This window comes from Saccostrea cucullata, unplaced genomic scaffold (assembly GCF_032062105.1).
Source record: "Saccostrea cucullata isolate Sc308-1 unplaced genomic scaffold, CSIRO_AGI_Scuc_v1 ctg2848, whole genome shotgun sequence".
Taxonomy (NCBI): Eukaryota; Metazoa; Mollusca; class Bivalvia; order Ostreida; family Ostreidae; genus Saccostrea; species Saccostrea cuccullata.
In genome coordinates this window covers 2,562-74,650 of record NW_026940876.1, presented here as the reverse complement: position 1 = coordinate 74,650, position 72,089 = coordinate 2,562, and the positions used below count along the sequence as shown (strand labels likewise).

The 72,089-nt window shown below is 34.6% G+C and overlaps 1 protein-coding gene and 1 long non-coding RNA gene across 2 annotated transcripts; both read left to right on the top strand.

Annotated features, from left to right (window-relative positions):
- The first annotated feature begins 31,904 nt into the window (after nucleotides 1-31,904).
- On the top strand, nucleotides 31,905-38,847 carry LOC134256572 (uncharacterized). Its single transcript, XR_009989743.1, has 3 exons — nucleotides 31,905-32,159; nucleotides 37,438-37,541; nucleotides 38,786-38,847. It is a non-coding gene; the product is annotated as an uncharacterized LOC134256572 (long non-coding RNA).
- Nucleotides 38,848-57,017: 18,170 nt separating this feature from the next.
- On the top strand, nucleotides 57,018-58,499 carry LOC134256570 (uncharacterized protein K02A2.6-like). Its single transcript, XM_062739255.1, has 4 exons — nucleotides 57,018-57,407; nucleotides 57,860-57,932; nucleotides 58,024-58,168; nucleotides 58,259-58,499. Exons 1-4 carry the CDS (start codon nucleotides 57,018-57,020, stop codon nucleotides 58,497-58,499), a joined length of 849 nt encoding a protein of 282 aa, XP_062595239.1.
- The last annotated feature ends 13,590 nt before the right edge of the window (nucleotides 58,500-72,089 follow it).

The following is a 72,089-nucleotide window of genomic DNA, read 5'->3' as shown; positions in this document are numbered from 1 at the left end:
ATAGTTATACAAGAGAACATATTTATGAAATAACGTACATTTAAGACGTTCAATGAAAGAACAAACTATTTAGAATTTTTATTTCAATTTTCATTACTGATTTCAAATAAAACTATCCTTTTTAGAAATTAAATAATTTTCTATAGGAACTGAATAGATCTTAATATTCTCGTCGTGTATAATTATATTAAATCAGAATGACGTTAATAGATCAATGTGAAATCAAAACTGTTTTTAATATTGTTGATGTTTTTTTGTGTGAGATTTGTAATCTAACGTACTACAAAGACATTTATTAGATAAATGTTTATAATATAATTCATCACATAAAACCTTTTTTTTTCTTTCCCTTTTTTTGTTTAAATATGTACGCAGATTGAAGGACATTGGCTGATCTCTCAGATTTCTAAGTTATATTCAAGCATTATAATTCTGACATCATATAATAATTTTGTATGAATATTGCAGATCATAGGTGATGTGAAGAAAACCAGGAAACTGATGTTGAAAGAGGTACTTAATGACCCTTATGAATGGACATAAATGTGATTGATTGATTGATTGTATACTGTTTAACGTCCCTCTCCAGAATATTTCACTGATATGGAGACGTCACCATTGCTGGTGAACGGCTGCAAATTTGGGCCTATGCTCGGCACTCAGGGCCATTGAGCAGGGAGGGATCTTTATCGTGCCACACCTGCTGTGACACGGGGCCTCGGTTTATACGGTCTCATCCGAAGGACCGCCCCATTTAGTCGCCTTTTACGACAAGCAAGGGGGTACTGAGGACCTATTCTAACCCGGATCCTCACGGGACGACATAAATGTGAAAGACTGTTCCATTGTTTATCTAAGATGTATGAATTTATTTAATATTTTGATATCATTGAAAAATTCAGTTACAGTTTTTGTACATCAAATGAATTATTAAACATATAAAATGGTAATGCTTTTTTCTTTTACATGTAATATATTTTTTTTGATAGATTTTTAAAAGAATACCCATTATTTCACATTGCTTCCTTTAGAAAAGTTAGGGAATCTTGAAGTTTCCCAGTAATATCCACTAGGAATGGGACTCTAGATAATTACACTAAGTTTCCGCCTCACAGAAAGCGCTACACAAGTTCCACATATTTTCCTGAGTCAAGGAAACTTCAGGAATAATAAGGTTTCACGAGCTTCCATGTAGTTTCCCATAAAAGAAAACCTTAAGATTCCATCAAGTTTCCATTCCACGGAAACCACTACGCTCATATTCCATATGGTTTCCTGAGTTGAGGAAACTCTAGGAATCGTAAGGTTTCCCGAGCTTCCATGTAGTTTCTCGTATAAGGAAACCTAATGATTCCATCAAGTTTCCATTCCACGGAAACCACTACGCTCCGATTCCATATGGTTTCCTGAGTCAAGGAAACTTTAGGAATTGTGAGGTTTCCCGAGCTTCCATGTAGTTTCCCGTAAATGGAAACCTAAAGATTCCACCAAGTTTCCATTCCACGGAAACCCCCTACGCTCCGATTCCATCAAGTTTCCTGATTCTGGAAACCAGTGGAATCTTCAGGTTTCCCATTACGGGAAACTAAAGGATGTTCGGGAAACTTAAGGTTTATAGAGGTTTCCGTGGTACGGGATACCTTATGGAATCGGAGCGTAGGGGGTTTCCGTGTCATGGAAACTTAACCTAGCATCCGCTACGGAAACCACTGGGAAACATGATGTAAACTTGAGGTTTCCATGTGGTTTCCATAAAGTTTCCCTTGATGGGAAACCACTTTTTTCACCCAGTGATGTAAATTATCATTATTAATTGACAATACGTCGTGGATATATCTAAATGTCAGAGATATTATTCGCTCTTGTGGGTACATCCCTGCACCATAAGTAAGTTTTTATGTATTATGTTACGTTATATTTTACAGATTGCTTTTGATCAGATAGGTTAATAGATTTCGATGTGTATTACAAAGTAAATGGTTATTTAAAAATCTGCTATGAATGTAAACGCTATATTGTTTCTCAGTTTATGTGATAAATAACCTACATGTTACTAAGAGTGCATTTTAATTTTTTATGATAGGCCAGTTTATGATTGAATTTAAATTGGAAAAATGTTCACTAAATTTGGATGTTATTCCTGTTTGTCTATAATTAGGTCTTTCCACCTTTCTGTGGAAAGACCTTTTGAAATTCTTCTGTTTATTATTCTTTTTTATTTTTTTTTTTTATTATATTTCCGCCGCATGTTTTTTTGTTTGAAGATTTATAGAAAAGATTTATAGTCCATAAGAATGTACTCTTTAAATGATTATTGCAGTTCACCCTGCGTAAATGAACCTTGACCCCTTTCGAAGTTATTGCCCCTTTCGCAAGAAATGTTTGTTATCGCTACTCCTCTGAAATAAACCGTAGAAGTATGAAACCTTCACCAATGTCTTTAACTAATTAAGGGGACTCTTCAATCTATTCATTGCGAAAGCATTCGATGAACCCTTCAATGAGTTATTGCCCCTGAAACTTTTTGAATTTAACAAATAATTAAAAATTTTGAAAACAATAAGACATGGGACCAACTGCATATGATTCATTGACCTTTCACCTTCAAATTCATGTAAAGGTCAAAGGTCAAGGTCATTCCAAAAATGAGAAATTTAACTCTTTTTATATATCTTTTGTCTTTTAACATATACTTAATGTCTGTGCATCATTAATATGTACTCTTAAAATTATTTCAAAGATTTCACTCTTGTCCCTTAATATTAACCCTTTTAAAAGTTATTGCCCCTTGTGCGAAAAACCTTGTTATCGCTACTTCTCCGAAACCATAGATTGTAGAGACACCAAACCTTCACTAATATTTTAAGGGTCTTTAGGCCTTACTTCACTGTATAAGTGCAAATGGATCTGATTACCCCTTATATGAGTTATTGCCCTTTAACTTCTTTGTACTTAATATTAAACCTTATAACTTGAAAACTATAAGTCATGGAAGCATGGGGTCAACTGCATTGTGACCCTTGACCTTTGACCTTGAATATTTTTTCAAGGTCAAAGGTCAAGGTCATTCTTTTTTTTTTTTAAATTTTGATTTTTTCTATGCTTTAAGAGAGTTCTGGTTTCTTTTTCATGGTATTTAATTTTTAGGAGTCAGGTATGAAACAAATTTAATATTCAAAGAAGGTGGAAAGACCTCTTATTGTTCTGTGAACAATAAGTCTCCTAGTTTATCACTTACAATGTAAAATAAGGTTAATTGGGTATCACTGATTTTGTATGAGTCTGTTTGTAAATTTTGTCTCTTTGTTATTTTCAGTCTTTTACCATACACATACAAGCATCTATGCAATAAAGAGTGATCCGTCCTTATTGTTTTGGTTTGTTGGTTTGGTAAACACTCTGCACAGAGGCAGAACATAATCAAATGAGGTCTACTTGATTTTGTGAAGTTAAATCTGCATGTGCACTATAATTAGCTTATAAAAAGGAATTTTAAGGTTTAAGTCTTTTATATTTTAAATTTACATTGAGAACTTTTACTTTTTGTACCATAATATTGTAAAAAAGGAGCCAAATCATTTTAGATCTTCCATGTTTGTGAATTTGTTGAATTTATTTAAAATATTTGAATGTTTCATTGATTACATGTACAATAAGTCAATCTTATACAGACTGTTTTTATACATAATTATTTGAAAATTATTTATATGTCATTATATGCAATTCTATCATTGTAGCTGTCAAGAGGTTCAGGCTCAAAGAATAAATAAAATCCCAGAATTATATTTGTTAAAAATGCACCATTTTCTCTACAGGGTATCATACCTCTTAAGCACTTATTTTTTTTTTATAAAGTAAAAAGTGTTTAACATTTTTTATATATTTTGGTAAAGGTAATGATGAAAGAATCTTTTTCACAATTTTTTATTATATCTATCAATTATTTTTGTAAATGTCACAATGCAAGGTTTCAATTTCCAAGATAAGTTTGTTTACATTTATTTTTTTATATGAATAACATAAATTCAGTATACGGTATAACAGTTACATAATTTATTTTGTCCGATGCAATGCTATTTTATTCTATAATAAATAAGCGCATAACATATATATTGTGTTGTAGCTACTCCCAAATTGGGCTACTGGATTCATTCAGACAGCATTTTATATATACCATCATTTAAGGTAAAAATTATGAACTATATTAGGCATAAACAAATACAGTATTCCGGGCAAGATTATTGAAATGTCTTAACAATAAAAACAGTAGAAATACATTCTATTTTACATGTTTTAATGCATTGTTCTGAATATCATTTTCTTAAAAACCAATTTACTTTAAGAATGGCATTTTTCTAATTTTTTTTCTTCATTTTTTAGAATCGATTTCATCAACAAGAACATGAAGTGATGGAAATAGCTTGCACCTGCTTAAAAATCCTTTGACAGCCTGCCTTTGAAATTAAAAAGCTGTTTATTTAATAAATTGTCTACCTAGATAAATAATACTTTGACTTTTTTTTAAATAGTTACTGTACAATTGTTGAACATTTCAAGGCTATAATAAGATTTGAGAAATCTTAACTTGCTTATACACTTTGTGTATTGGGTATCAATGTCAATCAAGATCTAGTTTTTGTTATGTATACCGTGTTCATGTCTTTTTTAATAGACAGTACTGTACTATAGTAGTATCTAAAAAGGTGACTCAAGACCCCCCCCCCCCCCTGCATTTGATTCTGAGCAGGAAGGGGATGGGGTGACTGCCCAATATGAGATTACTTACTTTCGTGTTGAGAAAAGACATATGATTTATTTCCAATATGATCAAGGGCATATTCAGTCTATATTTTTTTCTTTACTGAAAAAAAAAATTGGAGAGCCAAAAAAAAAAGAAAATAATTCAAAGTCTAACACTTCTAATTCGGGAGAAGGGGGGGGGGGGTTAACCATTTTCAACATATTCGAGGACAAATTATTTCTAAAAACCTGCAGCCCCCCCCCCCCCCCCCCCCCCCCGAGGAATCAAATGATTGCCCCCTTAACAAATACAGGAGAGATTACCTCCCAGCCCTTTCTATTACTTCCTAAAACTGCTAACATTTTAAATGCCTTAACAGTAACAGGTTTGAAAGCTATTAGTAGAAACTAATGTGCAGAAAAAAACTTGGAAGATTTTTTTATATACACAAGTGTATGTACTGAGAAATGGGGCATAAATATTTTATTAATCATTGATGGAGGCTATAGATTGACTATTAATAACGGTTGAATACAGTGTATTTCCATTTTGCTTAATCATATGCGTTTTATGAATGCTGCGCACAGCAAAGTTTAGACCTGCATTTGTGACTTTAAAAATGCGGAAGGTGTGGAAGACGTCTTGCAGCTTACATGTCATGATGTCAAGTATCATATACTCAGAGAACGTAGACACCAAAAAGAAAGTAATGCAAATGATTTTTTTGCATACCATTCTGATTTTGTGAAATACAGCCCAGCTCAGTCCGCATGTATATTTATTTTAAAATTTACGAGGTAAACAAACTAAATCAAGCACTAAAGAATTATCTCCAATGCTGGTCAATGCGTTTGAAATCTTTATTTAGATTGACTGTTCCAAGATTTCATTTTTTAAATCGAAAAGTGTAAGGGAAGGAGACAATCTAAATGGTATTTTTTTTTATATAAATTCTAAATATTTTTGTATAGTTTTTGAAAAGTGATGCTCACTTCTTTCTTATCCTCTAGGTAATTTATAATTTACGATAAATTTGAAAAATAACCTATTTTCTATATACTAGTGTCTGTTTTCACTGTATAACTTAAATATATCGGAAATCTAACTATATGAGCATTACTTTTGAGAAAGTAGAGATACATAGAGGCAATCTAAAACATTGTGCAGTTAATTTTTTATTTGCCTTGCCCTTGCAATTTTGGTCAAATTTGACATTTCATTTTTTTTTACCTAAAATCGGAGGCCACGTGACTTTAGAGGGTCACATGATGACAAAAAATACTGATGTTCAAAGCAAGGGACATACTCTTCAAGATAATATTAAGGTATTTAAATAAAGTTTCTTGCTTAAAAACAGATAAACATAAAGTGTGTCGTATTCGGTGACTGTTTATAGAAAAAATTGCTTTAGCTGTCTTCCAAAGGCTTGTAAACCATCCTCTATCAGTCATTGAGAGAATTTAGGTTTTACCTCATGTGCTTCCTCGCGTGACATAGCTTCTCCCTGAAGACGCCCCCTGCTTTTTTACATGCCATCCTCATTTTCCCTACACAGGGAAAAGTGGCTCGCATGATTTTCATGCGATTTGCTTTTCGCATGAAATTCATGCGAAAATCATACAAAAATCATGCAAAAATCACACGTTCGAATTTCAAGCGAATGCTCTCATACAATATTTATGCGAAATTCAAGTGATTTTCATGTGACTATAATTTCGCATGATATACATGTGAATTTAAATTTATTAGTTTTTCATATATAAATTGTGCGAAATTCACATTAATATTTTGTGATATTCATATATCATTAGAAAAGCAATAAACAAAGAAACTTAACATTTCAATGTTTATTTAGGTGTTTCTGCCACAGTCAGTGATAAAAATTGACAATCTCTGATGATTCTAATGTTAGTAATATTGTTTGGAGGCTTCTTGTTTATCCATTGGCATGAATGATGTCTATGTTAAAAGGCAGTTTTTCAGTCTTTTTTCAGTCTTGGGTCCTGACAAGAATTTCCTACAAAAAAAAAAATATTATAAAATTAATACTAATCATACTAATATTCCAATTGTTTAAGTCACGCAGCACAGTTAAGGATACAAATGGAAATATCGGCGATTTTTTAAGATAAAAAATACATACTTTATTAGGATGGGCGATTCTTTTTAGGAATTCACTGATATCAAAAATATGTAATGTGGTTTAAATCTACATGTTGGGGGACATTTGGATTCTTTATTTAGAGTTGTCACGTTATGTCGACGTCACATGACTTTGGCAATTCTACTTGCAGTTTAGAGGTCATCTTTAAATTTCAATATTGCAAGGGCATAACCAAGTTAGAAATCTTAGTTTATTTTATAATCCTTTTCAACACTATATGTAGCTTGTGAAAAGTGCTGCGATCCTATATAGATTCCCTTTTTTAATTGCTAAAATTTAGTCTGTTGGACGGCAGGTTGAATGTTTTGCTGGTCAACTACATTAAATATAGCTATAATTAATTCTTTTGCAAGATTTCAAGAGGTTCGCAGCACTTTTCACTTAATGTTTCATGAGTTTATGTGTAAAATTTTGACAAGATACATTGAGGGTATGTCCTAGCAATAAATCGATTTATTAGGGCCCTTCCATTACTGTTTCAATGAATCTGCATACAAACACACGACAATATCGCTTGTCTGGAGAATGCACGTACAGTTTATAAATAAAATACTAAAAAAGACATCACATCCAAGTTAACAGTTTTTTTATTTCACTGCAAATAATATTTTATTTGAGAACAAAAGACATTTTCATTGTACAAAATGTGACTTGATAAGCCTCTTACTGTGTACAAACTGCGTCATTTTTGCGAGATGACGTCACATTGACAAGTGCATTGCGATCGATGCATCGTTTATATACTGTTATGTGGGATTAAAGAGACGACAAAACTGCATGTAATAGTAAGTTTCTTCTTCCGATAAAGTGAAGGGCCGCTGCTGCGGCATCTTCTACAAATTATCTATAACGGGTTACTTTAATAAATTATTTGAAACATTGTATAAACTTATAATTATAAAGAGTAAAAAGTGTCGTTGGATTGTTTTCTTCTAACATTTATACACAACAGTACTGTCAATCCCTGTTGAACACAAAACAATATACAATTTCCCACAAAATACATGACATTTAAGTAACCACTCATGTCAAACCAAAAATAGCAAAACACATTCACAAATTCACATTGATTCACAAATTTAGGTTTATACCCGCTTTTTCACTTTTTGTACACTAATCACTATGTCATCACAAAATCATCAAATTAACTTGTGAATTTCGTGAATCCTAATAGGACGCGAATTCACTGACATATCGGGCACACTTTCACTATTGCCGGTTTCTCGCGATTCAACATTCACATCATTCGGCTCTTCAGAATCATCAGAAATTGGTTCGTTGTACTTTTTCACATGAGTAATGTTGCGTTTATAACTTGCGCCGTTTTTCTGCACTACTACACTGTTTCCATTCTTGGATACAACTTCGTACGGTTCTGATTCAAAGTTTGATGACAGTTTGTTTTCAATCGGCTGCTTCAGAAGAACTTTGTCACCTTTCGCGACATCACTTTCCTTCGCATGATACTTTTCATCTGCATGGCACTTTGCGATTCCTTTCTTCTCCGCATCTCGGTAACGAATTTCCTGGTCGATGTCATCTGGATCATAAAATACAGTGTCCAGGGTTGGTAACCTCGTCCGGATTTTTCGTTTGAATAACAACTCCGATGGACTGACTCCTGTTGAAGAATGAGGTGTTGTTCTGTACATGGTCAAATAGTCAGACAGCTCATCCCTCCAATTCCTCTTCTCTCCTTGAGCAATTTTAAGTCGCTTCAGAATTGATCTGTTCTGTCTTTCCACCTCACCATTGGCTTGAGGCCACAGTGGAGTCACTCGTCGATGTTCTATGTTCTGTTGCTCCATGAAATCCTCAAATTCACCACTTATGTATTGAGGAACATTATCGGTTACTATTTGTAGAGGTAAACCATGTTTTTGAAACATTCTGCGAAGACTTCTTATTATCCTATCGGTCGTCGTTTTCCTCATGATTTCCACTTCCACATATGTGCTATAATAATCCACCACTACGAGTAGACTATCTCCTGAGGGTAGAGGTCCCATCAGATCAGCTCCAATCAACTGCCATGGCCCTTTTGGAAGTTCCGTACTCTTCACAGGTTCTGCATTGGACGTTTGACTTACAACTTGACACAACTTGACATGCATGACATCTTTTTCACACATCCTCAGCATCTCGATCCATTCCTGGCCACCATACCTTTGTACGTCAATGACGTTTCATGACCACGATTCCAGGATGACCTTCATGAGCAATTTTCAGTGCTGTTTCGTAGTGTTTGGGGCATAACAATTCGAGTTCCTCTAAGTATAAGTTTTCCAATAACTGATAGTTCGTTTTTCACAATCATATATGCTTTGTTCTCACCTTTCGGCCAGTCCCTGTTCGAATACAATTGCGAACACTTTTAAGAACTTGATCACTTGCGGATTCTGCTTCTATCTGTTTAATAGACATAGATTTTGGAACAGAATGAAAAGTTATCAATTTCACGAAATCATCAGTATCAATCTGTTCAACTTTTAGCTCATCCACCTGTGTCAATCATGATAAAGGATCTGCTATATTGTCCCGGCCTTTTATGTAGGCGACTTTAAATCGATATGGTTGTAAACATAACACCCATCTACTGATTCTTGCACTTGGTTTGGACTTTGCTGAATAAATATACTCCAAAGGCTTATGATCTGTAAGAGGTTCAAAGTCAATGCCATATAAGTACAGGTGAAAACGTTCACAGGCCCATATGATACCAAGAGCTTTTTTTCTGTCTGAGAATAACATTTCTCAACATCTGTGAGACTACAGCTAACATAGGAGATAATACGCTTTTCTCCGTTCTGAATTTGTAGCAAAACGGCTCCTAATCCCACAGGGCTAGCATCTGTTACTAGTTGCGTTCTCGCGTCAGTGTCGAAGTAACCTAGAGTCTCTGCATTTGTTAACTTTTCTTTCAATTTCTTGAACGATTCCTCTTGATCCTATCCCCACAAAAATCTCACATTCTGTCTTGTTAGTTTTCTTAGTGGTTCGGATAAAGTAGCAAGGTCAGATATGAATCCACAAAAAATCACTAACCCAAGAAATCTTCTCATCTCAGATACTGTTTCTGGACGACTGGCTTTAATAACTGCTCCAATCTTGGATTTGTCAGGACCAATTCCTCTCGCGGACAGCAGATGACCCATAAAATCGATTACAGATAAATCAAACTGACACTTGTCGAGGTTAAGGGTAAGGCCTTTTTCTTTGAGTCTTTGTAACAATCCTTTTAGGTTCCTGTCATGTTCTAATTGGTTTTCCCCATGTACAATAATGTCGTCAAAATATTTCGGACACCAGGACATCCTTGAAGAGCTTGAGGTATAATACGCTGGTACATCTCAGGCGCACAACTGACTCCAAACACAAGGCGCTTTTATCGAAAGAGTCCTTTATGAGTCACGAATGTTATGATGCTCCTGGATTGTTCACTCAATTCTATCAGGTGAAATGCAAGTTTCAAATCCAGTTTGCTAAACACTGCTTCGATTCAGGTTCTGGAGAATTTCATCTACTGCTGGTATCGGATGACGTTCCCGTATGATTGCTTGGTTCGCCTATCGCATGTCAACACAGAGTCTGATATCACCATTAGGTTTTCTCTCAGATACTAAATGGTACGGGTCTAACACTCTAAGCCACAGTTTTCACTGTTTTGTCAATGGGAATCTCCAACTGAAAATTCTTAAGCTTCCCTAGTCCACTGAATACATCACGAAACTGGTTTAACAAGTCTTGTATACTGTATTTATATACTGTTAACATTTTCTGACAGTTCGGGTTCAGTCTGAGCACGTTCAGTAATAACGCAGTGTCTTTACCCAGAATATTTTGTACACCACTTTCCACAACTATGAAGTCAACCACATTTGTAGTTTTGCCAACTGAAATTTCTGCTGTATAACTTCCTGCAACATTCAAGGGAGTCTTACTGCCATATGCAAACAGTTTCTTAGTACACTTTCTCGAGTCACACTTCACTTTGGAGTTCTTCAGCCTTTCCCATTCAAGTCGGCTAATCAGGTTACAGGTTGCTCCTGAATCTATTATCATGTCCGTCTGCACTCCTCCTATTGTCACAGAAATGCATGATTCTTTCTTGGCATTTACAATAAATGCATAATGTTCATCATCTGAGTCCACTAAGTTCACTTTGTTCTTGTTTGGCGGATGTTTCTGAAAGTTCCCACGTTTTTCTGACTCTTGTTTAGTCTTGCAACATTTAGCATAGTGACCTTTTTCTTACGATACTTGTAACATTCCGCTTTCCTTGCAGGACAATTCTCACTTTTCGAAACATGAACGGTTTCATCGCATCTGTAACATCTTCTCTCTGACGTATGCTGACGCTGCTTTCGCTGTTTCGAGTTTCTAGATTTAACTACATAATTCACACTTGAATCTACTTTGTCACTACTCCCAAACTCGATAAACTTGGCCTGCTTTTCACTCGACCCAAAAGCTCTCGAAATTGTCCTTAATTGTTCTAATGTCAAATCCTTCCCCTTTTCAAGAAACTTCCTTCTGAGGTGATGAGAAGTACATTTCTCTATTTCTTGGTCCCTGATTTGTTCTTCCCCTTGTTGTCCAAATTTACAGAATTCTACTCGTTGCCGTAGACGTGTAAAAAATTGGTCGACAGTTTCGTCCGACTTCTGTACCATATTTCTAAATAAGGTACATTTTCCTGAGGAACGAAATAATCATTGAAACTATTTCTTAACAACTGAATACACAGTTTCGTTTTCACTTGGTTCTAAAGTTTGAAAGGTAAAATATACATCTTGCAGTTCTATGCCGCCACATTGTAAAAGTAAAGCCCTTCTCTGTTCATTATCCGTTACTCCTTTACCGTGCAATAAATTTCAAATGAACGAAGCCACTTTTGCCAACGTGTGCTTATCGTTGTAGAATAACCGTGAACATCAAAAGTTTTCACTGCCGGTAAGTCACTAAAAAATGACTCCATTGTTTACATACAGTTCGTTTCAAATCTAATTTATCCTCGTCGCCAATATTGTAATGTTGGCCTCTCAGCGGATAGCCAGAATGAAACACAACCACATGTTCCAATGGATGCACGGACTCTTTTTATTACATTAACTTCCGGTCAATATTTAAATATAATAGTAAAACAAAATATGTACATATACTATTTCCGGATTAATAACATGATAGATACTACAGGTTTCAGATGTTGACAAACAGCCTACACACAATCCAGGACTTTGCATCATGTGCACCTAATAAAGAGTTCCCTTTAATTCAGTGGCACATTTCTGCAAAAGATATAATATTCCTAGTACAGGACTCCAAAATTAAAACTGTAGAACCCCCCCCCCCCCCCCAAAAAAAAAATATACCAAAAATGAGAAAAGAAAAAGAAATTGTCTATCTACATATACTGTTCGACATTTGACTAAGTTCATTTTGATGATACTGCATGTATAATATGTTTTGAGCAAAACAAAGGACCCTGTGTTTAGTACTTTCATAACTGCATTATAAAGGACGGTGTCGGATATCATATGGAACTGTGTTATTGTCCTAGTCTATAAATTTGGTTGCTATTGTAACCAATTGATATGAAATATAGTGATATTCTAATTGGATGACAAAGGATTTAACAGATATAATACTACTGAAAAGATGATTTTTTTTTATCTGCATAGAACAGGTAGAATGGTCAGAATATCCGAATAGTGAAAACATCAAATGCAACAGTTATTTATTTATTTATTTTTTGACATAACCCTCAAATTAATCCCCACGAAGATGGATCTTTTGAAGGACCTATGTCCAAAAATATTATGTTTTTTCAAGTCTCCACACAAGTGTCAGAATTATGCACACAGTTAAAATAAAAATCAATTTTTAAATAGTGTTTACATGTACATCTGAAGGAAAAATGAAATTTTCAACAGAACAACTGCCAGCAAGAGCTAAAAAGGTTTATACAATCACTTTTTAAATTGCTTACACAAGACTTTGAAAAGCCTTCAAATAGGTGTCGCTCAATGTGGATGTGCCGTGTTACGTACATGTAGATCCTGAATTAAAAACAAGATCCGAATTTAATCTGAAAATTTTTCGTTGCAAATTGAATATCAATAAATAAGTGCATTACAAACACAAAATATGGCAAAAGATTTACAAAGCATTCATTTTTACCTCTGTTTCAAGGATTTAAGCGCAACCAGCAGAAAGAAAAGTCTGGAACAAGCCACACGAGGTTCTTTCGCTGACTTGGTTTTTTTTTGTGTAACAGGAAGTGCAAGTAGAACCTAGCTTATTCGGCTTGTCGGTTTCGTATTCATCACAGAATCGGGAAATACCTTATAACTATAATTTTCGTCATTCATTTTTTTTATCTTCAAAATCTATTTCCGTGTCAAAGTTGAACTTTGATGACGTTGGTTATAAAATTTACGTTACGGAACCAAAGGTAGTTTTACTAAGGAATACCGTACGTCACATATTACGTCATCATGCGGCTGAGAAAGCAGACAAGAAAGAGCAGAACGACTGCATATTTTCTGTAAATTTATATTTTCATCATCTACTTTTTATACCAGATAGATTTTATATCTTTATTTGGAATATTTGTTGACAACTTAAGGGTGCCGACTATGGTTTTATTGTGTGAAAACTACAATAGCGAAACTCTTCATTTTTATACCATATATATCTTACATTGTACTTAGTGTACATGCAAAGTTTGGGCGAAATCTACCTTCCAGGTATTTTAAGGGACCGTTTCAAAATATACGTACATTTACCATAGGATTCTAAAGGAAAGTGCCAGTTTTAGCACTTTTAAGCAAATTATACAAATACTACGATTGACCTTTTGGTCAAACTATAATGTATGATGAGTAATACTATATTGTACATTATGTGTAAGAAAACAAAATTCTACCGCCTTGTTACGAGAGGGGGCATCTCAAAAGGCCAAAAATTTACGAATTTTCCTGTTTTTATAGAGTACTACAAAATATGGCGGGCACAAAGGTATTATATGAAAAATAATAAGAATAATGGAGAAATTCTCAAAATGCTATGTTTTAAATTTCAAGACCGTATGTTTTATGCTTTTAATTTAATAACATTTTTATTACCCCTTTCTTTATGAGCTACATTTTATAATAATGTCAAAAACACACTCTAAGGACGTCAACCTAACTGTGAGTTACAAAATTGGTTAAAAATTCCGTTATATAAATTTGTTATTATATTTTTGAAACTGTAATTTCTTAATTTTGCTTGATTTTATTAATTTTATTATTCAAGTGAAAAAAGTTGTTTCAAAACAGTAAATATGCTTCGTTTTACTATGATGCACGAAATATTGCGCAATGGAAACTATAGTTGGTCCCCTTAATGATAGATCCAGGTAGATAACGTAATGCTGGTGTGTTGAATGATGGACCTGGCACAGGCTCTCTGCATTCTTACGTTACTATTGTAAAGGCGTAGTGAACTAGGATAGGCTTAATTTTTTTTAAAATACTGTTGCACCTGAATGCCTGAAATATAAAATGCAGCAAGCCATATTACACAACACTGCAGAATTATACATACATTTAAAAATTTTCAAAATTTTACATGTAGATATAAGGATATGCCTGGTAAAGTCTCATGAAAAGAGCTGCCCTTTTTATAAATATCAGCTGTTATAGCCATTAGGTATTTTACATGTACATTCGAAAATATGGCATAGGCATTTTCACTATACTCAGGTCTAAAGAGTACAAATGTATTCACATATTTTTAGGTCACCTGAGTAAACTTAATTTCAGGGTTTTGGTGTTAGGACGGGGCTCTAATGAATGGTTATAAAGTGAAAATGCATGAATTCCTCGAAAACCTTTTCCTTTGCTCCTGGTTATTATGTCAGTGTTCTAAGTACATATCAATGATGATGAAAGGTGCCATTTCCAAAATGATTAATTTCAGATCCCCTGAGTCAGGGTACTTGGGATTGGGGTGGAGTTACATAGTCTGAAAATAGATTAATGCTTTTAAATTTGCTTTTTGGTATTAATCAACCATTTATGTTGAAATAAATTTTATGATAAAATTTCCAGAATTTTGAAATATGTGCGAACAGGGTCAGTGGTTCCTGTGGGGTAGAGTGCACAACTGGTTAAAAAGTGGAAATACATTTTCTCTTTGTTACTCTAGATCTGATCTAACTCTGGGTATTAAGTAACTAAAGTAAGCAAGCTAAGTGTATGGTTATGATAAGCAATAATGCCTCTTTCAAAATTTTGAATTTAATGGCCTTTGAATAAAAACACGAACCAATTCAATTGTTGGACAGTTTTTACATTATACTCATGTGAACTGTAATGCTCATGGGTTTCTTGTTTTAAATCACAATTCTATAATAGAAACATTTAGATAGACAAAAATTGTTTGTGACTGAATTAGGTCTTAAGGACTATATCGGATCTCAACTCTAACATAGAGTATTTAATTTGAACTATGGATATGCTTTTAAAATATAAAATAATGGTAACTTTCATGAAAATATATTCTAAATAAAAAGGCTGCTTTACTATCACCAGAGGCAGTGAAATAAATCCGCATGCTGTTCATGTAAGCAGTGTCAAGGTCACAGGGATTGAATTTGAAATCCTTTGCCATAACTTCATTGTAAAAGTAAGTTCTAGATCTAAATATACTGTCCTAATGGTTGATCATAATTATCATTAGATGCATTGTATTAAATTTCCAAAACAGACGTCATAAGGCAAGGTCAACTTTGCAGAATTTATAGAAATTTCACGAAAAAATACAACTTTTTATATGATAGTATGAAGAGAACATTATCTTACTTGGCATACAACTGATCATGGCAAAGACATATCGGTCCTACTTAAGGGCATTTAGAGCATATGTTTAAATCAGAAAATTTATGGTCCATTTTGCATTTTTAGATCTTCTGAGCCAAAGGCTCAAAGAGCTAATGCTATGGCCATTTGTGTGGTGTGCGTAAACTTTTTAGAATATGGGCCATAACTCAAGAACCCCTTGGCCAATCAGTGTCAAATTTGTCACAGGGTATCCATAGCCTTTGGCCTAAGGGCTACCATTTATACTAAAATAAGGGTTGGGACCCTTAAACAAGGGGAGATAATCGGGAAAACAAAACCAAAAGTACTTCTCCAGAACCACCGGGCAGATTTTTACCAAACTTACATACAAGGATCAGGATATGTTGAAGAATAAAATTTGCACGGGGAATTACCCTGGGGCAAAGGGCATGGTCTCAAGGTCACTTCAAAGATGACCTTAATTTACAATTAATCAAAATATTTATATTTTGTTTACTATAAGGACTAGGATCATCAAATCTTGTAAGTTGGTGCATCTAAGGACTTCACATCATGTTAACTCAAAAGTAGGTCCCAGTGACCTACTTTTTAAATTTTGCCCCTAGCGGGCAATTTTGAGGGCATTTGTTTTCAAATTGATTTGAAGTCATATTTTGGACACTTTAAGGCCTATGATCATTAAACTTTGTCAGTTGATGCATCTTGGGTCCCCAAACAACGTCAATTTAAAAGTAGGTCACTGTGACCTATTTTTTGAACTTTATGACAAATCCTTTCTTTTCTAAAACATTAAATCCCATTTTTTGAGACACTGAGCGGTTTAGAATCATCAAATCTTGTAAGTTGATGCATCTTGGGACCTAAAAACATATTTATGAAAAGTAGGTCACTGTGACCTACTTTTATAATTTTGCAGGCATTTGTTATCAAATTGTTTAAAAGGCATATTTTGATTAATTTCAGGCCTACAATCATCAAACTAAGTCAGTAGATGCATCTTGGGACTTTGAAAAATGTCGACCAAAATATAGGTCACGACATCCTACTTTCGACATTTTAAGGCTATATTTAAGAATCTTAGGTATTTATTGGCTTAGAATCATCAAACTATGTGAATCTATGCATCTTGGGTTTTCGGAGAGTGACGACCAAAAAGTAGGTCACAGTGACCTACTTTTGACATTTTATGGCTTTATATACAGTACCGACCGGACACAACCTAACAGAAAGCGAACCCGGAGCGGACCCCGGGTTCTCTCTCTGGGTCCGCTCCGGGTTCGCTCGGGGTCCGCTAGGGCTGACCCCGAGCGAACCCGAAGCGGACCCAAAGCGAACCCGAAGCGGACCCCGAGCAAACCCGAAGCGGACCTCGAGAGCGAACCCCAAATTCACTAGCGGTCCCAGAGAGCGAACGCGGGTTCGGTATTTCTTTACAGAGCTGTCAATCAGAATTAGGGATTTACCAATCAGCGTATCACCCAAACGAAATAGCATATTGATCTGTCGATTGGGATATAAGATCGAACGTGTTGATTTAATTCGATATAAATCCAAACACTGTACATACAAGCAAAACGTGTGAATGTGCTGTGTAAATCAATTACGATAATTGAAATATTATTTAATATTTATTTTTTTCAATTATCCGGGTGGTATTTTCTATTTATATATTTATTTTCTTTTTTTATTAAAAGCAATTAATTAATTATGTTTTAATTTTCCACGTAGAATTATACATGAATATTTTCGTTTTAATTTTCTTTAGTTTTTTATACCAGTATTTAAAGTCAATTTGGTAAATAAATTGGGTAAATACATCAGTCAATGTTTTATATTACATTTTTTACTGACAAAAAAGGAGAAATACGTCTGGTTTATCGGGGTATACTCAGGTGAAGTGCGATTTACATAATTGAACGAATTAATTACGCTAATTAATCACGACATTTAGTAAATCGTACTTTGTTTCATTCTCTCAAAATGGCGTTACTTTACTTGACAAAGAATAATCAGAGAAATATAATATAGAAGGATATTTTAACATAAGAATTAAGATCTATTATAAATTTTGAAATGTTTTTGGACTAATTATTTTTGAAAAAAAAATTAATAAAGGCGTAAGCAAAGCATAGTTATGTGGGTTGTTCGAGAGTAGGTAACGCAAACTAACTGTAGAGTTACACTAAATTGAAAGAATAATCTTGTTAAGTATCATCAGAAATTGGGTCTAATTCAAGTTCATTCTGGCGAAGTCATTCAGTTTGATAATACCATTAGGGCGGAATGATTTCAGTTTGTGCATCCAAAAGGAAGATTTTCATATACACGCAGTTTTTCATGCCCAAGAAGATTAAGAAGATCAATAATTTTGATGTAAATTTTGAATAATTTAATGTAACACGTAATTGAAAAATCATAAATAAAATAATTAAATAATTAGAATTTTTAAAAGTTTTTAAAGACAATAATGTGTGTGTGAAATAGGGGGCATATATACATGTAAATATATTATCGGGTCGGGAGAATAATTATTATTTGCCTTTTTCTTTATTCTGGTAAAAATCATACTCGCTCCAAAATTCTGACCGTTAAGAAGATCTAATATACAGTGTTTCTTTTTTTTTTTAGAAGATGTCCGGTAAATATTTATTATGAACTTTTAATGTGAAACTACTATAAATGAAATCTAAATATATCAGATGACCAAAAGGTTACATGTACATGTAATTTATAGATGTTATATCATAATTCACGTATTAAGCAAACATTTAAACTACGATTAAGCAAAACGTAAGGGATAACGAAACGTGTTTTTAAACTATATAAAGCATGAATTTAAAAGGTATTTAGTTTTGATTTCTTTCGTCAGTTTCACTTGTACACCATTCGATACACTGAAAATTAATTCAACACTCTTTTCTTCCTCTTCTTTTTTGTTTTCTCGTTATAACTTAAGAAAAATAAATGCCTTAAACCCTATGTTAAATTAGTTTGAATTTCTCGGGATCGAGAAATCACAGAAATCAATTATTCATGTACATGTAAATCTATATTGTACGTCGAATGTACAGTTGAATTTTAGAAAATTCATCAATGTTCTCCATTACATCCCTGTTTACATGTACATGTTTGCATCGGCGCATAAACAACAATGGTCGGTCCACAATACCATTACTGTATTGGAATATACAAGGGGCGGGGCTTACTGGCGGTGAGATTAAAGCGGGGTCCGCTTCACGCATCAGTGCGTAAAGCAGTCCCAGGAAGCGAACGCCGGGTTTGCTCCAGCGGACCCCGAGCAAACGCGGAGCGAACCCGGAGCGGACTCAAAGCGCACCCGGAGCGGTCCCAAAATTTCTGAAAGCGAACCTAAAGCGGACCCCGAGCGAACCCGAGAAGCGAACCCGGGGTCCGCTCCGGGTTCGCTCTGGTGTAAGGTTGTGTCCGGTCGGTACTGTAAGTATCTCCTTTACTTATTGGCTTAGAATCATCAAACCTTGTCAGTTGATGCATCTTGGGTTTTCGGAAAGTGACGACCAAATAGTAGGTCACAATGGCCAATTTTTGACATTTTGTGGCTATATTTAAGTATATCAGGTACTTACTGAGGTAAAGTCATCAAACTTTGTGAGTTGATTCATCTTGGGTTTTCAGAGAATGTTGATCAAAAAGTAGGTCACGGTGTCCTACTTTTGACATTTTATGGCTACAACAATGTATATTTAAGAATCTCAGGTACTTATTGGCTCAGAATGATCAAACATTGTGTGTTGACGCATCTTTGGTTTCGGAGATTGTTGACAGAAAAAAATATTGGTCATGGTGAACTACTTTTAACATTTTATGGCGATATTTGAATATCTCAGACAGTTATTGACTTAGAATCTTCAAACTTTGTCAGTTGAGGCATCTTGTGTTTTCAGAGAATGTTGATCAAAAAGTAGGTTACGGTGACCTACTTTTGAATATCTCAGGTACTTATTGGCTTAGAATCATCAAACTTTGTCAATTAATGTATCTCGAGTCCTCAAAAAATTTCAATCAAAAGGTAGGTCACTGTGACCTACTTATGGTATTTTATAATTATATTATAATACATTCAGTCTTAACTGGCTAAATATTATCAAACTTTGTCAGTTGATGCATTTTAGGTCTTATGATACTAATAGAGTTGGATGCTTCTAATAGAAATTATAAATTATACAGTTTATCAGAAGAGTGATTCAAGGCCCTTGGGCCTCTTGTAATATAACCTTATAGAATGTTTACCATTTGTATTTTCAGTATTAACTAACAACACCACTTCAACAGAACTTCAAGATAAAGAAATTTTATGTGATGAGAACCCCAATAAAGAAGATAGAAAAAAGATCAATTGTTTTAGCTTTCAATGTAGAAGTTGATGTCACAAATGTCTTTTCTTAGTCAAGGAGTCCAGAAACAAATTTTTATTCTCTAAAATTGAAAGTGACTTTTTGCATAATCATTCATTTCTAGTATCTGGATTAATTGTCTAAGTAAGAAAAAAGAGGAGATATTAAATCCATGGAATTATCCTAGAAAAAATCATTTGCAGGAACTGCTACGAAGCAAAAAATTGTTTTTCCAAAAATTCGAAGGATAGAATTAATGGATTGAGTTTTGGGGCACAAAATAATAGTTTGATATCAATTTCAAGGGTACAATAAATATGCTTGTCATCACATGATATTCATATGAAACCTGGGTTCCTTTTGGCATGGATTTCATGCAAATATTTTTTCGCATGATATTCGTGCGAATATCATGTAAAATCACGATATTTTTATGCGAATATCATGCGAGTTGTTTTTCGTCTCTTTTTCATGAGAAGAATTTACATGATATTCATGCGAACTTCATATGAAAATCATGCAAGCCACTTTTGCCTGTGTAGGTGTTCGGTTACATACTAGAAATTGTCCCCTCTTTGTTCTTCTTCTTTGAAGTCAGTCAATGAATCTTTTGGGAGCCTAGGATGTCTACCCATCATTAACAGATGCATAAATGGTAGAGTTGTATGCGAAGAGCAACTGAGGTAAATATTGCGGCCACTGTCGTTTCTGTTCTGTAGGAAGTGTTCTAAGTAGGTCATGTAATGTCCCATTACACTGACCATCTCCTTGTAGTTAATATGGTGGGGTACGGCTTCTCTTCAAATTGTAGAATCTGCATTGTTCAATATTAAGCTTGGACATGAAATTTATCAATTGATCCGAATGTAAACGCAGTGGTATGCCATAGTGCATAACCATGACAAGACCAGTCTGGTTCCTGGTAAGAATAGCAACAGTGAAATTTGAAAACACATCGGTTATCACCAGGGCATTTTCCCGCCCATCACTGACTGGTTCCAAGAGCGTGAAGTCCATCGCTAGCAAGTGGTTCATAGAAAATTGTCATGTGACTGAACTTAGACCGGTCATGTTTTTCTGAGCTCCCGCTTTGGGCCGAAAAAAGGTTATGTATCTTTCAATATGCGTATTTAATGTTTGTGTAAAGTGTTTATTTCATGGAGTAAGTAGTGAAGATTGTTGAATTCTGATTTTAAAAGCTTATAATTTGCAAAACTTAGATTTTTGGATATTCGGACAAACATGAATAGAAACTGGAGTCGCACTGAGAAGAAATCGCTGCTAGAGGGACATACTTTTTCGGTACCAAGCATTACAGGTAATCCATTTGGTTAGTGCTGTGCATTCGGACAATCAGAAATCTCACAGAGGAAATAAGCGAGATCAAGACAGACTTGTGGGAACAAGATGGGTTCGATCACAGAACCAAACTGATAGCCCAGCAACAAGCAGATAGGGAGGACGAGCTTCAGCAACTAAGACAAGAGAACAGGTTCCTCAAAGTAAATGTCAACATGCTAAAATGTATTGTGATTAATTTGGAGAGAACAGTAAAAAAAATCAATATGGTATAATCGATTTCAAATCGAGATCTATGAAACAAAATATTTTGATTCATAATCTCCCTGAGGAAGATGGCGTGGATCTATATATTAAAGTCCCAGAATTTATCAAGACGCATTTTAAAACAGAAACATCTTTTGCGAATATTCACTGAAACGGTCCAAAAATACAAGGAAAGTCAAGAACCATCACGAGGAGACTCACAAATTTACGGATAAGGACTTAATCTTACAGGCACAGAGGGATATCAAAAATCAACGAGCAAAACAACCAGGGGAAACTGACCAGAATTCTTCCGAGCAACAAAATTCAACTTTCTTCATTACACCACAAACTCCAATCGAAATATCAGAAAACAAGAAAAGAACTACTGGAGTTAACAGTAAAAACTGGAAAGCTAACGTCAAGACACCATTATCGGAGAGAAACTTGTATTTCCAAACGGAAGTTTGCATAGAGATAAAGTACAAGAGCTAAAGGCTGAACAAATCCTTGGAATGGGTCAATCAGAAAAAGAAGCGCTGAAGAAGATCAAAATGACGGAGCTGGAAACTAATGAAGGAGGAAACATCTTCCGGGGGATTGAGGGAACAACAGAATGCTACAACCACGTGCACGACATGTACAAGAAAATATTATGTGATCAATACCATGCCAAAGCTGACCACAACATACTCGTATACAGATTTCAAGATTCAAACAGACAGATTCATAAGGGATATAACGATGATGGCGAGTTTGGTGCAGGACGTAGATTAGTGAATACCGTAAATCTGGAAATTTTTACTGTAGATAAATTTTTAGCAAATTTGCGCGTGCATTGCATTCGCAAAAATATTTTTCTTAAAAATAAATCAACATGTGAAGATTTTTTTTCTGAGAGCTCGTGTCTTTTTTTAACTCGGAGAATAGGCGTCGGTAAGCACTGGTCATTTTTAAAAGAAACCTGTTTATACTACTGTAACTACAAGTTAATTACTTGTGTTTGTTAATTGCCCTCATTATATGCAATATCGTCCGATGGTTTGACAAGCACTTTGGCGGTATCCCCCTTTTTAATTATTTTGCAAATAAAGATAGAACTGTTATTTTATCTAACCGTGTATCAACACGGGCGATAACTCGAACTCAGTGAGAGTTCCAAATGTAAACACGGCGTGTAAATTTTAGGTGAGAATAAAACCAAACGTTGAGAAAATTAGGTATATTTTTTACTTCATTTGGATTTTATTTTAGGTTAAAAGGCATACACAACCTCTAATATGTTTGTTATAATCAATGAAGAAGTTATTTTCAGTGCAAATCCTTTTACTTGTATTTTATCAAAATTGTTTCGGAGCGATTCTGCAATTTATTGCCACGTTACAAGTAAATTAGTGGTATTCTAACTGTGCATAATAATTTGAAACAATACCTGGTTTGAAAATTTTCAGTTATTTTTATTTTTTGCGCCAGTGACAATTCGCAAAAATTTGAAGCGTAAAAATTAATCAACAGCTTTTTGACCCAAATTCGCAAAAATAAATCGACGTAAAAATTTCCAGATTTACGGTATGATGCAGAATTTACAAATAAAAAATATGGCAGTTGTTATCTCGCGATTTCAAGCGAAGCTTCAACATATACTCAACAAAAAAAGAAACGCATATTGTTTTACTCGTAAAAGAAATTTTCAAAATGTACATGAAACAAACATTTTTATATCATTGGATACCTATGACCTATTTAAAGGACAACATGGGTTTTTAAAACCCAAGTGTTGAATTATCTCCCTTGATTAAGCATGTTTTTGAAAGTAGTGTTTTTCATGATTTCTTCTAAATCAGATGTCTATTTTCATGGATATTTTGGATTTAGAGAAACTTTTAACACTTCTATTAAACCCATATTTAAGATTTGATTGCAGTGTTAATACTGCAATGCCACGCCCAAATAAAGATGAATACAACCAGGCTAACGATGATACTAAATGGAGCTACGCAACAGGAAGTTGCAACTGTATTTGAAATAAATCAATGGGCGTTGCAACCTTAAAACTAACGTCTGAAGACCACTATCTGGCCATCCGCAGGTAACCACAACCAGGCAGGACCGTCAGACACCCCCCCCCCCTTCATCACCTCATGCGATTCAGAACTTGCTGTAAAAACTGCTGCTACAATTGCTGGATGAAAAAATCAGCATAAAAATGCATAAATTGTTCGCGTGAGACTAAAATGAGATGATATTCCCCCACGATATCCGTACATTGGAAACCCACTAACATTGAGACTTTGCACAGTACATATTGATATGCCCCTTGAATTTGGGGTCAATGAAAATGACCTCAACTTGACTTTTCAATTTGCAACATTGATTTTTATCACAACACACTCTAAAATCGCTTAAATAATACAAGGTTTAAACTGAAAACTTAGAATTTCAAATTATTCTGATTATGCGTTTCTTTTTTTTGTTCAGTATATGAACTCAGAGAAATTGTGCACTTTTTTCATGTCAAAAATTAGTTTCGCAATTGTTTTTTTTTGGAGAGGATTGAAAAAAATAATTCTACACATACCATAATTTTAAATTATTCCCCACTTACAACTTTCGGTCACATCGTAACAATGTACAACATAAGATTACATTTGTTTCATTCATACACTATAAATTGTGAACTATGAAATTCTTATTGATGTACAGTATAAGACTTCTGCATGTTACCATGATCTGTATGATGATACCAGATGTAACAAAAAGTTAAAAAGACCAAGTGTCATCTTCTGTTCTACATGATATGGGGATACAGAGGCAACCTTATATTGTACATCAGTAGGGGGACCGGAGGACACCTTAAATTGAACATCAGCATTACTTTGACCAGACGTCACCTTATACTGTACATCAGAAGAGGATATCAGTAGGGGGACCAGAGGTAACCTTATGCTCTACAACAGGAGGGGGACCAGACGGCACCTTATACTGTACATCAGTACGGGGACCAGAAGGCACCTTTAATTGTACTTATGTAGGGGGACCAGAAAACACCCTATATTGTACATCAGTAGAGGACAACAGTAAGGGGACCAAAGAACACCTAATATTGTACATCAGTAGGGGGACCAGAGGTCACCTCATATTGTACATCAATAGGGGGACCAGAGGTCACCTTATATTGTACATTAGCTATAGTAGAGGGACCAGAGATCACCTAATATTGTACATCGGTAGGGAGACCAGAGGTCACCTTATATTGTACCTCAGTTCGGGGACCAAAAGTTACCTTATATTGTACATCAGTAGGGGGAGCAGAGGTCACCTTATATTGTACATAACTAGGGGGACCAGAGGTCACCTTATATTGTACATTAGTAGGGGGACTAGAGGTCATCTTATATTTTACATCAGTAGGGGGACCAAAGGTAACCTTATGTTATACATCATTAGGTTAACTAACGGTCACCCTATATTATACATCAGTAGGGGGACAAAATGACACCTTATCTGGACTAGCAATAATAAGTTTTATCTTCAAATTGCACAAAAGAGAGTTGAACAGATTTTCTGCAAAGGAAGTCCAAAATTCGGCGACCAAAGTATTTTTCTTGTGCATGACAACGCAGCTGCATATAGGCTTTGAGAAATAAAAAAGATTTTGAAGATAAAAAAGTATACAGGACTCTTCAATCACCCATATTACATGTAGCTATAAACTCCTTACGGATGTTTCAGGATTTGGTCTGGTCAACATCAGCAAGGGGTAAAGAGAGTTATCAGCTACGCTAGTAGATGATTGACAAAAGCCGAGAAAATTACGCACCAATTAAGATGAATTTTCCGCTTTAAACAAAGTAGATTACCCTCACAGTCTAAGAAATTCAAAGTCAATGGTTATATAGTTCTTGCCATTTGCAGCACCACTGCAGTGCCATGTTCTGAATCCGTAACTATTTCACTAGATATTATCCAGGGTGTGGACGAAACCGATCTTTGAAAGTCAACAGACTTGATAGACTAGAAAAAAAGGACAACTTCAAGATGAGCCCTTATGTTACTGGATGGATATATCTATCGTCCTAAAAAGCAGAAGCCTGAAAAAGGAGACACACTTTTGAACAGATAATTTCACCATTTACAGATATTTGATACAGTGCAGATCGATAAAAATACCATAGTCACGAAGTTTAACCACTAAATAAAGGCAGGAAAAAAGGACATCTGAATTATATATATCTGGATGAATATGCAGTCATATTTATAACAACTCTAATAGTTCCATCTAGAGTTACAAAAAATAAAGAAGACGTTAAAAGGCAAATAGTTTTCCCAAGCACTTTGATTCCAACTATTCTACAAGCTTAACAACAATGACATAGGACATCAAGGGAAAGATAAAACCTTATCATTGCTTAGAGACAGATTTTACTGGCCTGGAATGGAAAAGGTTAAGAAAGATGGAATTCACACTGTGGAAGGTGCATACGAAACAAAACTCTTCCAAATTAGAGAGTACTACTAATAAACATCCTAATGTCTTCACCCTTAGAGCTTGTATGTATAAATTACTTGACATTGGAACAATCTTAAGGAGAACAACAACTCATATCAGTAGGGGAACCAGAGGATAACTTATAATGTACATCAGTAGAGGGACCAGGGGACACCGTATATTGCACCTTTCATCAGTAGGCAAACCAGATACGAGGGGCGTTCAATAAATAATGTCATCAGGGCTCGGAAAGAACCAAAAAAGCGTTTTTCTATGATTTTGTCTGAATGATTTTAAAAAAATATTCTCTTTTAATTAAAACACGTGTCTGTAACATTTTTATTCAATTTCTGATTGTTTTTAGAACACAGTTTTGAGTATAACCCTTCGTATACTGGAAAAATGCAGATCCTCTGATTTGCTGTACTTGTTTTTTCTTTCTGAAAGGTGTTTTCTTAAGTTTGGGAAATGAAACAAGTCAAAGATTGACAGATCTGGCGAATATTGTTGATGTGACAAAACATTAACTTTCTGTTTACCCCAAAACTCGTTTACTCTTCATGGCCTATGGGTTTGGACGCTGTCAAGAAGAAATTAAATGCAGTGAATTCTTCATTCTGTTTCCTTCCCGTCATAAATCTTTCAATGTTTTGGCAAATATTTGAGTTATGTCCAAGACACGATGTAGTTACGATATTGACACATTACTTTTTTATAGTTTTTCATAATATTTCTCTATTCTCGTGTGTTTATAACAATACTTCAATACTTCCTTTTTTAAAACTATTTCCTTAGTGTTAGTATCCTCGATATAGTGCCGATATCGAATCATGGTTGTTCCAAGAATTCTGGTTTCCATCCTTAATATGCTGTATTTAACAACTGTTACTTAAAACTTTATAAATCTTTCCCTGAAGTGTTGATATCGTCGATATCGACGATATCGCTTCGACATCGAATCATGTTTGCTCAACCCTTAGTAAATACCTTCCATGTTACTTTGAATGTGTTAATGTTTAATTACTTTCCTTTTACGGAGATTTTACCTGCCATCGATATCGTCGATATCGACGATATCGTATCGATATCGAATCAGGATTGTTCAAAGCATATTAGTTTGCCAATCTTCACCCTTATATAAAAAATATTGTTACATCACTTTTGTGATTAATGAGTTTACCTTACTGGCGATATCGACGATATCGTATCGATATCGAATCATGATTATTAAAACATTTTTAAGAATATTCACCCTAACCTAACATCGTACTTTGAATCAAATCTAAAACAAAAACAACCCGAAAATTTTCTTAATCATAATTTATTTTCATAGTCATGCCAATAATGAATCAATTTTGATTTCACTTGTGACTTTGTAAAATTATTTTATACCTTTATGTTAAAATAGATTATGCAAATAGGGTCGATATTGATACGATATCGTCATGATATTGTCGATATCGACGACATCGACGTTATATATAGTCTCAAATATGGCACCAGCTGAACTGCCTCCCTATCTATGAATTTAACAAGAAAACCGCTAATATTTAGGAAAATAGCGTATAAAACTTTTTATGTTCTTGAAAATTTTGCACTTCTTAGGCCTTTGTAATTTTGTCAAGTACATATTATTCTAAATTTGTTTTGAGGGTTTAAATCAAAATGGTTTCAAGTTTAATGATCTGTTTGAATTTCAGAAAAACGTAGATAAGAACAATTTTTGATTTTTTAAACATACAGTACCGACCAGACCCAACCTGACACCAAAGCAGTCCCAGAAAGCAGTCCCCGGGACTGCTGTGGGACCGCTCTGGGACTGCTGTGGGATTGCTCTGGAACCGCTATGGGACTGCTCTGGGACTGCTATGAAAAGCAGTCCCAGCAGTCCCAGCTGCCCTGGGACTGCTTTCTGGGACTGCTTTCTTCACTCATGTGTGAAAAAGGTTCTGAGTGACATGATAGCTCTGCCCCTTTGTGTATTCTGAATTTGCAGGCTCCCTGTTGTTTTGTTTAGTTGCAGCAGAGAGGAGTTTAAACTGTTTAATAAGCGCGGGTATCTTACATTTGTTTAATATTAAGTAGAGATTATTATAGTTAATTCATATTTTCATGGACTGTATACTACACAAAGTAATGTGCAGTTTAGAATAAATTTAAAAAAAAAATAAAGTTGAGAAATAAGGAATTCATGAGAAAAATTTTATCCCTACAAATAAACTACAAGTTTATGAGAAAAAAAATAACTACGTGTGGGCCTTTTTTAATTATTTAATGTAAAATTATGTACTGAAATTTTGCATTGGTACTATTTAAATATATTCATGATTACAGTAAGATATAAGATTTTTTATTAAAAATGCTACACGTTTTATAAGGGCCACACTAAAAAAGAGAATTTCATGTAACCCTAAAATAAAACCCAACAATTTATTAAATGACCATGAAATAAAATTAAACTAACACTCTCGGTCCGTAACATAAACAATTTGAATTGGAATTAATTTATGAATTACAATTACAAACTGCCAATTTTAATGCTCTTACAAATTTGCAAAATCCTAATGATATATTAGAAAACTTCTACAGCATGTTTAATACCATTCTCAATAAACATATGCTACGGTAAAAACTAAACGTGTAAAAAGTGAGTCTCGTCCGAAATGGTTCACACCAGAAATTAATGAAGCTAGACAATTACATTACGAGATTACTATCATCAACATAAAGACTTTGATGATTTTCGTCATTGGAGAAATAAAGTTACTCTGTTGATTAATAATGCAAAATGTATGTACTACAAATCAGCAATTGAGGAGAGCTCTAATCCTAGAGAAATGTGGAGCTATCTTAATCATTTAGCTTCCAAGTCAAAAAATATTTCTCCCACTCTTATTAAAGACAATGAATCAGAAATTGATGATTTACAACTAATCGTAAATGTTTTTAATGAGCATTTCACAAGAATTTCTGACAATTTATTAACTAAAACACAAAATCATAGCTTTAATTCTCAAAAATTAAAAGAATTCACGAAGTCCAAACTCAATGATGAAAACGTGTTTAGCTTACTTCCTATAAGCCAGGACGATGTCTTAACTATGCTACACTCACTTGACATTGATAAATCAGCAGGTGTAGATTTCATTGGTCCCCGTCTCTTAAAACTTTCTGCAAATGTAATTTCTAAACCCATAACTCATCTCATTAATACTAGCATTACTAATGGCATCTTCCCTTCCCAGCTGAAACATGCTAAAGTCACCCCCATATATAAGAAAGGCGATAAAAGTGATCCCAGTAATTACCGTCCAATATCTATCCTACCAACTTTGTCAAAAATTTTTGAAAAGCATATTGCTAATCAAGTACGTGAATTTACGAGAACTTTTGATATCATTATGAGCTCACAGTCTGGTTTTAGGAAATTCCACTCTTGCCAAACAGCACTAACCAAACTTACCGACAACTGGTTGCATGAAATGGACCAAGGAAATTTAATTGGCATAGCTTTTCTAGATTTTCGTAAGGCGTTTGATTTAGTCAGTCATGATATTTTAATAGAGAAATTACGTCATTATAATTTTGATTCACTAACAATCAAGTGGTTCCAATCATATTTAAACGAAAGGAAGCAAAGTGTAAAAATTGGCGCATGTTCTTCCGATATTTTACCTATCACAGCAGGGGTGCCACAGGGATCCATTTTAGGCCCACTCCTATTTTTATTGTATATAAATGATCTTCCTTTATGTGTAAATTACTCTAATATTGATATGTTTGCGGACGATGCATCTCTGCATTTACCTAACAGCAATGTACATAATATTGAAACACATTTAAATTCTGATTTACGTGAAATTGAAAACTGGTGTTTACAGAATCAAATGATACTGAACACAGACAAATCAAAATGCATGCTTATGTGTACACAACAAAAAAGATCAAGATTAAATTACCCAGTACTTGATGCAAAAATTTCTGGCAAAAACTTGGAAAATGTTGAAGTTGAAAAACTCCTAGGTATTCAGATAGATCAATCTCTTCAGTATAATTGTCATGTTGATGCAGTTTGTAAATCCCTGAGATACAAATTATTTACGCTCCGTAAAATTAAGAAGTTTCTTCCATTAAGTACAAGAAAACTTTTCTATAATGCATACATCTTGCCTACAATAAACTATTGTCTCACAGTCTGGGGTAATACGTCCAAATGTAACATTGAGAGAATTCATAAGCTTCAGAAACGGGCTGCTAGAATTATTCTTGATGCAGCACCTGACCAACCATCTAAGCCTTTGTTTGAAAAACTAGGATGGTTAAATGTTTTTGAGTTAGTTACCTTTCATAAATGTATTTTATTATACAAAACTTTTTATGGTATGAGCCCAGAATATATCCAGAATCTTTTTATTTTTCACAGTTCTGAATCATACTCATTGCGTTCAGAATTTAATTATAATCTTTGATTACCAGAGCATCGAACAATCTTATTTACAAACTCTTTACAATATTCTGGTGTACATTTATGGAATAGTCTACCGTTACATGTTAAATTATTGCCATCTTTACCTGTTTTTAGAAAGAATTTGGAAAAAGTTATAATTAGCCAACGTCTGTAATTTTATTATAATAGATGTCCTTTTTATTGATATTACCTATGTCTTTTAAACTTTGTATATCGACTTATTTATTGTCTTATATTTTCATTAATTTGTATACTACATTCGGTTATGAAGTTATAGAATGAGCTTATCATTTTCATGTACATTGTATATATGTTTGATTGTACCATTTTATGTATATTGTTTGAAATGTAGAAGGCCCCGGGGAAGAATAGTACTTTGTACTAATCGGGTTACCTTCTTTTAATAAAGCATTATTATTATTATTATTATTACATTAAACAAGTTATTAAGAGTATATTTATTTAAAAAAACATTTGAAAATACCGGGAATTGTTATTTATTTCTTTTTTGTTTTGCTAGTGTATACCTGGCTGATTAATGTTTATAAGATGGTATCAACAACCATTGTTTCAATCGCCTTTGGGCAAAAAAATCGAGGCATGTTATTTGGTTATTTGTATCAGTGTTACACATCATTGAACATGCTGGTAAACAATGACCCTAATTTCAGTTTATTTAATGCGGAAAAATGTGATAAATGAAATGTGTATAAATTTCGTTCGGGATTAATTAATTTTGAATATAATCTGAAGCTTCCTTTCTGGTGATTAACAGATGTACACTCTAACATTTACAAATAAAAACACTTGATCATGAGTTTTATAGAACTTTGCATTACCGATAATTAAATTGACATGTCAGTAAAAAAAACATGACTGAAAAATAATACTTGGCAAAAATAACAAAGATTTTTTTTCAAAAGCGCCAATACTTAAGAAAATTCCTTTAGAGTATCCCGATATTCTAAATTGGCCATATAAGATCTATTAAAAGCTTCTTCTAGTGGAAAATAATTAATTCATGTTTAATTTTCTGTAAAAAAAAAATTAGATATGGGAACCAGTATCAATCACAGAAGAATTATTAAGATACCCTAGAATTGTGATATTCATGTTCAGTGTAATTCATATATGTACATGTAAGTGTGAAAGCCTTCTTCCTCCAATAAATATTATAATTTCAATTTCTATACGCGTACATGTTCTGTTCATAAATGACCTTCGCGTACATGTAAGGATTCCTGGCATACTACCAAGAATCAATTTCTACTGCCTTTAATAGTTCCATTGTTTATTGGAAATATCATTTCTCAGTTAGCTCCGCCCATTAAATTAATAAATCCCGCCCACTGGGACTGCTTTCTGGGACTGCTGGGACTGCTCTCTGGGACAGCTGGGACTGCTGGGACCGCTCTGGGACTGATGTGAGACTGCTCTGGGACCGCAGTGGGACTGCTTTAGCAGTCCCAGAAAGCAGTCCCCGGGACTGCTCTGGGACTGCTTTGTGTCAGGTTGGGTCTGGTCGGTACTGTAATTGTTTAGATTTTCTACACGCTCTCGTTTTCACTCATTTTTGAAAATATAGGGTGCTCTTTGAGTATTAAACTTTTTTTCAATCAAATGTTTCTTTAAAACTGTGTGAACTACCCCCAAAATGATGTCTATTAAATTTGCTATGTAACTGAAAGTCAATAAGACATAATCACTGATAATTTTTTGCATTATCGCCAATATAAATTGGTTATTGTATGTACTTGTTGCCAAGGACGGTGCCCATTTTTGATGCCCATTATATAATTTTTGCTTATTGAAATCCACCTGTTCATGCGTGTATAAAACAGGCATAAGGTGCTGTAAATTTCACATATTTCAGTTAATAGATTTTTGGGAAAATAACAACTTTTACAGCAGCTTTAATGATGCGATTAATTTCACTCTAGTTTACTGATTCTTGACCATTCATTTTTAATGCAGTGTCTCGAGAAGCCCTTGTTTTCCAGCTTCCCACAATGAAATTATGGTCAAATAAAAAAGAAAAGTGGTCAAATAAACTATTATCAATTCATTAAAGATTCAATAATTAGAGAAAGTCAAGCTTAATGTCATATGATTTCTATGTTGTATGTCATCGAGCTGATGACATTATTTATTGAACGCCCCTCGTATTATCTTATATTGTACATCAGCAGGTGGGCCAGTGTGTCACCTTATATTGTACATCAGAAGGGGGATCAGAGGTCATCTTATATTGCACATCAGTAGGGGAACCAGAGGTCATTTTATATTGTACATCAGTAGGGGTTCCAGAGGACATCTTATATTGTACCAGGGCACCTTATATTGCACATTTCATCAGTAGGCGAACTAGAGATTATCTGATATTGTACATCAGTAGTGGGACCGATGGGCACCTTATATTGCACTTTACATTAGAAGGTGAACCAGAGGTTATCTTATACTAGTATTATACATCAGTAGGGCGGCCAGTGGTCATCTTATATTGTACATCAGTAGGGCGACCCACTGCTTGAAAAAAACGCCTTTACAAAACTTTACTTGCGAAGTAAATTTTATTAAAGGTGCTCCAAAAAGCAAGGCCATCTTTGTATTCACTTTACAAAGGTGAAAAGGTAACCTTTACTTACAAGGAAAGATAATTAAATATAACCTTTCACCTTTAATGCCATATTAATGTTCATTAAATATACATATTTTATAAAAGTCTTATTTAAATGCTGACAATTGTTTAATACACTTATTCTTTGGATTTTCACAGTTAGTTTAAAGAATCTAATCTAATCAGTACCTAGAATTTTAAGACAAATGGCAAATATTTTTTTAATTATCTTGTATCCGTTTCCAATTGAAATTAGTATTAGAAATGGTCATCTACAGAATCAAACACTCGACTTATCTTTTTTTGACAGACTACACCTCAAATAATACAACACCTATGCTGTAAGCCAGGTTAGCTTAGTTGGAGCAGCTGGCGTTTATTTTGATACATGTCACAATACATAAATATTTAACATACATTACATTGAATGTGAAACAATAAAGCACTGCAATGTATTTGTAAAATATTTTACATGTAATAAATTGTACACCTATCACTGACATTAAAAACCGCCCAGGCAAAAACCATAGATGATTAACTATGGAAAACCTGTGTCCGTCGCTATGTAGTTAATGTCTCAAAGGAGAATGCCGGACATGCATTCGGTGCAATAGTTAAAAATGCACGCACATCCTATAATATTTGCATGTATGAAAAAATCCAAATTACAATACATTTCAACAGTTTTGTTATTTCCATTACCAGTATATTTATACAAATATGATATTTATAAAGCAAAAAAAAGTATGTGTGTATTGAAGAGCACTGGCTTAGAATGATATGAACATACTACCGAATACTCATTTCTCATTGGCTTTCCTTTGGCCACGCCCACATATACAACCAAAACCATTAATATACATTCCTCGCATACAATGCGTTCCCTCTATACTGCAAAACACAGGAAAAAAATATTATCTGCACCAGGATTGCGTACAACTCCTCTGAATTGGATGGTGTAGATCTTTAACATGTACATTGATATTAATGATAGAGTCATTAATAATATAACAATGGGAAAAATTGGCAATTTTTTTGGCAAATTGATCATTTTCACTTTCAAAGCAAAAATAATCTAAAATATTCTGTATTTTTGCTTCTCATCAGTTGATGAGTCAGATATACAGCACAAACAATATCCAGTTATAACCTTGAATATATACATTATATTGATCTTTGACTTTTGTTTCCCTTTAAACATTTAGATACAGTTGAGAAAAAAAAAACAGAGAACAAGTATAAATTTCACATTTCTGCTTTTGTAATGGAGATCCCATTTCACTTTAAAATATAATACCGGTACATTATTTATCCTTATTGGTGCATGTACATAATTATATAAAATAAACTTTGCAGTTTAAATTGAATTAAAAATGTGGAAAAAATTGCATGAAAGGTTGTTTGATTTGCGCTTATATACAGGCTAATAACATCTTCAACTTGAAATACAAAATGATGCATTTTACAAATTCACAAACATAAAATATGGTGAAAAATCTATTAGAATAGATGCAAGGATGCAGTTTGCAAAATGCATGAGATCATGTACGAGTCCAGCTTGACCCAGTGAGCCTGTCTGTGCTTGATTTAGTTTACATTATCTTTTTATGTCTGTGGTAAATGTTAGTGTGTTTGCATATGTGTCCAGCTTCACACATTTTCATGTTTGTGCTCGACTTCACACGCCGTGGAAAATATGTAATAGGTTGTGGTAGATGCTTGTTTGTTTGCATATGTGTCCAGCTTCACACATTTACATGTATGTGCTAGACTTCAGACGCCTTGGAAAATATGTAATAGGTTGTGGCAGATGCATGTGTATTTGTGTATGTGTCCGGCTTCACACATTTTCATGTATGTGCTCGACTTCACACACCTTGGAAAATATGTAATAGGTTATGGTAGATGCATGTTTGTATATGTATCCAGCTGTAATCATTTCCATGTGTGTGCTCGATTCATACGTCATAAATGTAAAATATGTAACCATGGTGGTGTAAAACGGTTACAATTATATGATGCACAAAGAGAAAAAAAAGTTCTGTGTGTTTTGTTCTATAAATCTGCATTTAAATAAACTACAATTAGGTCCTGTTGAAAAACTGACAATCATAATAAGTAACATATTCATTTTACATAACTGTACTGAAAATTACACATCCAGTTTAAATTACTGTACTGAAAATTGAATTTGTGCAAAAACTCTCTGGCTTAATAACATTCAAAACCAGGAACGCTTGCATGTTCATCTATAAATCTCCAAGATATTTCCTAGTTAGTTTGTAGCGCCGCACCGGGCGGTCTTACAACACATTTCATAATCTCAGTTTGCATGAATAAATCAATTTATCCTTGTTCTTCATATCTTGAAAATAGATGCCGAAATTCTAGTCTACAGTTTTTTTTACACAGCACATCACAAATAGAAACATTCAGGAAGTAATGAAGAGTTATATAACAGATAAGATATTCTAAATCGCTACAAGTTTACAAATTCTTGATCATATCATTGATAACAGTACATTTTCTTGATCATGACATCTGTATTGGATTCCCCTCTCTGACATCTTTTCTTGTTCACCGATTAGTTCAACAGTCATCTGGGTACTCAGGCGTTGTACAAGTCCTAATAATAATCATTTTCAAAATTATAAAGAAAAGCAATACAATTTTAAATAGGTTTTCATTACTTCTATTGAAATTAAAGCACAAGCTTTTGAAGACATACTTAAGTAACTTAAAACATGTATAAGTAAACATAATGGAAATTTAGACAAAGCGACTCAATGTCAAACATATGATAGTGATACATCTGTAATATCCATGAAATTTACTGAGATACTTAAAATGTTTGTGGTGTGCTTTCACTAAGCTTAGCAATGTATAAACATTTCTTGAATACACGTTGAAGTCCAATCCTCACCTGACATATGGATTGGTTCTATGTTGATAATCTCTTTCAACAATCTTCATCACAACATCTGAAAGTCATCCATCTTCCAAATTAAATCTGACGCTCACCTCTCAAGTGTATATAGACTCCCTGTACAAATGCATGGAAAATAAAATTTTAGATAAAAAATGAATTATCTCTTCACCATACCTGGCCTCTTTAATTCTTCATTCAAGTAACATGTAAACTCTTCTCGAATGTAAAACGAAAGATCTACTCTGAACAGTAACCCAGATATGGCACTGTGTATTCGGTTGAATAGCCAATGATTTCAAATCAAGTTGAGCGGGTCTACATCGTTATTTTGACGAAATTTTAAACCAGTGGTTATTTTGCTACACTTCATGTAGATATGAAAGAATGAAACTATTAAATCAAAGTCACGCAAAACGACACTTTGTATGTTATTTACTGCCAGTATATTAGATAAGTATTTTTGATAATTTGGGGATTAAATGTTTATGTGCGTCACTTTATTTTGTAAAGGTGTATGAATCATAGGGGCTTGTCTTCAGGATTGATTAATGTAAAATAATTTTTGCCTGATCATGTCAGAATCTTTATTAAAGCAACTTTAAGAGTGTATTTAATGCAGATACAAATTAAAAAAAAAATTACATTTATCAATCCGGAAGACAAGCCCCTATGGTATGAATTAAGGTCATACGCAACGTAGTTTGAACTTTATTGGGTTCTTCCCTGGAGTTGAAGAGTTCCACTAAATGAAGGACTTGTGTGCAATACTTTTAATATCTATATATGGATTTGTACACCTCTCCTAAAACAATTTTCGATGAAAAAAAAATCTGGAGTATATGTTTTGTAATTTTCGTACAATGAATTTTTTTTTCAAAATTTGATATCTTTTCAAAACCCCTGGTAAGGCATGCTCATTTTTTGTATAAGAACATGCAATGCTATTATAAGTTTAAATTTAAAATATCTTGAAAAATTATCAGTAGTTAAGGTACGTCGCTTACGTCTTTAATCAAGACAAAGAAAAACATATTCTGGAGCGGGACTCAAATGGGTAATAAAAACCGAGTCATGCTGGGAATTTGAAAATGAAAACCGGGTTTTTGCTTATTACTGAGAATTTACACATTCAGTTGTCATAAAACTTAGTTACAGATGTAATTATGCCTTGCCTGAGAGTTTCAACTCCAAAATTGACAAATAAGTTTGTTTTATTTATATCATTTTGTATTTTAAACTGTGTTCATTTTCTTAAAACACAGGTATAGTAAATTCAGTATGCAGATTGTTGAAGGGAAAACATCAAGACAAGGCGAGGAAGACGACAAAAGATGATTACCCAGATTGAGGATCCCAGTGTTCTTTGGTACAGGCACATTTTAATAATAAAGAATGAGTGCACTTAAGCTATGAGAGTTGGATCCCGATGTTTTGCGTAAAATAAAATTCCAAAATTCATTAAATTTATGTTTTATAGGTATTAAACAATGTCTTTAGAGCAGGTTTTGGTATATTATTTTACATGAAAGTATTAAATAATGCCGAACGACAAAAGCTTTTGAGACGGGGGTCTAACAGTTTTGTCTCATTTCTATTGTTATTCATATGTATACCAGTTTTCAACGACTTTGTTTATATCGAGCCGCAACTTGGCCATTTTTCTTATTTGCACAGAATATGTATTTTAACTTAAAATTATACATATCCAAAGGACAATGTTGGCCAAGTTGCGGCTCATATCTAATTTTCAAAAAAATGTCCCCAAACTAGGGTCGAGATAGCTACTAAATTAACCGGTCACTGAGCAACAACGATTGATATTATAATCACATTTCTCACGTGACCTTCTGCTGTTCGATACGTTAACGCTTTCATTGAAAAATTCATTGTGTTTAAGTCTCTGTTGTGACAGTATCTATCGTACTTCCAACTTCAAACTTTGGGAGATTTTTGCGCAAATTTTAATAGGGTTTGAAGATAATATGTCTCTTATTTATCTTTATCCTTTTCATTAGGGATGTTTTGAAAGAATTCTGGTATTGACAGTGTCATTAGTAAGTACATGTATAGGATTATGTCGCCTCTGTATTATGGTCTGCACAGCGAGACATTTACCCCATCCCTTAACATAAGAATCATTTAATAATTGTGCACCATGAAATCAACACGATCTCTCTCTCTTCTCCATTTCAATTCGCAATGCGAAAAATACATATGTGCTAATGTTTACATTCCACAACCATGCGGTTTAAATGTCTCCGCCTATTTGCGGATACCTTAGATTCGAAAGTGGTCCCGTTCAAATTTCCGGAATTTAAGGCTTTTACATTTTCTGTAATTATAGAAATATGTATGACAAAAAATTCTAGAAAATAAATATCAAGAGCATATGCTTGCACATTAATCATAGATTAATTTTGCGATATATTGTAATATTAAGCTTAAAATTAATGGGTAGCCGAAAAGGTTCCAAATGACGTACTTAAGTGCACTCATTCTTTCATGAAATCTGTTACTTGAACAAAAATTTACATTATTTAGTGCTTGACTTGCTCGGGAGTCAATATCGTCATATATTTGTAAAAAAAATGTTCAATTTCCTTTGTATAGTCTCAAGCTACTCAGCCTACGAGGAGAAAATTAAAAGATCTGTCATGAAGAAGAGGCGGGTTCTCAACTTTCATATTATAAATGGCAAGTATTGTTTAGAACTAATTTTAGATTATTCTTGATAAAAAAAAAAAACAACATAAGGGTGTTTGTCAATTCATAGCTATTATTTGTGATTGCATTGTGTATTAATTTTCAAAATCAATTCATTATTTGGTGAACAAGTGCAGCGGTTTGCTTCAAATTTATATTTTTTTTTTTATAAAAATATGGACTATATTTGTTCATATGTGTAAAATGTTAATCATGGTATGAATTCTTTTTCAGCATGATTGTCATCTTCATTTTTATAGGTTCTCACCTAAAGTCATTTTACTGTTCCATATCAGGAAAAAGTTCATGAGCTGAAACATGCGATTGGGGAAAAAGGTACATATATCCTAAACCATAACTTGAATATCATTCTGTATACATGTACAGCTAAACTAAATATGTAGCACTATATTGTTCTCTTTGTTAACTGACAACTGAGTAGTCAGGAAACCTATGATTTCTCAATATTTCAGGAATTTTTTCTTTGTTTTTGTATAGTACCCTTAAAAAAATACATATTTCTGAAATTGTAATTTATAGGCTTTTTGTGATAAGGGATACATGACCTAACCCATTGATTCTTCATATAATATGTCAATAACAAGAGTTCCACTCATCCTATTAGATTGATTAATTTACATATTTTTGCTTTTTGAGGTTAAAGGTCATGTATGAACTTTTTATTTATTAATTAGGTTGTGCCTTGTTTTTATTTTTATTAATCATGGTATTGTGAATTCTGATAACACAGACACCTTTGAAAATATTCATACTTATTCATGGCACTGAAAAAATACTTATAGTTTTTTTTTTCTTTTAGGAAAAGCATTAGGAAAATGCCTGAATGAGGAGAAAAGTTTTGGACTCTGAAAAGGGAGGTGTGACAAAAACATTTTGACAGTCGTTGATTTCCACTAAAACCAATATCCACAAGAAAGAGGACATAGTTTTATGTTGATTCACTACTTTAAATTCAAGAATGTACAGTTGGTTTTATTATAAAACATGTCACATACAAAAAACATATTTGTGAAATGTACTCTGTCTTTGTTATGTATGTAATTTGCAGGATGTGGGCAACATATACTGCCAAGAATCTTGATGATATTGATCTTATGTTTGTAAAAAAAATGTTTTTTATTGTAATAAACAATGTTAAAGTCAGCTTTTTGTTAATTTGTATATTAATTATGATGTTTACATTTCCGCAACTTATCAATTTGGAAGAAAAAAACTTATTTATAATTTGAAAAAGGCTTCATTCACTGGAATGGAAAACAGAAATTATTAACTTTTGTGGTTATTAAAGATGGTATTTAATTAAATTTAAGGTTTGTAATTATCAGATTGTGGTTATTAAAGATGGTATTTAATTAAATTTAAGGTATGTAATTATCAGATTTAATATATCCTAAAAACGGTGTTTAATGGTTGTAAATATTAACTTTACTTTTTTGTAAAGTCAAGATAAAGTGGGACATTACATCATATTTAAGTGCATCTAAAGTTAATGTAAATGTTACCTTTTCCAACTTTGAATTTTTTCAGAAAAGCCAATTAAAGGCATTGTAAATAATTTACATTATCTTTACTTGTTTTGTAAAGCCAAATTTTCACGCAGTGACCGGAGGTCACCATATTTTGTACATCAGTAGGAGAACTGAGGTCACCAAATATTGCACTTCACAATGGAGGGACCAGAGGAACCTGATATAGTACATCAGTAGTGGGACTAGAGGTTATCTTATATTGTACATCAGTAGGGGGACCAGAGGTCACCTTATATTGTACATCAGTAGGGGAACAGAGCCTTCAGGTCAGTTTTATGTTCGGCACTAGAAGGATCAACTAGTAACCGGCAAACTAAATATTGTAAATTAATTATGTACATCAATAGGTTGATCAAAGTTCACCTTTTATTTTATTTTATTATGGAGACTTAAGGTCACCTTTATATTGTACAGCAGAAAGGGGACCAGAGGTTGCCTTATGCTGTACAAGACCAGACGTCAGATTATATTGTACATCAAAAGGGGAAACAGAGGTACGTCTTCTTATACATCGATAGGGGCTCAGAGGTCACTCTGTGTTGTAAATCATTATGGGGACCTAAGGTCACTTTATATTTTATAACACAAAGGGGACCAGAAGTCACCTTGTATTGTACATAAATATCACACCAGTGGTCTCCTTTCCTGTACATTTTCAAGAAAACCAGAAATAAAATAAAATATATATGAATACAGAGATAAGGCATCAACGATTCTTCACCCGTCATAACCAAATATAAAAAGAAAATGAGGGCGGACCGGAGGTTACAGATAAAATGCATAATAACGGGATACGAGAGGTTCTCTTATAAGAACACGACAAGAGGCTTATGGATCTTAGAGGTCATCTGAACATCATGCAAAACTTTAAAACAATTTAACTGGGTTTGCGCTTTGAACCAGAGGCCATGACATTCGCAATTTTGAAAAACAAAGCACCATTGCTCATCATAACTATATACTTAGCATGCTTAGTTGTGCTACTTAATACCTATACAGAGAGAAGGGGAACAAAAAGTGCATTTCAAATAATCAGTGATAATCAGCAATAATAAGTAGCACTTGCCCATTGATCACAAAAACCCTCATCCTGCAGTCATACATTTCACAATTTTGGAAAAGGCACACTTGCTCATAAAAAAATTGATTTATACCAAAAAACAAATTTCAATGCATTAATTCAATTACAGTATTTAGTTAGAGCCCCCAACCCTCAATGGTACCCTTTAGCCAGGGTTCTTGAATTTTATAATTCTGGAAGAGGCTCCCTTGCTTATCATAACTATATTTAATTAGTTTAATTTATACCAAGGAGCAGAGAGGATGATCTTTTAAAAGAATTACTGAATTTTAAATTTACAATATACAAAGCCCTACCGTAACACCATAACCCCTGACCTTTGGGTCACGAATTTCGATACTTTGGAGAGAATATTCTTCCTCATCATATCGAAGCATGTAGTTAGTTTGTTTAATATCCAGGGGCTGAGGGAAATATTTTCAAAGAATAATTGCATTTCACGATATAAATTTTTATAGCCCTGTCCTAATACCAGGGCCCCTGAACCTGGGACAATGAATTTCGCAATTTTGGAAGAGGAGTCAATGCTTATAATAATTATACCAACAGTTAGACGGCTTAATGTCAATGAGTAAAGAATATTGTTAAAGATTTCATCAATTGTAGCAGTTTCGCTCCAACTTTCTCGCCTTAGGGGGTGAAGGGCAGGGGGCATGATTTAAAAAATCTCCCCTTCACCCATAGATGCTTTATGCCAACATTGGTTGTAAATAGCAGGGAAAGGGCTGAAAATGTTCGAATGCTAACGAACAATGCACAGCGCACGACACCAGAAAAAAAAACAGAGAGCAATAAGTCACATGAGTTGATTCAGGTGACCATATAAGGAGTTCTTTGGTCTCAATATTTATGTAAAATATAAGTTCTCTTCTGTTCTCCCCGTTGACTTACAATATAAGATGACCTCTGGTCTTCTTATTGATGTAAATATAAAGTGTCTTCAGCTGGTTTCTTCATTGTCGTTCAAAATAGTGTTATCATTAGTTTTAATGATGTACAATACAAGCTGACCTATTGTCCCTCTACTGTTGTACAAAATACGAGGGCTGTTCAATAAATAATGTCATAAACTCTATGACATACAATACAGATATCATACGGCATTAAGCTTGACTTTCTCTCATTATTGAATATTTTATGAATTTATAACAGTTTATATGACCACTTTTCATCACATACTTTCATTGTGAGAAGCTGGAAAACAAGGTATTCGAGACACTGCATTAAAAATGATTGGTAAAGAATCAGTAAACTAGAATGAAATTAAACCATTCATCAGAGCTTGTGTAAAACTTGTTAAGAATCCCAAAGAAATACTCACTAAAATATGTAAAATTTAAAACAATCAATGTCTGTTTTATAGTTTATAGACAATTGAGTAGGTAGATTTCAATAATAAAAAAAAATATATAATGGAATAAAAAAAAAATGGATACCGTCCTTGCAAACAAAAAATTAAACAACTAATGTACTGTTTACCAAATTGTTAAAATAATCACTGATGATGTATGATTGACTATACGACACAAAGCAAATTTGATAGACATCATTGCGGGAGTACTTGACACTGTTTTAAAGAAAAGTGTGACAGTAAAAAAAAGCTTAGTACTCAAAAGTCACCCTATTTTTAAAAATAAAAATGAGTGAAAATGACTGCGTGTAAGAATATCTAAACAATTATTAAAGATATCAGTAATTGTAGTTAACTGCAGTTATCCACTTTTGTTGAATTTCAAACAGATAACGAAACTTCAATCTATTACTTAAAACCCTCAAAACAAAATTTACAATAAGTTGTACTTGACAAAAACAGCAAAGGTCTGAGAAGAGCAGAGAATTGCAAGAGCATAAATACAGATTTACGAGGGCTGTTTGGAAATTATTGAGACATTGTGTATATTTTGCTTTCTAATGAACGCCTTTCGGTGAAAATTTGCATAAACGTTTGACATACACTAAACATTAATATGAGCAAAAAATATTTTACAAATATTAAATATTTTCTATACAATGGTATATAAATGTGTCCATAGTACGGGTATCCGGAGCAGTCGCGGAATCAGATATTGAAAATATGAACACCAAAATTCTAACTCTTCATGGATCCATAATGACAGCGAAAATAATTCAGTTTAAGTGTATAATTTCCAGCTTTGCTTCAAATGCATGTTGTGCAACTTTGATAGAATTTTGATCAGAAATACGGAGATCATAAAAAAATTAAGCGCGGTCGAGAAATCTGCTAACGACGACAAAATAGATTTTGACGTCAAGGGCGGAGAAACCAGCATACCTAAAATTTTGTGTAGCGCAATGTAGAATTCTTTTCAAGACTGAACGACCTGCTAAAACAATAAAAACGAGAAAAAATAATGTTTTTGTTTTTTTTTCATTGTTATGCATTTTTTTTTTCAATTAATTTAACCAAAGTAAAATTTAAAGATCTGGACGACCATGAGTTATTACGTACAGTATTGATACAGTTACGGTATTAAACCCGCGTTCCATAAATCGTCACTGTACGATTCTAAGTCATTCTTTCCCACAAATGAACATTTTTCACTGGAGTATGGGGTAGCAACAGCATACATTTTTAAAGAATAGTTTAAGAAAAGAGACTCTTTGAATTTTGTAATGTTATATGTAATAACAAAGAAGGAAGAGTACTAAACGCTTTCCGATCGTTTCACAAACTCCGGTTCGATAGACATATGCATATTTATTACTTCACCGAAACTTATATAATTATGAAAGGAATTTGAAATTTTGCATAAGTGTTTTAGTCGTTCTTTATAAGATGTTGATGAGTTTTCATGAAATTACAAAAACCCTCATCCGTCCTTTGTAAAGAAAATGTAACTGTCTCAACAATTTCCAAACAGCCCTCGTATATGCAGTTTTCTTAAATATTAGTGGTATTGTTGTTTATTTTCGTATTCGGGGAGGCATATTAATTGCTGGAGGGATCTAGAAAGTAATTTTTTTTGCAAAAAAATCAAAAGGATGATGAGAATGAAAAATCCACTTTATTAGATTTTTTCATGACAGCGTCCAAACCCGCACGCCCTGAAGAGTACAAAAATCTTGGGGATAAACAGAAAGTTCATGTTTTTTCACATTAAAAATATTCGCTAGATCTTTTGCATTTTGACTTGATTCATTTTCCAAACTTGAAAAAAACGCCTTTCAGAAGGAATAAACAGGCAAGGAAGTCATAGGATCTGCTGTAATCCAGATACAAAAGGTCATACCCCAAAAGAGTTCTAAAACAATTATAATTTGGATTAAAAAATGTAACAGACATGGAAGATATTATTAGGTTAAATCATTATGACTAAACTATTGAAAAGCGTCTTTTGTTTCTTTCCGAGAACCTGAGGAAATTATTTATTGAACAGCTCTCGAATATGATGACCTCTGGTCTCCTTATTGATGTTCATTATAAGATTTCCTCTGGTCCCCCTACTGACGTACAATATAAGGTTTCCTCTGGTCCCCCAACTGATGTACAACATGTCTCCTTATCGATGTTCAATATAAGGTGTCCTCTGCTCCCTCTATTGATGTACAATATAAGGTGTCCTCTGGTCCTCCTACTGATGTACAATATAAGGTGCCCTCTGGTCCCCTTACTGATGTACAATATAAGGTGACCACTGGTCCCCCTACTGATAGACAATATAACATGACCTCTGGTCCTCCTCCTGTTGTACAATATAAGGTGTCCTCTGATCCCCCTACTGATGTACAATGAAAGGTGACCTCTGGTCCCCCTTCTGATGTAAAATACATGTATAAGGTGACCTATGGTCTCTTTATTGATGTTGAATATAATGTGTCCTCTGGTCCCCCTATTGTTGTTCAATATAAGGTGTCCTCTGGTCCCCCAAATGATGTACAATATAAAGTGACCTCTGGTCTCCTTATTGATGTTCATTATAAAGTGTCTTCTAGTCTTCTTATTGATGTTCAATATAAGGTGCCCACTGGTCCCCATACCAAGTTCAATACAAGGTGACTTCTGGTCCCAATACTGATGTGCAATATAAGGTGACCTCTGGTCCCCCTACTGATGTACAATATAAGGTGACCCTGGTCCCCCTACTGATGTACAATACATGTATAAGGTGACCTCTGGTCTCCTTATTGATGCTTAATATAAGGTGTCTCTTGGTCATCCTACTTATGTACAATATAAGGTGTCCTCTGGTCCCCCAAATGATGTACAATATAAGGTTACCTCTGGTCCCCCTACTGATGTACAATATAAGGTGTCCTCTGGCCCCCCTACTGATGTACAATGTAAGGTGACCTCTGGTCCCCTACTGATGTACAATATAAAGTGACCTCTGGTCTCCTTATTAATGTTCATTATAAAGTGTCCTCTAGTCTTCTTGTTGATGTTCATTATAAGGCTTCCTCTGGTCCCTCTAATGATGTACAATATAAGGTTACCTCTGATCCCCATACCAAGTTCAATACAAGGTAACTTCTGGTCCCTATACTGATGTACAATATAAGGTTACCTCTGGTCCGCCTACTGATTTACAATATAAGGTGATTCTGGTCCCCCACTGATGTACAATACCTGTATAAGGTGACCTCTGGTCTCCTTATTGATATTAAATATAAGGTGTCCTTTGGTCCTCCTACTGCCGACAATACATGTATAAGGTGACATCAGGTCTCCTTATTGGTGTTTAATATAAGGTGTCCTCTTGTCCCCCTACTGTTGTACAATATAAGGTGTCCTCTGGTCCCCAAAATGATGTTCAATATAAGGTGACCTCTGGTCCCTCTACTGATGTACAATTTAAGGTGACCTCTGGTCTCCTTATTGATATACAATATAAGGTGCCCTCAGGTCCCCCTTATGATGTGCAATTAAAGGTTAACCTTGACTCCCTATTTATTTAAAATGAAAGTGCGCTATGATCCCTCTAATAATGTATAATATAACAATAAGGTAAGGTGACCACTGGTTTCACTCCTGATGTACAATATAACATAAGGTTACCTCTGGTCCCCCTAGTTACTTACACGTTTCTGCCAATATATATATAAATATATTAGAAAGTAGATTTGTATAAAGTTAAAAAAAATGATTATTTTGGAGTAAGACAAAGAAAACTGTTTATCATATAAATTCAATTAATATATAAGGTGACCTGAGGTCTCCGTATTGATATCGATGAATTTACTTTTGTGCCTTTAATGCCTGAAGAGTTCCTAAAATGTTTTATTACTACGCAAAATGACGAACTATTTGCGGGGGACCCTAGGTCCTAGTTGAGCGTACGCTTTATCCTTCTGCACTTAGACTATGGATGGAAGACATAGCTTTTTCTGTCTTCTAGCTCACACTTTAAAGGTATGTTTTTTGTTATTTTTTGTAAATACTTTCATTTTCTTTTCTTTGTTTCTTTTCTTGTTATATTTGGCTCTTTATCACATTGTATTAGTTTGCCACAAAATCGTAGCACTCCAGTTGGTAACGTTCATGTAGATTTTTTTTCAATGTTGATGTCGTTTGAGTTATCGTGTATTTAACTTAATGTTAAAGGGCTCGGCACAAAAATTAAGAGACTTAGTATCTTTACATGGCTAAAAAATTCCTTTTAAAACAATTTTATGTTTTCCAGAAACGCATTCAGTCTCAGAAAATGAAAGTCAGTGATTAAAGGAATGGGGGTCTGATAGAGAGTTCAGTCATGGTGAATCCAACAGCAGTGGAGTAGCTATTCTTTTTCCTTATAATATAGATTATATTATTAAAGAAAAAGATAATCAAGGTAGAATTATACAAATCAATTTAATAATAGAGGAAAACAGCTTTATTTTAACTAATATCTATGCTCCAAAAAAGGATAAGCCAAATTGCCAGGTGGATTTTTTTTTCAATTCATTATTGACCTACAAAGGACCGCATAGCTTTGAAAATCTCATCATTGGAGGGGATTTTGATATTACTTTAAATCCATCAAAAGATGAAAAAGATGGTACTACTGAAGGAAGTACTAACTACACAGATAATATTTTAGCTGCTTTAGAAGATCTTAATTTATCAATTATTTTGAGAGAACAAAACCCAGATAAACATTATTACACATATTCATCTAAAAATCCTTTAGTTTTATCAAGAATACATTTTTCTTTATTCCATGTTTTCTTGCTTCACACGCAAAGTCAAACATAAAACCTGCTATTAAAACAGATCAAAGTGTTATATTTTTAACAGTAAAAGGTGAAGCCCATCATAAAAGAGGACCTGGTTTTTTTTTTTGGGGGGGGGGGGGGGGGGGGGGGGGGGGGGGGGGGATTTAATACATCATTGTCAGGAGATAAGGATTTTGTGAAGAAAACAAAAGATCTTATCAATTGTTTAAAAGATAAGTATACAGATTTATTCGACCATCAATTAAAATGGGACACAATTAAATGTGAAATAAGAGGGTTTATTGTTAAATATTCAAAATTAAAAGCAAGGAAAATTAGGCAGGAAGAAGAAACATTATTAAAAGAATTAGATAAACAAATTAAATGAAACACTATCAGCAGATCCATCTGAAGAAAATGTAGCCTTATTAAATGAAATCAAACAAAATTAATGTATTAACAGACATAAAAACAAGAGGCATAATATTGAGATCTCAAGCAAAATGGTGTGAAGAGGGTGAAAAATCTTCAAAGTATTTTTTGTCTTTAGAAAAAAGAAACTACAAAAATAATGTGTATAGATAAGTTAGCAGTTAATGATAAAATTATATGCGAGAAAAATTAAATTTTCAAGGAAGAAAGTAATTTTCTATGAATATCTTTATTCAACTAACTTGGAAAAAAATAATTATCAGAAACACATTAGTCACTTTGTGAATGATAAAAAATTCTAAAAGAATCTCGAAGATTCTCTAACATGTGAAGATTTAATAAGTAACGATGAATGTGAAAATATCTTGAAAAATTTAAACCAAATAAATCTCTAGGAAGTGGTGGACTTCAGTTTGAATTCTATAAGTACGTTTGGCCTGAAATAGCAGATCTGGTAATAAACAGTTAAAATGAAAGCAAACAGCAATTATCTCTCTCTCCAGATCAAAGAAAGGGAATCATCACTCTTGTACCTAGAAAAGATAAAGATAGAACTTTATTAAAGAATTGGAGACCAATACCATTACTGAATTTTGATTATAAAATATTAGATAAAGTTCTTAAAAACTACTGCCTTACAAAGTTGATGTTGCTCAAACAGGTTCAATGAAAATCGATATATAGGACAAAATATATAAGCTATCGCAGATCTTACTGATTACACAAGTATAAAAATATTCCTGGAATTATTTTGATAGTAGATTTTGAAAAAGCTTTTCATACAGTTGAATGGTCATATTTAGATACAGTTTTAGAAACTTTTGGATTCGGCAAAGGGTTACGACAATGGGTAAGCATCTTATATTCAGAAATAACAATTTGCCTAATCAATAATGGATATTCCTCCTCCTTTTTCAAGATACTTTAGATCGCCGAAGGATTCTTCTAGAATGAATATGTACGCTATCGGATAGATAAGCTATTGTACTACCAATTTCTAATGGGATTATAAAATAAGTAAATAAAATGATATCAACTTTTATATGGAATGGTGACAAACAAAAAGTTAAATTAACTGTAACATGTTAAAAAATAAATAAGGGTGGTCTTATAGTTCCAAACTTTGAAAATCAGATAAAGTCACTTAGACTAAATTGGATGAAAAGAATGTATTATTCTGATAATCAACAACCAAAATGGTTGATGATTTTTCAAGCATATTTTGAGGATACAAATTTACAAACTTTACTTCAATCAAGATGCTGTATAGATCTTTTCTACACATGTAAATACCACAATTTTATAGAGAAATTTTAAATTGCTGGAAGGAATTTAGAACTTTTGATTATGTTTGTGTAGAACCTTAAGTATTTCAGGAAATTATGGTTTAATGATAAAATCAAGATAAAAAAAACACCCTTCTTCTGGAAAAAATGCTACAAATGTCGAATACATTTTGTAAATGACATTATTGGTGAAAATAGAATTTTTTTAAGTCATGAAGAATTAGTCGAGCTTTATGGAATAAACTTTTCTTTTCTGGACGGCGAAAATTTCTGAGGGAAAAGCAAAAACCTAAATTAGAAATACATGTATGTATTTAATCTTAATTTGTAAATTGTAAGAGCCAATAAAAAAAATGGTTCATAGGGAACGACACGAAATGTGAAGGCATTTTGTTGACATTGCATCGTTTACAGGATTTGCAGTATTCCTCGACATCCTTGCGCATTCCTGTCCAATAAAATCTAGACTAAGTCTGTTGTTTTCTCTATCCCTTGGTGCCCTTGTTGATCTTGCATCATCTCGATTACTTCTTTTGGCAGTATGTCTGGAACAATGAATTGTTTAAACTCCCCAAGATGTGGATCTGTTAGTTTTCGGTACAATAGGAATATACGATCCCTTTGCTTAAGTATGGCTTTCACATTCGGGGATTATTTAAGTCTCTCTGCGTCCGTCCCCCGTTGAAGTATATGAGGAACTGTTTCATGGTACTGTCACTCCCTTGCATGTAAATAATATCTTTCCGACTGACCTCGGTTATTGCTACACAGAAAACTGAAATTGCGTCCTTGATACCTTTGTCCTGTCATTTTCTCGTTTTCTTTGTTACATAATTGTTTTCTGATAAACAGTTACTTGGAAGACAGGCGGAACGTCAGTTGTTGGGCTTGGAAGTCTAGAAAAAGCATCTGCTGCTTGATTCAGTTTCCCAGAGCGAAACCCAAAGGTGAAATCATACTGAGCCAATTAGACAGTCCTCCTTTGCTCTACAGCTCCAAGCTTTGCATTTGTTTGTAGATATGACAAGGAATTTGTTATCCGTTATAATCCTAAATTTGGAACCGGGCAGATAATTTATGAACTTTTCAGTGACAGCCCTTTTGACTGCTAATGGTTCTAGTTTAGCTGAACTCAAAGACTGGCTAGGAGGTTAATTTCTCCAGAAGCTTATTAAATGCCTCAGCGCATTCGTGTGTCCATGATGCCTGTAAGTGATGATTCGGTATTGGTGCTGTATTTTCCTTGCTGCACACACCTATCAAGTGATAAAGTGGCATTTTAACTTGAGCAAAATTCGGAATAAACCTCCGGTAGTAGTTCGTGAACCCAAGGAAGGACCTCTGCGGTAGATTTAAAGCAACACATGAAAAAAATTGTAATGAGGTCGTAATGTGGTCTGACGTCAAGATAGTTGCCCCCCCCCCCCCCCCCCCGATTGATCCATATAAGGAAATATCGCTTAAAATAACTATTTACCGATATTTGCAAGAATTTGTAATTAACGGCAATATTTTCATGTTTAAATTAATTTCATAGAATAATTAGTGATTTTCTCGTAAATAGCTCGTTTAGTTTTACACAAATAATCACAAAATGCTTTCTTGACATTAAGAATAACACTCCATTGGTTTCATTTGCTTGGCAACCGACATCATAAAATCTCGAAGGCTAACTAAAATGCGTAATGTAAAAACACGTGAATGTGATCGAGAGGGTGACATGGCTGCTTCCGTCGGGGGGACATAACTGTTTCCGGCGTCACCACGTGCGAAATAATTGTTTCTGGTGTGATTCAGCAATTTTCAGAGTATATAGCAAAATTTCAATCCAAAAAAAACAATTTTTACCAGCTAAATTTTTTTTAATTGATTTTTTTTTATTAATTAAAAAAGGGGAGATAACTCTTACCAAAATTCAAGGTCATGAATTAGGACACATTCCACTAAACATACTTTTAGTAATAAATAGGAAGTATGTCTAAATAAACTGAGTATTCAATGCCTATATATCTCTTATGTCTTCAATTTCATTGAATTTCTTCCTATTAGGGATTGAAGACCTTAATACATTTGTGACATAATAGGAAAACTTTTTTTAAAAATGTTTTATGAGTGTATGTACCATAGGCGTCGGAAGCGAATTGAGAGGGGGGCTTATTGAAGGGGGAAGACTAAACCAACCAAAAAAGGTAAAATCCAATTTTAAATGAATATATTACGTATATAATTTGACAAAAAAGTGTGTCGGGGGGGGGGGGGGGGGGGCTAAGCCACCCCGACTTTAACGCCTATGCGTGCAGTAGTGACAGAGGGGTATAGATATCTAATTAATTATTGATTGAGGCTATGTTTTTATTAAACATTTGTGTTTCACATAAATAGTGCGGCAATATTTAGACCTATGTGTGAAATACTACACACGTCTTTGTGGAAATATTTTCTCCCATACAAAGGCATAAAAAATAGTACTAATTAAAACAAATAATCCCTCACCATTCTGTGGGAAAAGGCTTCCACATGAATGTGTGATGTTTACAGTTGTAATGACATGTATATGGACTCTGTAATTTAATACAGTATACATTAAAATATATATTCCTTTAAAATAAAATCATCTGTTCACTTTGACCAAAGTAATCAAATATCTGGGTCATAAAATATATGGTGTAACTTGAATATAACAATTTACACTTATAATATAATACATTACTGATCTTTACAATCAATAATTCCAATCATAAAAATAGCATCTTTCTCTCATGGTCATACATTCAATTAATATGAAGTGAAATTGCGATCTTAAATAAATGCAAATCTATGGAATAGACATATTAGTTGACAATTAGTAATAAGGAAAGTTAGTACTTACCAGAAAGTGGAAATTGTCAGTCTCCAAAGGTCAAAGTCGTGGAGTCCATGAAATACAGTCTTGGTCATTTCTCAACATTTTGGCGGTAAAATCAATGACCATAAGAATAAAACCAATGAAAATCAACTTGACAACCAAACTACCAATAAGAACCAATAACACTCCAAAACCTTTGAACTGCCAGTAGCATAAGGGGTCTAGATAGGCGGGTCAACTGAATCAAATGAGGTAAAAAAAATGGTGGATTCTGATTGGCTAAGCCCATGGGTGGGTCAACAGAGTGCAGGTTGGGGGTCTGGAGGGATAGGTTGGTCAACTCAATACAGGTCTTAGGGTCTGGGGGATAGGTGGGTCAACTCAGTACAGCCCTAATCCTACCCCTAACCCTATCCCCTTGCCCTAACTAACCCCTTAACCCTAACCCTAGGGGGGTCTAGGTGTGTTAGTACATAACCTTAAAATCTAATGTTTACACTGTATATAGTTTTTATTACTATACCTCTGTTTATTTTTTCTATATAAAAATAAGACGAATAAACATGCTATTTTTTCTAAACAGTCTCTACCGTGAAATAGTTTTTGTGCTATTTGCCCATGGTGAATAGTCCTCAAACTATTCAACAGCAGCATTCGATTTCCCTCGCTTTTCATCTCTGAAAAACTTCTGATTTTACATGGACTGTGACGCGTATATATTATGACGTAACAAAAGTTAAGTTAGAAGCGGTATAATATGGAATATCATAATTGTGTGTACCCTGGACTCACAAAAGTTAACAAAAGTTAAGTCAGCATCGGTATAATAAAACACCTATTTACTGACTATTCGGACAATAGCAAGTTTATCGTCCCCCTCGACAGAAAACTATTTCATTCGGCTGCGCCTCGGGAAATAGTTTGCTGTCTTGGGGGACGATAAACTTGCTATTGTCCTCATAGCCAGTAAATAGGTGTATACTATACGCTGTTCCTACAATTTTGGCAGCGACTCAAGAATGTGATTATGACGTCACGCATTAATTCACAGTCTAGACAGCCCAGTCCAGCCGGATCAAACTGGATTTTTTACTGAAAAACAATAACACACACACACACATAAGACAGATTAGAACAAGGCAATTTTCATTCAGAATGAAAAATACATCAATTTACTTTTTCTTCTTCTGGGCCTTTTCTGTCATCAGGGGTAGTTTCCTCTTGGGTTTCTGAGGCTTATTCTCCAGTTTTTTTATATTTTTTTTTTACCAATCGGTGATCCTCCTCATCCTCTATACACTGATTAGCCCAATGGCCAAATTTCCTGCACTTGTAGCACAAAATCTTTGTTCCATGCTCCAAAAATAGCACAAACCCTGTTTTTTTTTCAGGGACAATCTGGGGGTTTGGTTTTGTTTGGTTTTCTTAATCTCTCCTGATCCCCCCTGGTCCTTCTTTTTTCTGGTAAGTGCTTCCTCCTCCTCCTCTCATATTGTCTTGCCTGTTAGTGACTTCTGATTGGGATGATTTGGCATGAATCAAACAAAATTCACTGCTGTTGTAAGTTTTCAGTTTATTCATCTTGTTATCAAGATTACTCACCTTGGTGTTCAGTTTATTCAGCTTGTTATCAAGATCACTCACCTTGTTGTTCACATAATTCAGCTTGTTATCAATAACAGACAGCATGTTGACAATCCCATCCAGAGTTGTATTTAAGATGCCCATATCTTCTTTATCCAGTAAGATAGGTATCTCGATATTATATTAGTTATAGAACTTAAAAAAAATTATTTCATTTTGAAACGGAAATGGGTGTTGTTTAGTTTCGTATAACGTTAGACCTACGTTTCTGTTTAAAGTCTTAAACACTAAAAAATATTAATTTTACGATCATACAAGTAGTATGAATCTGCCACTATACAGGGACTGCATTTGGATAATACTAATCGTATGCAGGACCTTTGAGACCTCTCTGGTGACGGAGTTGTGAAACCTTACCTTGTTTCTCCTCTTATACACGGTCATAAGACCTGAATAAGGCAGACAGTTGCGGGGGATAGACAGCTAAGTGTTGTAGACAAAAGCGTAAGACCTGAATAAGGCAGTCACTTGGTAGTATTGATCGAGAGAGGTGGCATACCACAGTGAGAAGTGGGGGAAGTGCCAGGAGTCAGTACAGTGAGAAGTGGCAGGACCGAAGAAATCTACTTACGGGAGACACCCGTTGACCACAGCTAGTGGTTATCCAATCAAGAAGAACCCCATTGTATTATTGTATTATATTTGATTGTAATTTTATTTGGTCAACAAAAACCTGAGTTAACAGGTTAACGAACCTAGTGTAACGCCTCGGTGATACAAGACATATCACCAAACACCAAGCTCGGCCGCGTTGCACGTTACATTATTTGGTGGCAAGCGTTGGGATTTTGTTGACCATGGATTCATCTAAGAAGGTGTCAGAAACTATCGAGCGGATGGAGGAGCTCTTAGAAAGGATGAGAACGCCAACCAGCAACGATGGGCAGACAAATGCGGCAAACCAAGATTCTGGATATGCGACACACAGAACTGATAATCAACCGGCCGGTATGTCAGGAGATGTGTCATTTGACGAGTACGGCACACGGCCTAAATTTAGATTTCCAGACGAAGGCAGACCAAGCTGCACACCAAACGCTGGGATTGACGACGTTGTGACGGGCTATCTGTTTGACACGCCAAAACCACGGAGACAGTCAATAGGGACGGACAATGCCAAGACAGGCCATATAATCAAGCCAGCCACATTTGACGGAACCAGTTCCTGGCTTGACTATAAGTCTTATTTTGAGGCCTGTGCCGTTATAAACGGCTGGACGGAAGATAAGAAGGGTCTTTACCTAGCTGTATCACTGCGTGACCAAGCACAATCAGTGTTAGGTGACATGCCAAGCGATACTGTACAGCACTTTAAGACCCTCGTCAGATCCCTTGAGGAGAGGTTTTCCCCTCCAAACCAAACAGATCTGTATCGTGTATAACTAAAGGAACGAAGGCAAAGAGCATCTGAGTCAATACCAGAGTTAGGTCTGGCCACTAGACGATTAACTAATTTGGCCTACGCATCAGCATCTGGTGATGTGCGAGAAACCCTGGCCAAAGATGCGTTCATAGATGCCTTGGTGGATTCAGAAATGAGGATCAGCATCAAACAATCTCGTCCTCAAAACCTAAATGAAGCCATCCGGCTAACCGTCGAACTCGAGGCTAATAATCGTGCAGAGAGCAAAAACCTAGAAGGAAAAGGTCATTTACGAGTATCGGCACGAGAGCACTCATCTGCTGAGGTTAGCCTTAACAATTTTGAAACATGGATGAAGTTCATGGAGGCTAACATGAATATGTTAACCAACGAGATTCGAAAACTAAAGCTGAATCGGTCAGTCAGTAAAACCTATGACAAACAAGCGAGAGGCAAACCATTGCGTTGTTATGAATGTAACAAGGAAGGCCACATAAAACGCAATTGCCCAAAGCTGAAGAGACGACCCTGTGAAAGTGAACACAAGGATTCAAAAGAGAAAAAGGGATTAGGCAGACCAGTACGAAGTAAACAGACGTCAGTCTGTCCAAGTGGATCAATTGGTGTTGGATCTTCAATAGACGAAGCTGGCATGTACATAGAAATTTCTGTGCAGGGTGCCCAAGCTAACTTCCTGGTTGACACAGGGACAACACTGACATTGCTGTCCTCAGCAATGTACGAGAAAATTGCAGCAGAAGGTTAACCAGAGTATCTTAGCTGCCAATGGAAGTGAGCTGTCTGTCAAGGGTAAGGCGGACTTAACACTTAATATTGAGGGTATGGTAACGCATACGACTACTGTCATTGCGGAGATCCAGGCACATGGAATACTGGGGCTTGACTTTCTACTGTCAAATGCATGCATGGTTGACATGAGCCAAAAGGTGCTTCACATCAGAGATAAGATAATCCCAATGTTTGTTGAGGGTTACATAGGCTGCAACAGAATAACCGCAACAAAGATAGTCAGCATTCCACCTAGAAGTGAGATCATCACGCAGGGACGAGTCTTGAAGGACTGCAAACATGTTCCAAGGAATACATGTTTGGTAGAACCATTTGTGTCTGACATGCCAAGAGAAGGCTACATAACAGCCAGAACACTGGTCTTACCACAAGAGACAGTACCAGTTCGTTTGCTCAATGTTGGCGAGGAATCCAAAGTCATTTACCCAGGTACGATTATTGGACAACTCAGTGAAGTCAGAGTGGCTGAGTCACAAGAAAAGAATGCGGCAAGCAAACATAAGAAGTTAAGACCTGATTTGGTTGACATGCTGAAGAACCACTTGACACGGAAGCAGAAAAGAGAAGCTAATAAATTTTTGTTTGAGTATACCAATCTTTTTGCAAAATCTGACAAAGATTTGGGGCGTACAGGCATCTTCAAACACAGGATTGATACTGGGGACAACCATCCTATCAAAATACCACCAAGGAGAGTACCAGCTCATCTTACAGAGGAGGTTGACAAACAGCTGAACGATATGCTTGAAAGAGGTGTGATCGAGCCATCAAACAGCACGTGGTCAGCGCCTATTGAGCTAGCTAAAAAGAAGGACGGTATATTCCGCTTTTGCATTGATTACCGCAAGTTAAATAGCTGTACAATCAAGGACGCATACCCCCTTTCCCAGAATAGACGAGACACTGGATCAATTGAGTGGTAGCTCGTGGTTCTCTACTCTAGATCTCTGCTCAGGATATTGGCAGGTAGAGATGGAGCCAGACGACAAACAAAAGACAGCCCTTGCCACACGTCGTGGACTTTTCCAGTTTAAGGTCATGCCATTCGGTTTATGTTGTGCTCCTGCAACATTTGAGCGCCTAATGGAAAGTGTTTTTGCAGGCCTTCACCGGGATATCTGTCTTGTTTACCTGGACGACGTGATAGTGACAGGCAAAACCTTTGAGGAAATGTTGGCAAGCCTTAGAAGAGTTTTTGACAGACTGCAAAACGCAGGTTTTAAACTAAAAGCCAAGAAATGCTGCTTGTTTGCCAACAAGGTGACTTACCTTGGACATGTAGTATCAGAGAAAGGTGTAGCGACTGACCCAGACAAAACAGCTGCAGTAGAACAGTGGCCTGTGCCTACTAACGCCACTGAGGTACGCTCATTTCTTGGGCTATGCAGCTATTATAGGAGATTCATCAAAGATTTCTCAAGCATTGCAAAATGCCTGCACACGCTGACAGAGAAAGGTTGCGCCTTTGCTTGATCAAAAGAATGTCAAGAGGCATTCGACACCCTAAGAAATAAGCTGACCAACACTCCAATTTTAAGGCATCCAGATTTCTTTCATCCCTTCATTTTAGATACGGATGCCAGCAATGTAATGTGTGTATAGGCGCAGTCCTATCACAAAAGATTGATGGTCAAGAGAGGGTTGTAGCTTATGCAAGTCGGACTTTGACAAAGTGTGAGCGCAGATATTGCGTTACACGAAAGGAATTGCTCGCCGTGGTCCACTTTGTCAAACACTTTAGGCATTACCTCTATGGTAAAACGTTCATAGTCCGGACAGACCATAGTTCCTTAAGGTGGCTTTTCAAATTTAAGAATCCAGAAGGACAGCTGGCACGTTGGTTGGAAATCCTCAGTACTTACAGTTTTGAGATACAACACCGGCCAGGTACACAACACAGAATGCAGATGCATTGAGTCGTGTGCCATGTCGCCAGTGTGGTTTTGATCCAAACACGGAGAAAGATTTAATTTGGAAGGTAACAGGCCGGAAGAAGTGAGAGCCATATCCCAAGCCAGTGATTCAAGGGACGATGATGATAATCCATTGTTATCTATGAAAGACATGCAAGACAATGAGATCTCTCTTGTCAAACGATGGGTCAAGGAGAAGACAAGGCCTGAGTACAGTGTGGTTAGTGGCCAAGGCTATGTGTTACGATCGTAATGGTCACAGTGGAACAATCATCATATTGAGAATGACATTCTATTCAGAAGATTTGAGGAGGAAGATGGAAAGACCATACGCTTGCAGGCTATTGTACCAAGTAGTCAACGACGGACAATATTCGAGTACTGTCATGATGTGAGGATAGCTGCACATCTTGGTGTGAGCAAGACACTTGCTCGAATAAGGCAAAAGTTCTACTGGCCTGGTTTACAGGCAGACACCAGAATGTACATAGCAGGTTGTGAGATATGTTGCAAGAGGAAGAGTCCTCAAATGAAGAAATGAGCGCCTATGAAATTGGTTGAGAGTGGTTTACCCATGGACAGGATTGCCACGGACATCTTGGTAGAACTACCAATGACAGAGGATGGCAATAAATACATATTGGTGGTATCGGACTATTTCACGAAATGGACCGAGTCCTTCCCTATGCCGAACATGGAAGCCAAGACAATGGCAAAACTAATTGTTGAAGAAGTAATTGCTCGGTTTGGCGTGCCATCAGTTATTCACTCTGACCAAGGTCGACAATATGAGAGTGCACTGTTTGAGGAGATGTGTCAAGTTGTCCAAATCAAGAAGACATGGACCAGCCCCTACCATCCACAAAGTGATGGAATGGTAGAGCGTTTTAACAAGACGCTAGTGACAATGTTAAGCGCTTACGTGAATGAACATCATTCAGATTAGGATAAACACCTACCATTTGTAATGATGGCTTACAGGGCTTCCGTTCACGAGACAACTGGCTATACTCCAAATTACCTGATGCTGGGAAGAGAAGTGTCAACACCGCTTGACATCATGTTCGAAATGCCCAGATTAGTGCAGAACATTTCCAAAGACAAGTGGGCCTGGGAATTAAAAGGAACCTTGGAGAGTGCACACAAACATGTCAGAGAGAACATTAAAACGGCAATGGTTCGACAGAAGACGTATCACGACCAAAAGTTGTCATGGCAGAAATTTGAGGCAGGTTGCCAAGTCTATGTGCTCTTTCCTAATAGAAAGGCAGGTCGCTCGCCAAAATTTACCAGTTACTGGCAGTGTCATTACAAGGTGCTTTCAAAGATGACAGATATCACCTACAAAGTTGACTGTGGACGTGGTGGAAAACCACAAGTGATACACGTCGACAGAATGCGTCGTAGGTACCCTCAAACGTTGCAAGGCGAAATACCTGATGATGAGAGGACGGCACCAGAGGACGAGCCTGAACCTCTGGGTGAAGAAGTAGAGGAAGAACAAGAGTCAAATAACCATTTTGATGGAGAAGACATCCCTGTTAGATGCAAAAGAAAACCACAGTGGATGGAAGACTACGTCTTGTATTAGAGTGTCACAGTTGTCAGGCATAACAGAGAATTGTATATAGATGTAAATATTGTAAATAGTTAATCATATGCGGGACGCATATAATCTTGAGGGGAGGGTAGTGAAACGGAAATGGGTGTTGTTTAGTTTCGTATTAACGTTAGACCTACGTTTATGTTTAAAGTCCTAAACACTAAAAAATATTAATTTTACGATCATACAAGTAGTATGAATCTGCCACTATACACAGACTGCATTGGAATAATACTGATTGTAATGCAGGACCTTTGAGACCTCTCTGGTGACGGAGTTGTGAAATCTTAGCTTGTTTCTCCTCTTACACACGGTCATAAGACCTGAATAAGGCAGACAGTTGCGGGGGATAGAGAGCTAAGTGTTGTAGACCACCCAAAAGCGTAAGACCTGAATAAGGCAGTCACTTGGTAGTATTGATCGAGAGAGGTGGCATACCACAGTGAGAAGTGGGGGAAGTGCCAGGAGTCAGTATAGTGAGAAGTGGCAGGACCGAAGAAATCTACTTACGGGAGACACCCGTTGACCACAGCTAGTGGTTATCCAATCAAGAAGAAACCCGTTGATCCATTGTATTATTTCATTCTAAATATTTGATTGTAATTTTATTTGGTCAACAAAAACCTGAGTTAACAGGTTAACGAACCTAGTGTAACGCCTCGGTGATACAAGACATATCACCAAACACCCAATCTCGGCCGCGTTGCGCGTTACAATTTTTTGTTGACGTTATATCAACAAATTTTTCTATATCAAATTATTTGTGCTTTGAAATTAATGCTTAAAGTTCATCAATTTGATTGACTTAAACTTTACAAAAACAATAATAACCTCATCAAAGAACACTGACTAAAACACAAGTATTATTAAATGCCGAAACTCTGTACCTAAGTTGATAGAGTTGGGTATTGCGGGTGAAAACCATATTGCGATATATTGCAATATTTTACTCGAATATTGCAATATATTGCAGATATATTTTTATTAAATTAAATTTGAATAAAAACTAATATATTTTACTTAATTGATATATTTTAGAAGAACTCTTTACTCTTAAACATAAAAATATGACACAACAACTACTTACAGACCATTTTACTGTAAATAAAATTCAAATAAACGTTAAAATTTGTGAAAAGGTTTGCCAAACGACAGCTTTAACCTTTGAGTTCTTCACAATCTCGAACACTTTGGCCATTTTAACACACTAGAAACATGAGAAACTAAAACCCAAAAGTACCTTTCCCGCAAAAATATGACATAATATAGAGAAATAGAGCAGGAAACCAGAGTTGTTAAACACTTTGATAAAATAATCCTTTGAAAAAATATAATTTTATTGATAATTAAGGGTACTTATCACAAACAAAAAATGGATGCGCGGGTTGATATATATTTTTTGAGTGATTTTGATTTGTATTGATATAAATAATAAATCCCTGAAAAAATAAAGAAATCGTAGGTTTTCCTTGGTGTTAAGATTTGAGATTTTATTTTGCCATAGATCTATATAATTCCATACAAAATTTTGCACAATTTTTTAACTTTATGACAAAATCTAATAAAATTCTCCCACTCTACTTGGTAAACATTATTCGGGTTGTCGATTTAAATATAAATCTATGAAAAATAATGCCGATTTCTGAAAAAAAAGTTTGTGTTATTTATCCTTAATGGAAGCATTAAGGTTAATAGAATTAACGTCAATTTTTAGAGTCTAGATTTTCGGAATTTCAAAGATCAAACCATACCCAGACCCTTGTGTTAGTGTGAAACTTCGGATATCCGGTGTTGTTATTTGACACGAATAAAAATGCCTGTGGTGTTGTTGACGAGATAAAACACTTTATTTCAACATTTTCTTACAATTCAAAATTGTTTTATATATTCATATATATCGTAAAATACCGGTATCTGACTTTTATATCGCGATATATTGTCGCCATGAGATTTACCGCAATATACAGATATACCGGTAATATTGCGCACCTCTATAAGTTGAGATTACAAAAAAACAAGTTTGTTTTAAAATTTCAAATTGTTAAAATTAGAGAATCCATATTTTGTTATGAGCTGAGAGTACCTGATGGACTTACAATTAATACCAAATGTTCTGGAAACTATTTACACAGTGAACTTTTAACATTTTCATGTCTAATCATCTGAAGCAGTGAAAAAGTTTGATTAAAACTACAAATGATTAAGTCTGATACTGGCACGATCCCGCACATAGCACAAACAATCACGAACGATTCTACATGATTGGTTTGTCAACAATAACCTTGCAGCCACTGTAATTAACAACTGATTAGTTCTTAATTCTAAAGTGTATTTTCAATATTATCATAATAACCATCATCTCTTTGCTTCATACAAGCCACCATTTTCCAAGGACAGGTACTTTCATTTCAATTTTGGATATGTCATTAGTGTATTGTTTCATATCGATATCTTAAATATTTTCATGCTTGTATCGTAAACCATATGTTAGAGGCAAATATCTGTATGTTTCGAGATATCGTCCTTAACCCTAATATTTATTATTATGCTTCCTGTCAGTTTGTCTCTATATAACCCATACCCTACTATTCTCGCATAGTGGTCTAAGGATTTACATGACGTAAGCAAGCTTTGCCAAAATAGTGCATGGCCTTATTTACTGAATAAAATTCTTCAATGTACACGCTGGGAATAGAAATTACGAATATGAGATTGCCAGTTCGATGCCTTTATCAATTACCCCACAGATATGATCACTGATTTGGGGCATTTTATGTAATCTATATAAATTTGATAAACTTAATTTATACACTTGACACAAGAAGGAGAAAGTAAACAAATATTTTTTGAAAACAGTTATATTATTCCAAGGAACCTTAGATAAATGTGTACAATAAAGTTTCAAACTAATTACATACAGATCATTAGATGAAATGAAATCATGGGGTCATTAAGGTATTCAATGTATAACGACCATATTTTGTACCTAATAAAAAGATGGTCCGATATTTTTAATAATGGTAGTATTTTTAAGATGTTATCAAATAAAAATGCTCCACAAGAGGAATTTCCAAAAAATTGATTATTGTTCAATTAATTTCACCATGAATTTAACATTGAAGTCTATGGGCAGCGCATGGTTTTGTAAGATATTGTAAAAGTAATTTGAATTTGAAATAAATCTCTTGGTGAGAATATGCATAAACTCTCTCTTTATTAGAATATGAAATAAAGTGACTTATTTACCGCAGAAATTTTGAGTAATCAAAATTCTTGTTCTTTTGATCACGGGCATATAACTTTTCAAAATCTTTAAATGTGCAAAATGACAGCCTCCTTACGTGTTATCAGTCTTGTGAATTTGGTTCATGTCACTTTTATCGTTATCTAGTATCCATATTTAACTTGTTTAAAATTATTTAAAATAGTTCAAAATCCCTTCATTATACATCAAATACCTTAAAACTCTTTTTTATATAATGCTTGATTGAAGGATGTATATAGAGTAAATTATCAGTTATTTTTTAAATTTGATGAATTTCTGTCTCATCCCTGACTGCTGATAGTACATATTTGTATGAAGTCTTGCATGAAAACTAATTCTTTTTTTTTTGTTTCTTTAGGATAAAAGATACTGGAATGAGGAAGTTCACAGTGACTCCACAGTTACCAGAGCACAAAGTCTACTGATGTACATTTTGTTCACCCTGACACACCGACTAACAAAAGTTGGCAGTGCTGACCTTTTGGAACTTATAAATCGCACATTCCAAATCTTTTCCCAAGATCCAATTACTTCATCGAAAAGATTTTCAGTGTTGCAGATCACATGGACACCATTGAAAAACATTTTGTTTGTGAACAGTGTCAAGGATATATGGGCAAGGAGATTATTCAGACGTGTGTGTATTGTGGCTGGGAGAACAGAGAAAGTGAAACAACTGCAAACTTTTTCCTGGTTCTACCATTACATTCCCAAATAGAGAACAATTTAAAAGTGAATGGACTGCCACAACAAAACAAAACTCCTGATGGTGTATTAACTTGTGTTGTGGATGGAGCAGTCTACAAAGAGCTGCGTGAGAACTGGACCATTGGAGAGGATGACTTAAGCTTTAAATGGAATTGTGATGGGGTGCCTGTTTTCAAGTCATCGGGATATTCCGTTTGGCCTATCCAACTCATGCTGAATGAATGTTCCCCATCAGAGAGAAAAAAGAATGTCATTTTAGCGGCATTGTAGTTTGGGAATGGAAAGCCAAGAATGGACAGTTTTCTGACACCATTTGTCGATATGTGCAACAACCTTAGTAAAGAGGGAGTCACTTGGATAGATACCATTGGTCAGAAACGCTGAACAAAGATTCACACCCTTATCTGCTCCAGTGATGCAGTGGCAAGGCCAGCCTTGAGGAACACCAAACAATTTAATGAACAGTTTGGGTTTGATTGGTGTTTACATCCAGGAGAGGTTGTTGGGAAGGGAGATGGACACGTAAGGGCATATCCTTCAGATGCACACCCTGAGAGGACCCATGCATCAGTGTTCGAGGATGGACTATTAGCCTGTACCTCATCTCGTGCAGTCAATGGAATCAAAGGACTAAGCCCATTATGCTTACAAAGTGTGTTCAATATGGTGGCAGGATTTGTACCTGACTACTTACACAATGTGTGCCAGGGTGTTACACGGCAGTTTACGAGCCTTTGGTTGGACACCCACAACAAAGGAAAGCCATTCTATATTGGACGACAGTGGGAGGAACTGGACAGGAAGCTGCTGAAACTAAAACCTCAATTTGAAATTACTCGTAGACCACGTTCTCTGTCCACTCGGCGGTTTTGGAAAACATCAGAGTGGAGAGCTTTCCTAATTTTCTACTCACTGATCATTCTACGAGGCACTCTTCCACAACAGTATGTTAACCATTTTGTCCTCTTGGTGTTTGCGATATACACACTACTGCAGTCATCGGTAACTTTGAACGAAGTTGACTGTGTTGAGAGAGCTCTAAGAAAGTACGTACATCAAGTAGGAACATTATATGGAACTGAACAAATGAGCTTCAATGTCTATCAGCTCTTACATGTTGCCCAGAGTGTCCGTAATTGGGGTCCAATATGGGGTATATCTACATTTCCTTTTGAGGGCAATGGAGGACATTTACTGACGATGTTTAAGGGAACCCAACATGTATCAACGCAGATATGCAAATCTTTGATTTTGTTTCAAGAAGCAAAGAGACTTTCCTTTTTCATTTATGTAATGCATCTGACTCAGTGAAATTTTTCTGTGACAAGTTACAAGGTAAAAAACTTCACAAATCTTACTTTAGGATCAATAAGGAGCTTCTTGGAGTTGGAAAGAATGTACACAGAGCGTTATCAGTTTTTGAACAATTAGCCATAGAGAATCACTTGAACACTAATTTGGAAAATCCATGTGGTGTATTTTTTGATAGATTTTTGTTTAAAGACAATTTGGTTAATTTCAGTCTTACACTAAGAGTGATGGAAAATCAATAAACTATCTAATCAAAACTCTGTCTGGGGATTTTTACATTGTTGAGAAGTTAATGTTATTTAATGAAGAATGTGAACATGTTTCTTCTGAATGTGGATGTAAAAAACCTTACATTGTTGGAAAAAACTCGAGAAAACAAATGAGCTCTTGTTTATTGACACAAATACTGGTGCTTCATCTTTTTTTATAACAAGAGTCAAGGAAACCCAAGCTAGAGTTGTCATTGACATTGAGGACTTTTACTCAAAATGTCTATTATTGGTCAGTGGTCTTGTAAAATTTGTTGTGTGTTTGCCAAACCATTATGAATGGGATTGAACATTTTTTCATGATGTGTATGTATATAAATCATGTAGATGTATCAGTAATGTTATGAAATCTAGTTGGACATGTTGAAATGATGCCATTACCATGAAAAGATTATCATTTTAATTGTATTCATGTTTGCTTTAATGAACTCATCACCAAGTTGCTGACAGCATGCAGGTGTAAATAATGTGTTGCCAAAATAGCTAGCTTTCCAAGTTGTTCCAAGTTGTACATATTGTATGTTGAATTATGTTTTCCTCAACAAAGATTAGATACAACTGTACCTCAAGCTGGTATTTTCGTTGTGTATACTTTTGAAATGAAATAAAACACCTCTTAGAATACATGTGATTATATGAATTGGTAAAGAATAGAATATATATGAATGCATTTAACTCTTGTTGTTTTCTTACAAGTTGTATAATACAGTTAAACTTTGTTATCTCGAAAGTGATGGTAATGAGATAAAATTTCCAAAACATGCAAAGATTAAATACTAAATGAATATGTGGTTGGGCCCGACTTCCATTCATGGTATTCAAGATATTAAGTTCGAGATACCAAAGTCAAACTGTGTTAAAATAAACAGTTGTTGAAAACTGGTGTAAGTACTGTGAATTCCATCAAACAAATGTTAAGGTAGAATCAGTATTGGTATTTACATAGATTTTGTTCTGCATATTAATGAAATGTTGCATTGAAATGTTTTTTAAAAAACACGTGCAATTGAATCAGAAAATCTGAATACTTTCCTACAATTAAAAAGATAATGCAAAATTCTTTGCACATGTATATAAGAAGGATTTTTTTTCTTTTTTTAAATTGTCAACTTTGTGATTTCATCGAGTTGGTTAATAGACGGTATCATTTTGAAATGCAATTTAGAAAGGCCAAAGTATTTCTAGCTATAAACCTACAGAAATCCACTTGAATTAAAAAGATGATAAAGTCAGACATCAAGTGAATGAGATTCAGGAGTATTTCTGTATGGTGTAGAATGGCATTACAAGAGGGTTACTAAATTTCATTGATAAAAAATTTCAGCCGAATAATTTAAACCCACAATTTTCAATAGTTTTGAGAGTATTTATGCAATCCGCAACAATTCGATATGCACGGAATTGGTTTCATATATTTCAATGCGATGTTTCATATCCTATTTAGTCCTGGGCGGAGAAAAAACATTGGGATACAAAATGAAAAACTACGGATGAAACAACTGGTTGTTTCTGTAAGCATTGTGTGTTTTAATTTCCCTTGTGATGTTATTTATGTATGCGTATTTTATAGGTCACACAGTCCTCTTTGATTCCATATTCTACTGCGTTTTGATAGACCAGTTTTATGTATTTTGAATATAGGTCAATTTGGTCACTTTTACTTATGATGAAGTTATTAGAAGCTGTTACGAAAATTGTACCAGAAGATTGAAACACGTATGAAGAATATCATCTCTTATTGCCATTATTGCATATTCTGGCCGTTCAGGATACACTTATTCATAGAACCTTCAACATGTTGAATCAATGAATGAATGTTTGCATCACCTTTTCAAACAAAGGAAAAAATAATGATGGATTTTAATGACAAGGTTGTCATACCAGCTTTGTTTATAAACATTCAACAAGTATTTCAGTATAGAATAAATATTTTTTCATTTGCATTAGCTATACCATTGTAGTAACTTTTAAACAATGATAATCAGATAATAATAATAAAAACTAGATGCGATCTCGTTGCGAGCAACGAGTAGGTCTTCCGTCCGATATCTCGTGGAATAAGACCTGTGTTGGGATAATTCCATTAATAGGATAAAAGTGTCAAAAGGCACAAGAATTCTTCTTAATCACGAAAGTGGACCATTCCAATTACCTACACTTTCATGAAAAAGGTGATATGTTTCACCAAAAAAATTCCTCGATCGTCCTACGAGGGTCAAGGAATAAGATTCCATTATGTTCAGTAACTTGCATTCAGAAAAAAAATGTTTATATAGGTTTATTATTAATAAACGGTCTTTGAAAAATAGTTATCTTTTAAAAAAAAATGTTTTCTTATTGTAAGAGTTGTCATTTCTATTAGTTTAATATGACACAAGTGTGCATGGGAAAACAGTGGTAACGTTTCGTACTTACTATATATATATTGTTTCTTGAAAAACAATTTATTATAGATATGATTTAAGCTATGTGTTTCCGTGATGCAAAACAAAAGAAAGTAGATATTGTACTCAATTTGCACTTTAATTCTTTTCTATTTCTACGTTGAGAAACAACCAAAACCAATTAAAGAAAACTTGTAAGGATACCTTGGATTATAAATGCAGTTTGACGCAGAGTTGCTACGAACCTACGATGTGACAATCCAAGTATTCCAACACATTTCATTGTTCCTTATGTTACTTTCGTTCAAGCAAACGCTCGGCTGCCTCTGAAAACCCCTATTGCGAAATGTCAGAATTGACAGAGACCGCCGCCACTAAGATCCCGCTTCATATTTTTGAATGTTAATATCTCGAGTTTAAATTAATCAAATTACAAGCAAATTATATATTCTTCCTAATGAGATACTTTTTTATCAACCATACTAATATAATTTGAAAATATTGAAAAACAAAAAAGTTGAAAAATTCGACTTTTTAAATTTGCATGACAGGAAGTTGAGACGACGCACAAATGATCACGTCTTGGATAGTACTTATCACGATCTATAATACCTGAAAGTTTCACAGTGATATCTTTTACCGTTCTTGAGATTATCCGCGAACAAAATGTCATTCTAAAATCAGAAAATTGTCCGTTACTTGGAACCAGAAAGATATTTTCAAAAAATCTCTTGAGTAAAATAACTTCAGATAACCCCTAACAAAAAAATACTATAGTTAACTATAGTTTACTATAGTTAACTATAGTAAATCAAAGTGTCAAAGTTTTTCAAAGTGTCAAAGTTTTCGCCAAAGTTTTTCAAAGTGTCAAAGTTTTAACCAAAGTTTTTCAAAGTGTCAAAGTTTTCGCCAAAGTTTTTCAAAGTGTCAAAGTTTTCGCCAAAGTTTTTCAAAGTGTCAAAGTTTTCGCCAAAGTTTTTCAAAGTGTCAAAGTTTTCGCCAAAGTTTTTCAAAGTGTCAAAGTTTTTCGCCAAAGTTTTTCAAAGTGTCAAAGTTTTCGCCAAAGTTTTTCAGAGTGTCAAAGTTTTCGCCAAAGTTTTTCAAAGTGTCAAAGTTTTTCGCCAAAGTTTTTCAAAGTGTCAAAGTTTTCGCCAAAGTTTCTCAAATTGTCAAAGTTTTCGATAAAGTTTTTAAAGTATCAAACTTTTCAATAAAGTTTCTCAAAGCATCCAAGGTTTTTGATAAAGTTTTTTAAATTTTCAAAGTTGGCGATAAAGTTTTTTAAAGTGTCAAAGTTGGCGATAAAGTTTTTTAAAGTGTTAAAGTATACAAGTTTTCGCCAAAGTTTTTCAAAGTGTTAAATTTTTGGATAAAGTTTTTCAAAGTATCCAAGTTTTCGATTAAGTTTTAAAAAGTATCAAAGACTTTGATAATGTTTTTCAAAGTGTCAAAGTTTTTGATAAAGTTTCTCATAGAATCAAAGTTTTCGATAAAGTTTTTCAAAGTGTCAAAGTTTTCAATAAACTTTTTCAAAGTTTTAAAGCATCCAATTTTTCGATAAAGTTTTTCAAAGTATCCAATTTTTCGATTAAGTTTTTCGAAGTATCAAAGTTTTCGATAAAGTTTTTCAAAGTATCAAAGTTTTCGATAAAGTTTTTCAAAGTTTCAAAGTTTTTCAAAGTGTCAAAGTTTTCGTCAAAGTTTTTCAAAGTGTCAAAGTTTTCGCCAAAGTTTTTCAAAGTGTCAAAGTTTTCGCCAAAGTTTTTCAAAGTGTCAAAGTTTTCGCCAAAGTTTTTCAAAGTGTCAAAGTTTTCGTCAAAGTTTTTTCAAAGTGTCAAAGTTTTCGCCAAAGTTTTTCAAAGTGTCAAAGTTTTTCGCCAAAGTTTTTCAAAGTATCAAAGTTTTCGTCAAAGTTTTTCAAAGTGTCAAAGTTTTCGTCAGTTTTTCAAAGTGTCAAAGTTATCACTATAGTAAATCAAAGTTTTCAAAGTGTCAAAGTTTTCACTATAGTTAACTATAGTAAACTATAGTTAACTATAGTACTATTTTGTAAGGGACAACACATTGTTCCTGCAAATTTCATGGAAATCCATCCAGTTATCTTCGAGAAATCGCATGCACAAAATTAGATGGTCAGAAAAATAATAATAATAAGGAGCTCAAGAGAGCGTAAACGCCTTTTGCGCTAGAAAAATATAGACTCAAAAAAGCAATTTAGCAATCCTTCCTCTACCTTCACTGAAAATCTCAAGTCAATATCTTCATTCGTTTTTTTAGTGATTGCCAGGACAAGCTGACCCTCTGAAAATCAGTAAATCTTCCATATCTCACGACTGGAAGTGACGACGTACATATAAAAAATTTCCAATAAGGTTCAGACCAATATCTATCAGATCTGAAAGTTTCGTGAAAATCGATTGAGCCGTTTTCGAGAACTCGCGTGCACAAAATCGGTAAGAAAAAAAGAATAATAACTAGAAACGATCTCGTTGCGAGCAACGAGTAGGTCTTCCGTCCGATTCCGAAAAATAACCCATAAAATCGAGCTCAAAATGGATTAAACATATTTTGGACACACTGGTAATTTAAACGGGTCACTAGCGTGAAAATCCAATACGCTTATCGATTACGCTATTTGAACAACTACTCTTACCCCACTTGTATGTACATATAATTCTCCAAAAGTTAATCTGTCTTGGAATAATGAAAGAAGGGTCACTATTCATAATTTCGCGCCAAACGCAACGAGTAAATCTTAGCGAATTTCTCTTGGAATGTTCATGGTCCTTCGGATGGGACGGTATAGACCGAGGCCCCGTGTCACAGCAGGTGTGGCAGGATAAAGATCTCTCCCTGCTCAATGGCCCTGAGTGCCGAGCATAGGCCCAAATTTGCAGCCCTTCACCGGCAATGGTGCCGTCTCCATATCAGTGAAATATTCTGGAGAGGGACGTTAAACAGTATACAATCAATCAATCAATCAATCGTATATAGGCAAATAACACTAAAGCAGTGAAACAGCTATGAATGGTTAATTTTTCAATTTTCACTCACGAAAGTTGACTATTCCGATTACTTACACTTTCATGAAAAAGGTGGTATGTTTCACCGAAAAAAAATGCCTCGATCGCCCTACGAGGGTCAAGAAATAAGATTGCATTATGTTCAATAACTTGCATTGAGAAAATAAAATGTTTATATAGGTAAATTAAACGGTCTTTGAAAAATTATCTTTAAAAATAAAACATGTTCTTATTGTAACAGTTGTCTTTTCTATTGATTAAATATGACACAAGTGTGCATTAGAAAACAGTGGTCACGTTTTTTACTTACTACATTCTTGAGAAACTATTAATTATAACTTTGATTTAAGTTAGGTGTTACCGTGATGCAAAACAAAAGATATAGATATTGTACTTCATTTGCACATTATTTCTTTTCTATTTCTACTTTGAGAAACAACCAAAACCAATTAAAGAAGACTTGTAAGTAGACCTTGGATAATAAATGTAGTTTGACACCGAATTGCAACGAACCTACCACGTGACAATCCAAGTATCCCTACATATTTCATTGCCCCTTATGTTACTTTCGTTCAAGCAAACGCTCGCCTACCTCTGTAAACCCCTTTTGCGAAATGTCGGAATTGACAGAGACCGCCGCCATTGAGATCACGCTTCAGACTTTTGAATGTTAATATCTCGAGTTCGAATTCATCAATTTACAAACAAATTATATATTCAGCATAACGAGAAATGTATCTATCAACCATACAAATATGATTTGAAAATATTGAAAAACAAAAAAAGTTCAAAAAATTGACTTTTTTTCTTTGCATGCCGTTACAACAGGAAGTAGAGACGACGTACAGAAGATCGCGTCTTGGATAGTACTTATCACGATCTATAATCCCTGAAAGTTTCACAGTGATATCTTTTACCGTTCTTTAGATTATCCGCAAACAAAATGTCAATTTAAAATCAGAAAATTGTCCGTAACTTGGCACCAGAAAGGAATATCCAAAAGAGCACAAGGATATAATAACTGCAGCTAGCAACACATTGTTCCTGCAAATTTCATAAAAATCCATCCAGTAGTCTTCGAGAAATCCTGTGCACAAAATTTGATGGTCAGAAAAATAATAATTATAACGAGCTCAGGCGAGCTTCAACGCCTTTTGCGCTGGAAAGATATAGACTCAAAAAAGCAATTTAGCAATCCTTCCTCAACCTTCACTGAAAATCTCAAGTCAATATCTTCATTCGTTTTTTTGTGATTGCCCGGAAAAGCTGACCCTCTTAAAATCAGTAAATTGTCCATATCTCACCACCGGAAGTGACGATGTACTTATAAAAATTTTCCAATAAGGTTCAGACCAATATCTATCAGATCTGAAAGTTTCGTGAAAATCGACCGAGCCGTTTCCGAGGACTGGCGTGCACAAAAATCGGTAAGAAAAAAATAATAATAATAACTAGAAACGATCTCGTTGCGAGCAACGAGTAGGTCTTCTGTCCGAATTTTCGATAAGACGAGAAATGACTTTGACTAAGATATTTGAAAAAAACATAATGAAATCATGCTTTCTCTC

Coding starts and splice junctions, on each gene's coding strand:
- LOC134256570 (XM_062739255.1), top strand. CDS start 57,018: ATGGAGCCAGACGACAAACAAAAGACAGCCCTTGCCACACGTCGTGGA. Junction 57,408..57,859: donor TGCCTACTAACGCCACTGAG/GTACGCTCATTT, acceptor TTCAAATTTAAG/AATCCAGAAGGACAGCTGGC. Junction 58,169..58,258: donor AAGGAGAAGACAAGGCCTGA/GTACAGTGTGGT, acceptor CATTCTATTCAG/AAGATTTGAGGAGGAAGATG.